The sequence below is a fragment of the Symphalangus syndactylus genome, chromosome 10, assembly GCF_028878055.3.
Source record: "Symphalangus syndactylus isolate Jambi chromosome 10, NHGRI_mSymSyn1-v2.1_pri, whole genome shotgun sequence".
Lineage (NCBI taxonomy): Eukaryota > Metazoa > Chordata > Mammalia > Primates > Hylobatidae > Symphalangus > Symphalangus syndactylus.
Genome location: NC_072432.2, coordinates 79,368,723 through 79,440,811, shown reverse-complemented (window position 1 = coordinate 79,440,811; position 72,089 = coordinate 79,368,723). Strand labels below are relative to the sequence as shown.

Here is a 72,089-nt window from a genome sequence, read left to right as displayed (position 1 = left end):
CATTTTACTCTTTTTAAATGTTTCTTTGTAATGCCCACTTCCACCCACCTAGTCTTCTATATAAACTTTAGAAAGAAATTATTAGGTTTCAAAAAGTATCCTAGATGGGACAGACTAATATTGCTGTGAATTATTAGTAAAGGCCGGGCGTGGAGGCTCATGCCTATAATCCCCACAATTTGGGAGGTGGAGTCAGGTGGATCCCTTGAGTTCAGAAGTTTGAAACAATCCTGGCCAACATGGTGGAATCCTGTCTCTACTAAACATACAAAAACTAGCTGGGTGTGGTGGCACGTGCCTGTATTCCCAGCTACTCCGGAGGCTGAGACAGGAGAATCGCTTGAACCCGGGAGGCAGAGGTTGCAGTGAGCTGAGATGGCGCCACTGCACCCCAGCCTGGCGATAGAGAGAGACTCCATCTCAAAAAAAAAAAAAAAGAGAGAGTGAGAGAGAGAGACTGGAAATAATTGAGGTCTTTAAATATTGAGTTATGCCGTGCATTAACAGTAATTCTCTAATTTTTTTTTCTTTTACATAGTTCAGTAAATTTTAATAGATTGTATTCCAGTGTATTTATTGCTAATTTATTCCTAGGTAATTTGTACGTAGACATAAATTTCCCACTCTAAAATGAATTTCTTATATAATTTTCATTTTTATTTTGATAATGTATAAGAAATATGTTGTTTTATGCTGATCTTATAAATCTTATAATTAGCCATATTTTATAGTTAGCCTTTTTTTTTTTTTTTTTTTTTTTTTTGAGACCGAGTCTCACTCTGTCGCCCAGGCTGGAGTGTAGAGGTGCGATCTCGGCTTAGTGCAAGCTCCTCCTCCCGGGTTCAGGCTATTTTCTTACCTCAGCCTCCCGAGTAGCTGGGACTACAGTCACCTGCCACAACGCCCGGCTAATTTTTTGTATTTTTAGTGGAGACGGGGTTTCACCGTGTTAGCCAGGATGGTCTCGATCTCCTGACCTCGTGATCCGCCCGCCTTGGCCTCCCAAAGTGCTAGGATCACAGGCGTGAGCCACCGCACCCGGCCCCTGCCATGTTTTATACATTCTTATTAGTTCTTTTTATCTTAGCCATGTCATTATGACTTCTGCAATACGTAAGAATCTAGATTCTTTCTGCTTGATATTCATTCTTTTATGTATTTTCTAGTTTTCTCTTATTTTATTGAAAATCATCTCTAATTTTTCATTTAAAGTTAGTTATAACAGGCATCCTAGTTTCCAAAATAAAAGATATCTTTCTAATGTTTTACTTTAAACATAATATACAGTATGTATCAATTATCTAAACATCCACAATAAGCTACCAAAACAGATTGCACTGAAACTAAAGGAAGAAGAAGAATGGCAACAGCAAATATAAAAGTAGAAATTAGGGACAGAGAAAAATACGAGGAAAAATTTCTTCTGTGAAAGATTAATATATTTGTTTGACGCATGGTAACTCTAATAAAAAGAAAAACACACACCAATATAAGGAATTTTTAAAATAACATTACGTACAGAATGTACAGAGGTGTATAGTTTATTTTCCAAATAGCTTGTATTTTTCTAAGTATCTTATTTTTATTGATTTCTAACTTAATATGCTTGTGATCAGAGAATGTACTTTCTATGATATAAAAAATTCAAATATATTGAGATGATGTATGACATCATATATTCTATCTTGTTAAATGTTAGCATTATCAATTGAAAAATATATATTGGTTATAAATGTCAAATATTTATTTCTTTTTCATTTTTTAACTCCTCTATTTTCATACTGATAGAGTATTCATTTGATCCAGTGGTGATGGAAAGGTGTTAAATTGTCTTTATTTTATTTTAATAGTTTTGGGGGAAGAGGTGGTTTTTGGTTACATGGTAAGTTATTTAGTGGTGGTTTCTGAGATTTTGATGCACCCATCACCCAAGCAGTGTACACTGTACACAATGTGTGGTCTCCTTCACCCTCCTTCCACCTTTCCCTTCAAGTCCCCAAAGTCCATTATATCGTTCTTAGTTTTTTGTGTCCTTGTAGCTTAGCTCCCACTTATGAGTAAGAAAATGCAATGTTTGATTTTCCATTCCTGAGTTACTTCACTTAGAATAATAATCTCCAACTCTATTCAAGTTGCTGCAAATGTCATTATTTCATTTTTTCTTTGCTTTTCTTTTCTTTTTTTCTTTTTTTTTTTAGATGAAGTTTCACTCTTGTTGCCCAAGCTGGAGCACAATGGCACGATCTCGGCTCACTGCAACATCTGCCTCCCAGGTTCAAGCAATTCTCCTGCCTCAGCCTCCCGAGTAGCTGGTCTTACACGTGCCTGCCACCACGCCCAGCTAATTTTTGTATATTTAGTAGAGACGTGGTTTCACCATGTTGACCGGGCTGGTCTTAAACTCCTGACTTCAAATAATCTGTCTGCTTTGGTCTCCCAAAGTGCTGGGATTACAGGCATGAGCCACTGCACCAAGAATGTTATTTTATTTCTTTTTATGGCTGGGTAGTATTCCATGCCACATTTTCTTTATCTATTCATTGGTGGATGGACATTTAGATTTGTTCCATATTTTTACAATTGCAAACTGTGCTGCTATAATGTTCATTTGTCTTCTTCATATAGTGACATCTTTTCCTCTAGATAGATACCTAGTAGTGGGATTGCTGGATCAAATGGAGGTACTACTTTTAGCTCTTTAAGGAATCTCCATACTTTTTTCACAGTGGTTATACTAGTTTACATTCCCACCATTAATGTAAAAGTGTTCCCTTTTCACCACATCCATGTCAATATCTATTATATTTTGATGTTTAAAGTATGGCCATTCTTGCAAGAATAAGGTGATATCTCATTGTGTTTTTAATTTGCATTTCCCAGATAATTAGTGATGCTGAGCATTTTTACATATATTTGTGGGCCATTTCCATATCTTCTTTTAAGAATTTTCTATTCATGTCCTTAGTCCACTTTTTGATGGAATTTTTCTCTTTGTCTTGCTGATGTGTTTGAGTTCCTTGTGGATTCTGGATATGAGTGCTTTGTCGGATGTATAGATTGTGAAGATTTTCTCCTACTCTGTGGGTTGTCTTTTGCTGGTTATTTCTTTTGCTGTGCAGAAGCTTTTTAGTTTAATTAAGTTCAGTCTATTTATCTTTGTCTTTGTTGGGTATGCTTTTGGTTTCTTGGTCATGAAGAACCAAGCCAATGTTTTGAATGTTTCTTCCAATGTTATCTTGTAGAATTTTTATGGTTTATGATCTTAGATTTAAGACTTTGATCCGTCTTGAGTTGATTTTTGTATAAGATGAGAAATGAGAATTCAGTTTCATTCTTCTACATGTGGCTTTCCAAATATTGCAGCACCATTTGTTGAATAGGGTGTCTTTTCCAAACTTTATGTTTTTATTTGCTTTGTAGAAGATCATTTGGCTGCTAAGTATTTGGTTTCATTTCTGGGTTCTCTATTCTGTTTCATTGGTCTATGTGCCTGTTTTTATACCAGTACCATGCTGTTTTGGTAATAATGTCTTGTAATATAGTTTGAAGTTGGGTAATGTGATACATCCAGATTTACTATTTTTGTTTGGTCTCGCTTTGGCTAGGCAGGGTCTTTTTTGGTTCTATATGAATTTTAGGATTATTTTTTCTAGTTCTGTGAAGAATGATGATGGTATTTTGAGGAGAATTGCATTGAATCTGTATATTGCCTTGGACAGTATGGTCATTTTCACAATATTGATTCTACCCATCCACTAGCATGAGATGTGTTTCTATTTGTTTCTGTTGTCAATGATATCTTTCAGCAGTGTTTTGTAGTTCTCCTTGAAGAGATCTTTCACCTCCTTGGCTTTGTACATTCCTGAGATATATATATATATACACACACACACACACATTCATATGTGTATATATGTACATGTATACATATACATGTATATATATATATATACATACATACAGATATATAGAGATATATATATATATAGCAGTTGTTGTAAAAGGGATTGAGTTCTTGATTCGATTCTCAGTTTGGTTGTTGGTGTATAGCAGTGCTAATGATTTGTGTATATTGATTTTGTGTCCTGAAACTTAACTGAATTTATCAGATCTAGGAGCTCTTTAGATGAGTCTTTAGAGTTATCTGTGTACACAATTATATCATTGGAAAACAGTGACAGTTTGATCTCCTCTTTACTGATTTGGATTCCCTGTTATTTCTTTCTTTTGTCTGGTTGCTCTGGCTAGGACTTCCAGAGCTATGGTTAATAGATGTGGTGAGTGGGCATCATATTCTCAAGGGGAATGCTTTTAAACTTTTCCCTGTTCCGTGTGATGTTGGCTGTGGGTTTGTTATAGATGGCTTGTATTACCTTGAGGTATGCCCCTTCTATGCCAATTTTGCTGAGGATTTTAGTCATAAAGGGATTCTGAATTTTGCCAAATGCTTTTTCTGTGTCTATTGAGATGATCATATAATTTTTGTTTTTAATTATGTTTATGTGATGTATCATATTTATGACTTGTATATGTTAAACCATCATTGCATCGCTGGTATAAAACCCTCTTGAAATCTTTAGATTATAAATTTGGCTGTTCTTTTTTAGCTATGTAAAATTTTACTTTATATAATTTGAAGTTATATTATTAAGAGCATAAGAATTTAAAATTGTTTTGTCTTTTAAGTGAATCAATTATTTTATCATTATAAAATGTTTCTCTTTCTCTTTTGTACTGTTTTTCCTGTGCAGTCTACTTCAGCTGATATTCGCATTAGAATTCATATGTTTTTATAACACTGGAACTTATTCCAGACACAGGGCATAATAAGGACTAGGTTTGTACTCTTGCCTTAAAAAAACTAAGAAATTTTTGATAAAATATACATATCAATTGTCTTCAGAGAGTGAACATCAGATAGTATAGGACAGTGGCCTCAAGACAGGGAAAATGAAGGTATGAACTAAATCATCTGTCCATCTTATTGCCTTTACTGAACACAGAATAATTTTTCTGAGATTGGATCAATAGAAATATAATCACAAATACAAGTAAATGGATACGACACATTGAAGAGGTATTAATTTTTTTATGCACAAGAAACAGCATCAAAATGAGTTAAGTTTACATTTAAGTCTTTAATTCATCTTGAGTCAATTTTTTGTATACGATGTAAAGAAGGGATCTAGTTTCAACTTTCTGTATGGCTAGCTGCTTATCCCAGCATCAATTATTTAACCGGGAGTCCTTTACCCGTTGCTTGGTTTCTTCAGGTTTGTTGAAGATCAGATGGTTGTAGATGTGCGGTCTTATGTCTGAGTTCTCTATGCTGTTCCACTGGTTTATGTGTCTGTTCTTGTACAAATACTATGCTGCTCGGATCACTGTAGTCCTGTAGTATAGTTTGAAGTCGAGTAATGTGATGCCTCCAACTTTGTTCCGTTTGGGCTCTTTTATGGTTCCATATGAATTTTAAAATAGATTTTTCTAGTTCTGAGAAGAATGCCAGTAGTAGTTTAATGGGAATAGCATTGAGCCTATAAATTGTATTGGGCAGTATGGCCATTTTAATGATATTGATTTTTCTTGTCCATGAGCATGGAATGTTTTTCATATTTGTTTGTGTCATCTCTGATTTCCTTGGGCAGTGGTTTGTGGACTGTAAAAACCTTGGAAGACCGCATGGGATATACCATTCAGAACATAGGCATGGGCAAAGATTTCATGATGAAGACACCAAAAGCAATTGCAACAAAAGCAGAAATTGACAAATGGGATCTAATTAAATTAAAGAGCTTCTGCACAGCAAAAAGAAAAAAAAAACTATCATCAGAATGAATAGACACATAGAGAATGGGATAAAATTTTGGCAAAACATGCATCTGACAAAAGTCTAACATCCAGCGTCTACAAGGAACTTCACCAAACTTACAAGAAAAAAACAAGGCCATTAAAAAGTGGGCAAAGGACATGAACAGGCACTTCTTGAAATATGACATACATGCGGTCAACAAGCATATAAAAAAACTTCAACATCACTGATAATTAGAGAAATGCAAATCAAAACCACAATAAGATACCAACTCATGCCAGTAAGAATGGCTATTACTAAAAAGTTAAAAAGTGGATTCTGGTGAGATTGTGTGGAAATAGGAACACTTTACATAGTTGGTGGAAGTGTAAATTAGTTCAACCATTGTGGAAAACAGTGTGGTAATTCCTCAAAGACCTGAAGACAATTACCATTCCACACAGCAATCCCATTAATGGGAATATGCCTAAAGGATTATAAATTGTTCTATTGTAAAGACACATGCATGCATATGTTCCTTGCGGCACTATTCACAATAGCAAACACATGAAATTAATCCAAATGACCATCAATGATAGACTGGATAAATAAAATATGGTACATATACACCATGGAATACCAAGCAGCTACAAAAAAAATGAGATCATGTCCTTTGCAGGGACATGGATGGAGTTGGAGGTCATTATCCTAAGCAAACTAAAGCAGGAACAGAAAACCAAATACTGCATGTTCTCACTTTTAAGTGGGAGCTAAATGATGAGAACATGGACACATAGAGAGGAACAATACACACTGGGGCCTATCAGAGAGTGGAGGGTTGGGGGAGGGAGAGAAGCAGGAAACATAACTAATGAATACTAGGCATAATACCTGGGTGATGAAATAATCTGTACAACCAACCCCCATAATGCACATTTACTTATGTAACCTGCATATCTTACACATGTACCTAGATCTTAAAATAGAAGTTTAAAAAAGAACAAAATGAGTTAAATTATTGCATAATTATTTCAAATCAAATTGCATATACCAATGTGTTGAGATCTATTGACTGTGAAGGGTTCTTTTACTCATCTGACAAGTATTTAGTGTTAAGTGTTCTATTTGCTAGGCAATAGGAAATAGAAGCTGGAAAAAGAATGCTGAAGAAGATGCCCATGCCATTAAGAAATTTGTGTGTGTGTGTGTGTATATATATATATATATATGTATATATCTCACATATCATTTGTATTTATTAGAACAAATTAAGACATTAATGAACAATGGTGCAAATAGCAAATTAACAAATGGTGCAAATAGCAAATTGTGCAAATAGCAATTAATAATAACAAAAGTAACAAAATAATATAAAATATTGACAAAATATCTGGTAATCAGAGTGTTTGCTTCTACTTCCTGAGATTTCAACAACTTAAAATAACTCTTTTATTTAGCTCATGATTCTGTGGATCAGCTGAACAGTTCCAATCTGGGTTGGTTTTGGTGACCTCAGGGAGCTCATTCATGCTTCCATGGTTGTGATTTAAGAGCCTGGTTGGTGGCTGATGATTCTGTATGACCTTCTACACTTATCTAGCCATTGGCTAGGTGTCTGTAGGGCTGGCTTCGTTCCTTTATTTTCTCCAGATGGCCTCTCATCCTCCAGCAGGTTATGTCCTTTTATATGATGGCCTTAGTGATTCAAGGACACCAAAAGAGTGCTCATCATTGTACAAGCACTTTTCCAGGCTGCTTGTATCATTTTCTCTAATATTGCATTGGCCAAAGGAAGCAACACGATCACGGCATATTTAAGGTATAGAGAAATAGATTCACTTCCTGGATGGGAAGATGTACACTTTCACATTACAGGAGTATGGCCAGAACAAGTGGACATTTGTGACTACTTTTAATAGGATATTTCCCAAAGATGCTAACTTAAGGGCATATGGCCATTTTTATATATTAAGACATAAAGAAGTAAAATCATTCAATATCATCAAGAGTATAATAAATTAAACTTCAGTATCTTTTGAACATGTCTATCAAAGCATCAAGTTTTTTGTTTTATAATTCTCTCAGTTTTTAGAGAGTGAACACTGAAAACAGGTGATTCTGTTATATTCACTTTCCAAATACATAGCTCGAAAACTGGCATGTGGTAAGTACTGAAATGTTTGTAACAAGAATGAATAAGTCCTCAAAAATCTAAACATAGAATTATCATATGACCCAAAAAATCCACTTCTAGATATCTAGTCCAAGAAATTGAATGTAGGTGTGTTATTTAGCTAAAGCTGACATAACAAAATACCACAGATTGCATGGCTTAAACAAAAGAAATCTAGTTTTTCACGATTCTGGAGGCTAGAAGTTGAAATCAAGGTGTCTTCGGGATTAATTTCTTCTGAGACCTCCCTCCTTGGCTTGCAGATGGCCCTACCTTCTCTCCAAAGTCTTCATATAGTTTTCTCTCCGTGTGTATCTGTGTCCTAATCTTTTCAGTTTATAAGGACACTGGTCATAATGGATTACGGTCCCCCCAAGTATTCCATTTAACTTTAATTACCTCTTTAAAGACCCTCTCTTCAAACACAATCACATTCTAAGTTACCTAGGGGTTAGAACTTTAACATGAATTTTTGAGGAGAATGCTTCAGCCTGTAACAGTGGAGATTTGAGCCAATATTTTGACATCAATGTTCATTGCAGCATTATTCACAATAGCAAAAAGGGAGAAACAACTCATGTCCATCAACAGATGAATGGATGAACAAAATGTAGATAAACAAAAGATATCTGTATATTATTCATATATATACATATATATCAGTATATCTTATTAATATAAATAAATATTTATGGTTATGGTTATTATTCATTAAAAATAAAATGTTAAATGTTGCAACATAGATGAAACTTGAAATTTAAGTGACAAGTCAGACGCAAAAAGACAAATATTATCTGATTCTACTTATATGACATATCTAGAATAAGCAAATTCATACAGAAAGTGAATTAGAGGATTATTAGTTACCTGAGGCTGCAGAGAAAAAGGAATGGGGAGTTATTCATTTATTTTTACTTTTTTATGGAGTTTCGCTCTTGTTGACCAGGCTGGAGTGCAATGGTGTGATCTTGGCTCACTGCAAACTCTGCCTCCTGGGTTCAAGTGATTCTCCTGCCTCAACCTGCCAAGTAGCTGGGATTACAGACAAGCGCCACAACTCTTGGCTAATTTTGTATTTTTAGTAAAGATGGGTTTCACCATGTTGGTCAGGCTGGTCTCAAAATCTTGACCTCAGGTGATTCGCCAGCCTTGGCCTCCCAAAGTCTGGGATTACAGGAGTGAGCCACTGTGCCCAGCTGAGTTATTGTTAATGGTTACGGAATTTCCATCTGGTGTGATGAAAAATTTTTGGAAGTACTAATAGTGATGGTTGCATAACAATTTAAATATAATTAATGCCATTGAATTGTACACTTAAATGCTTAAAATGGCAAATTTTATTCATGCCACATATATTTTATCACCATATTAAAAAATTAATAATGTAATATACTAAAAAACATTGATCACATACTTTAAATTGGTGAATTGTACAGTATATATATTTTATTTTAACAAAGTTTTTTTTTTTTTTAACTTCCAGGGCACATGTGCAGGATGCACAGGTTTGTTACATAGGTAAATATGTGCCATGGGTGGTTTGCAGCACCTATCAACCCATCAGTGAGGTATTAAGCCCAGCATGAATTAACTATTTTTCCTAATACTCTCCCTCCTCACCCTGCAACAGGAACAACAGTATGTGTTCTTCCCCTCCCTGTGTTCCTGTGTTCTCATTTTTCGGCTCCCACTTATGAGTGAGACCACGCAGTGTTTGGTTTTCTGTTCTTGCATTAGTTTGCTGAGGATAATGGCTTCCAACTCCATCTATGTCCCTATAAAGAACATAATGTCATTCCTTTTTGTGGCTGCATAGTATTCTATGGTTTATTATTGATGGACATTAGGGTTGATTCCATGTCTTTGCAATTGAAATTAGTGCTGCATTGAACATACATGTGAATGCATTATCATCACAGAATGATTTATATTCCTTTAGGTGTATACCCAGTAATGTAATTGCTGGGTCAAATGTTATTTCTGGTACTAGATCTTTGAGGAATCACAATACTGCCTTCCACAGTGGTTGAACTAATTTACATTCCCACCTACAGTGTAAAAGTTTTCCTATCTCTCCACAGTCTCGCCCACATCTATTTTTTCTTGACTTTTTAATAATGGCCATCTGACTAGTGGAGATAGTATCTCATGGTTGTTTTAATTTGCATTTCTCTAATAATCAGTGATGTTGAGCTCTTTTTCATATGCTTGTTGGCCACGTGTATGTCATCTTTTGAGAAGTGTCTGTTCATGTCCTTTGCCCAGTTTTTAAGGGGGTTGTTCATTTTTTCTTGTAAATTTGTTTAAGTTCCCTGTAGACTCTCGATATTAGACCTTTGTCAGATGGATAGGTTGCAAAAATTTTCTCCTATTCTCTAGTTTGTTCACTTTCATTACAGTTTCTTTTGTTTTGCAGAAGCTCTTTACTTTAATTAGACTCCATTTGTTAAGTTTTGCTTTTGTTGCAATTGCTTTTCACATTTTCTTCATGAAATCTTTGCCCATGCTTACAGCCTGAATGGTATTGCCTAGATTTTCTTCTAGGGTTTTCACAGTTTTGAGTTTTAAGTTTATGCCTTTTATCCATCTTGAGTTAATTTTGTATAAGGTGTAAAAAAAGGGTTGGTCCAGTTTCAATTTTCTGCATATAGACAGCCAGTTCTCCCAGCACCATTTATTAAACAGGGAATCCTTTTCCTATTGATTTTTTTGGTTAGTTTGTCCAAGATCAGATGGTTGTAGATGTGTGGTCTTATTTCTGGGTTCTCTATTTTGTCCCATTGCTCTATGTGTCTGTTTTTGTACCAGCACCATGCTGTTTTGGTTACTGCAGCTTTGTAGTATAGTTTGAAGCTGGGTAGTGTGATGCCTCTAGTTTTGTTGTTTTTGCTTAGGATTGTCTTGGCTATTCAGCTTCTTTTTTGGTTCCATGTGAATTTTAAAAGTTTATTTTTTTCTAATTCTGTGAAGAATATCAATGGTAGTTTGATGGGAATAGCTTTGAATCTATAAATTACTTTGGGCAGTGTGGCCATTTTCATGATATTGATTCTTCCTATCTAAAACTTGGAAAGATTTTTCATCTCTTTGTGTCCTCTCTAATTTTCTTGAGCAGTGGTTTGTAGTTCTCCTTTAAAAGGTCTTTACTTCCCTTGTTAACCATATTCCTAGGTATTTTTTTTTCTTTATAGTGATTGTGAATTGGAGTTCATTAATGATTTCTCTCTCTGCTTTTCTTTTGTTGGTGTATAGGAATGCTTGTGATATTTGCACATTGATTTTGTATCCTGAGATTTTGCCGAAGTTGCTTATCAGCTTAAGAAGCTTTTAGGATGAGGTTTTCTAGATATAGGATTATGTAATCTGCAAACAAATACAATTTGACTTCTGATCTTCCTATTTGAATACGCATTCTTTCTTTCTCTTGCTTTGGCCAGAATTAATTCTATGTTGAATAGGAGTGTTGAACAAAGCTGTTTTAAAAAAAGGATGAAACTTTGTTATTGTTGTTGTGTTCTTCCAAGACAGTGGACTGGAGGCACTGTTAGCATGCCTCCAAATAAAGTATAGAGGGTCACACTGTGAACTTTTCTTCAAGAAGCAGTACAGTAACTTAACAGAAAAATCGAAAGAAACCACAGACTCATTGAAAGAATCATCAGGCAGCAGTCTACACCGTGAACCAGATAGAAAATGTGAGTCTCCAGAGTGTGAGGTGGAGAGAGATTGACACGATGACACACCCTCCAACAAGACAGCTGTGAAAACCAGGCCATGGGGGAAATCCTTACCCCTATCCAGTGCTGGAGCTGATTTAGTGAGCAGTGAGAAATATATGAGAAGGAGCGGCATCGGGAGGTGCTTTGCATGCACACCAACTCCAGAAAGAATGAAGGGAAGCCATTCCTGGTCCCATCTCACAGGAGACTCCACAGAACAGCCAGCTAACTCAGTTGGTGATCACAGGTTAAGAGAAGCTCACAATGAGATTTGTGGTATCATCTTGTGTGAGGATGAACCCCATTGGCCAGAACCAAAGAGCAAGCAGGAAGGGTGCTATAGCCATGAGCACAGAAGCTAGACATCACTGCTTCATAGGCAGACTGAGAGGGGCATGGCCTGAAAGCTGCTGTTTCTGACTCTGTCAGGGAGCATTACAGCCTGGAGGAGTTTTGAGTTCTGAGCACAGGCTGCCTAGAACCCAGGTACCTGCTAGCAGAACATTCTGAGTATAAGACCTGTATTGCCAAGAATCTATGAGGAACTAAAAATTAAAAAATAAAAATACAAAATATTTAAAAATAGGCCAGGCACAGTGGCTCACATCTGTAATTCTGGCAATTGTGGGAGGCTGAGGCAGGTGGATTGCTTAAGCTCAGGAGTATGTGCCTGTCTGTAGTCCCAGCTGCTCAGGAGGCTGAGGTGGGAGGATCATTTAAGCCTGGAAGGTCGAGGCTACAGTCAGCCATGATCGCACCACTGTGCTCTAGCCTGGGAGACCCTGACTCACAAAGTAAAACACAATAAATAAAAATCAATATATAAAAAATAAAAGATGAATAAAATTAATCGATTGAGATTATAGAAATATTAGCATGAATAAAGAAGAACAAAAAATTGTGTTTGCTTATTCAAGAGTAATATATGTAGGAATTCATGAAAGACATAACCCATGTGAATTAAAAGAGATGTTTATTATAGCATCATTTAAAATCTTGAAAACATAAAAATAGTGTAAATAGCCAGAAACAAAGAAACAATTAAACTATAGTACACCACCTCCACGAGAACATCATATCCTTTTAGAATATAAATGAAAAAACTACAGATGATTATATAATATTTCTATTATAAAATACATCTGCATAAATAACAGAATATGAATATGAAATTAGAGAAATGAGCCAAGGCTATTCTTTTTAATATTAAAATACAGTTGAAATTTTCATTGTTTTCTATATTAGTTAATTAAACATGTCAAAGTGGCACAATTCAACCTTATACCATCTATAGCTGAATCAGTGACCGTTCACTAGTCTGTCCAAAAGATTTTACCTTTACTTTGGCTAATGAAAAACTCCGCAACTGCAAGACTGAAAAGCAAAACAAAATAAGACGCACAAAATAGACTTCACTGCTGTGAACTAATTCTGCAATGCTAAGGATAAGCATTTGAATTCCTTACAGAGAGTTGCCTTCTTATGTGACATTCTGATGCCCAGCATAATTGTCTTAGAAAAAATACAGATAAGAATTAAAAAGAATTAGAAACCTTAATATTCTTCTGTTTTTATTGCTAAGAATATTAAATTTCTGGTATAGTTGGATGAATAAATCCTAGTAATTCATAGAAAATGCAGCAAAGAGATTTACAGTTTGAAGACAAAGAGTAAAAAGATACGGCACATTGAACAAGCAGTGACTTGTTCAAAATGTAAGTTCTATGGAATAATATTGCTGAAATGCCAGAGATCTGTTAGTCAATCTTAAGAAACAGCAAATGGAGGAATCTAGAAATAACAATATCAACTTCCACAAAATACAGACACTACTCACGAATCACATAAATAAACCATTTCTTATAATGAAGCAATAAACAATAATTTTCAGTAATAATGCCAGCCTGGTCTTTCCCCCTTCACCTCCTTACTCACATTATTTGAATTTCATTATAAGCTATGTTATGTGGTTGACAAGGTATGTTAAGTTATAAGGTCTATTGTTAAGGTATCAGTGTAATTTTGAATTAAAAAAATATCCAAACCAAAAGTTATGTCTACTTAAATATCACTGTCTAGATTTTTTTTTACCATTATTTTTCATGTAGTAGTGAATTATTCAGTTCTTGCAGCACCTTCCTGGGGTTAACATCATTTTATATTCATTAGACCAGCAGGTCAAATGAGGCACAGAAAGGCTAAATAGTGTCTATAATTTCAGGCGTTCTACTAACTGAGTTATGGATGAAACTTGAAACTCAGGTCCGTTATGTCCTTTGCTCTAATCAACTGACCATTGAGAAGCATTCTTAATTAAGTTTATCTGAAGACACGAAAAAATGGTTTTGTTACCTACATTAATATGATTTCTAACAAACAAAATAATCACAGTCTATTTAATGCCATGTGAGATATCATTATCATTTTTATTTATAAACTGCATACATATAAAAATAGCAAGATTAATTTCTTTAGCCATGTGAATTATCTGAAGGCAGCTTTGCCCAGTTTTTAACCTTTCTGAGTGGTGAAAATCACCAAAAGTTAAGTACTATTACGTTTCTTTGGTCATTGATTTTGAATTATGAAATGGTTCATGCTTCTTTAGTCAAAATCAACTGTATTGCTCTCTATTCTACAGATGGAGCTCTTGAAGCCCCCTCTTTTCTAACTTATAACTACAGCAGTGCTTCAGGATCCAATCTTCTACCCTTTCCTCTTCTTTATTCACATTCTTCATTCACAATAGTTTATTTAACCCCATGACTTTAATTTCATTTTTTGGTTGATAATAATTTATTTCTTCTACTTCTACATTTATTACCACATTTGAATATTAAAATGTGAATTTTGTTATTCTTTGATATCTAATATTTATTTTTAACACAACATATGCTAAATGTAATTATTGACTTACTATTTTCTAATGCATCTTATACCATGAGTCAGATATTGTGTTCATGACCATTCCAACAGAAGCAGAATATAGCTGTACTCGTATTTAAGTGATTATTAGATATCAAGTTCACTAAATTCCCTTAAGGTAAGGCTAGAGCTAAGATTAAGAAGTTTGAAGGACATTAAAATTCCACAGGATTGTGTAAACCTAACTAGCAACCAAAGGGAAGAGATTTCTTTTACTAGCACATGATATAAGATGTAACTTATAGGATACATCTTACAGGAAAAGTAATAATTATGTACTAAAAATTATAATGTTGGATAGAAAGTAGTCTCAGAGGCCAAAACAAATGAAAGTTGAAACATCTGCAGAAAGCAAACCTTAAAAATCACATTTTCCCCTTAGTGTCTGCCAAATTCTGCTAACTCTATGTGCTATTTTATTTACAGTTGCATTAGGTTCTGGAACAAAGTGATAAAATTAAGTTCTATCTTACATTTAAACTATCAATTAGATCTTTCTTACAATACAAGATATCATTAAATGAACAACACCGTCTTCTAGATATAAGCCTGCTGCTGCTGCAAAAATGGAAAACTTGCTCCTTTATATCTTGACATTAGTATAAAAGCATCTTTTTAAAAAGTTAATAATTTGAAGTCTATTATTACTTAAGTTGGCGGTTTAAATCATGCTATCTGTGTGGTCTAAAAATTCTTGTGCAAATAATTACATTACATAGTCTCGCATTGGAAGAAGTCTCAGGTAACAGGCAGAGGAAAACACAAAATCCAACTTTAACCTTTACATATTAATAAAACTCTAGATACTATGGACTCAATGTAAATAATAACAATAAATACACAGAAACAAAAATACTACAGATGAAAGCCAGCAGAATCATGCAAATGAAGGCTTCAAATTTTGACCTTTTCTTTTACAGATAATAAAAAATGACATTCTATGTTTTGCAATATAATAAGAAGGCTTGAAAATAAGATATAGAATAACTTCTTAAAAAACAAGAAAATTTAAATATCATCAAAGTAAGAAATGTGAAATGTAATATTGAAATCCAAAACTAAATAGATAGATTAATCATCACATTATACACATCAGAAGAGGGAATTATTAAAGTTGGAAGAGAAGTGCTTATATTTTGTTCTGTGTGGATGGTGAAAAATATATATAATATGGAGAAGAGAGATTTACAAACATATTGGTTATTGTCACAAAGCCAAATAATATTATTTTCTATATATTAGGTTGAACCATATGAATCTGACATTTGTAAACAAAAATGATTAAATATCAAGGATGTTTTTATAACTACCCCTATAGGAAATCCCAAATAAACCACTAATTAGTTATTAGCATTAGTAAGCAAAAGTAGCAAGATTATCAGATACAAACTATATATCTACATATCAGCAACAATCAGTACAAAGTTATGATTAAATAAATGTACAAATAAAAGCAATACAAGCATTCATAAAAACACACTTGACAAAAAAAGAACAGTTTTTGTGGATAAATGTACTAAAATGTATCGGAAAGCATTAATGAATTTCAAGATAAATGGAAGGAAATAATAAATATAAAGACAAATATAAATTCTTTTTATAATAATATATTAGATCAATGCAAACTGACTCCAAATTCCAACAGAGTTCCTCATGGAAATTCACAAATGTTTTCAGAAATGTATAATGAAGAGCTGGAAATAACATACTCATAAATAAAAAGATAAGTGAAGAGGATATATACACTATGAGGTTTTAAATCATGCAATTTCAGATCATTTCTCATAAAGTTTAAAGCATTTATGTTTATGTTTACAAAGTTTAAGACATTGTGGGGTTCGGGAAGAAGCCCAGAACCCTTTTTTTATATGTATTCATGCATATTTACTATATATATATAAACTTGAAATATCATTACATGCAATAGCAGATTAGTAGAGAAAAAATAAACTGTTTTCCTAAGAAAATAATACGCCTAATTAAAAGAATGCAATTTGATGCATAGTGCAAACCATACTCATACAATAAACTATAACATTTTAGAAAACCATGAAAAATGTATCATCATATTAGAAAAGAAAAGGACTTTAGACTATTAAAATATGTTAATAAAAATAAAAAATTTAACAGGAACAAAAGCAAACAATAATGAAACAATTTAATTAATTTTACACAAGAAAAAGAATAAACTTAATTAATAAAGGAATTCCTGAATAGAATAAGTGACGTGTTACACAGCAGCACAATATATTGCAACACATGTGACTAATAAAATATTAATAATCATAATATATAACTAAATCATTGCTACAAGCCACTACAAACTGAAAACATCGAAAAAATATTAATCACAATATATAAATAAGACTTTCTACAAGCCACTACAAAAAGAAAACACTGAAAAAAGGAACAAAAATATGAATAAGCATTTCACAGGGGTGAAAACATTCAAGATAAACATATGAAAACATTCAAATCCACCTATTGAAGGAAGGAAGGAATAGAATGCACACATGCAGCAGATATTGGTAAGGATGGGAATAATAAACCCTTTTTTCCTGCTAGTTGGAATATAAACAAAGAGTCAACTACTTTAAAAAAGAGTTTCACATTGTCTAGTACAACCCACATGTTCTAATTTTCAGCCATTCTACTCTTAGGAATTTACCCACAGAAATGTTCTCACCATGTGCTTGAGGGACAAGTATATGAATGTTTAAAGCAGTATTGTTGACATGAAAATGAATTTTAACTGGCAAATGTTTACTAATAGTAAAATAAATAAATAAAGTTTTGTGTATACAACAGCATATTACCTCCATAATTTTTTAATAGTTGAAAAAAAATGACTTACAGTTCTTCAGAAAGATTGATTTCAAAGATACACTCGAATGAAAAAAACAAATTACAAAAGAATACTTAATGTCTAATTTCAGTTATATAAAGTAACCTAAGGCAAAATTAAATAATATGACAATAAAGAATACAGACACATGTTAAAAATGAGGGAATACTTAATACAAAAATAATTAATACAAAAATTTCAGATAATGCTTCTACCTGCATGGGGGAAGTAGACTAAGAACAAACAGCACACAGATGACTTGTGAGGCACTGGTAACTTTTCATTTCTTAAGCTGGCTGGTGGGAATATGTTTTTCATTTAAAAATATTCTTTAAATTATACGTGTATATATATACATAAATATTATATACTTCTTATAGAGAATGCTGTATTATTCAACATATTTTGAAGTGAACAAAGAGAATAAAACCCAATGACCAAAATTTGGCACACTCTAACTTTTAAATGTCTACCAGCAAACTAGGACTACAGACAGTACTATAAAAGGAAAACTATGAATGTATGAGAAAAGAGCCTCTATATAAAAATTGCTTTAGGAACGGCAGAATGGCCTATTAGTCTAGTGCTACTGAGGGAGTGAGGGTAGTACAAACAGAATGCTTTTAGAGTTCGGAACACAGAGATCGTTAAGAGACTTTTATGAAAATGAGCCTCTTTCTCTCTCTCAAAATTCTTCTGTTTGATTCAGACGCTTGTATTCCTGCTGGTTACTAATGTTTTCTTTTCTGGGAAACATAATAAAAATAAAAATAACCAGAATATAAATACTTCTACTTTTCTGAATAGAAAAAAAGAAATCTGTCTCAACTCATCCCATTGCTTTAGCTTTTTCAAGCTCTATCATCCTCTCTTTATTCTTCGTGGCACTTTCTTTCCTTAGTATTTTCCTTTCTTTTACCTCCTCTTGCAGGGTGGGAAGAGAAGCTCAGTTACACTCATGAACCGCATAGCAATATTTCAGTCAATAATGGACCATGGATGAAACAGATTATAATACTGTATTTTTACTCTATTATACTTATGTATACATAATTTTACATATATACATAATTTTACTTATGTATACCATAAGATTATAACACTGTATCTTTTTATATGTAGAAGTCATTAGATACACAAATACTTAGCAGTATTACATTTACCTACAACATTCCATGCAGTTACCCAGTATACCGGTTTGCGGTTTAGTAGCAATAGGATGTACCATATCACCTAGATGTGTAGTAGGCTATACCATCTAGATTTGTGCAAGAACATCCTATGATATTTGAACAACAGCAAAATCACGGGATGCATTTCTCAAAAGGTAACCTGGAGTTAAGCCATGCATGACTGTACTCACACAGATTCTCTTTACTTGCACTGTTTAAACTTGGGTTCTCTGGAAAGAAGAAAGCCCAGGACCAAAGTTACTGGATTTTCCTTGTATTAGGGAGGACAACTACAGGTAAGCCAGAGTGGGGGAAAAAATAAATGGGTCAGGAAAGAAGGGCAAACCGAAAACAAATAATTTAACAGAGTTTTCAGTTAATTTCTCAGTCTTACAGAATCATATCTTGGGGGGTTATATAATCCTCTGCATCTCACAAAAGTTTGGGTGAAGAAGACATAAGTATTTATCTGTATGATCCCTTTCCTCATAGTCAGAGATTTACCTTCAGCGATGTTAACTTTCTGGCATGTCCAGGACATGCAATCATACATGCCAGTCTGGCCTGCAGTATCACGTGCCTTGACAGCAGAAATCCCCACGGTAAGAGGATAACGGAGGGCAGAAGATGAGAGGGAAAAGCCATGGTCATGAGACAAGTCATACTGGCTTGTGCTAACATGAAATCAATGAACGTCTCCGTAGGGTTGATTGCTGCAGTGATTACTGGAGTAAAAAAAATGGCCAAGGATCTCAGTACGATGAGAAGCTGAGAATATGAAAGATGGCAAATAGAAATGTCTGCACTATGTCTGTAGCTCTTTAAACACTCTGATTGTCAGTTTGCTTGCTGGTATAAATCTGGGATTGATGCTTACTTAGGGCAAAGTTTCTAAACTGATCTTCCTTCTTCTTATCTCTTTCACCTCTAGACACATACACACACCGACACACACCCACACACACACACACACAGAGAGAGAGAGTAAGAGGGAAAGATAAATACATCGCAACACTGAATGCAGGTTGAGGAAACATTTTTATCATGATTTTTGCAATCAGCCTAGTCTCTTGATCTAACTAAAAAAGGATATGGGTGATTGTTTTAAATAATTATATATTAAGTTTCTTTTAACTTGAAGTTCATAGACGCTGAATTTTCTAAAGATAGATTTCAGGAAAAAAAATTAATATATGGGAAAATAAATTTAAAATTTTTTCAGAGTATATTTGTTCACATATTTTATATACATATGTCATGTTACCTGGAGATCCAATAAACTATTTCAAAATGTACCTCTTAGGAGCACCCAAGATATGTGGCAGCTGTATTTAGTAAGTTGCTAAGATTTTCCTGTTTTAAACATTTTCTAAAGCGGGTACAAATAATCAACAGTTGTATTACCCACCTTTTGAATTAAACACAGCTCAGTTGTCAAAGAACAGAAAGCTCTTCTGGGGATATCTGCAGTTGTAAGTAATGCTTGAATTTAATTTTACTAGCCAATATCTAATAGAATAAAACTAAAATCACTGTACAATTGACTTTATGTTATCATTTATGAACATTAAAACTTACATGTTTTTCTATGTATTTCTTACCTGATATGCAATTAGTCTATTTAAATAGACATAGGAAGCATCCCTGATGAGACACAATGCAGAATCTGAGGTTCCACCATTTGAGCACTTAACACTGTGGTTATAAAACATAATTCAAATAGGTCTCTCTGTGAACCTACATACAGTACTTGAAGGCTTCTTCCCAGGCTTGAGGTGCGCCCTTCGCTTCCTTTTCAACAAGATACGATGTTTGCTGTAGAATGTTTTTCAATTGTGAAATCTTATCTGAGCAAAACACAGATGTATTTTGTGAAACTTTAGAAAAAATTTTCTACAAACGATAACAGAACAAAATAGATGAAGACAAAATTAATAACTGTCAATACCACATGTGTGTGATTCTTCCTTCCCAAATGGATTATGTAGCGCTCATGGCAGGTAAGCCAAGTGTGGACCAGCCTATGTCCTTAAGGAATATAGTTGGATGACTTTAGTTTAACTAGTCACAAGATTTTGAAAGTTATAGGAACTATTTCTGTTTGATTCTCTCTTATATGAAAGAAAGAAAAGAGAAGAAAGAAAGAAAAAGAAGGAAGGAAGGAAGGAAGGAAGGAAGGAAGGAAGGAAGGAAGGAAGGAAAGAAGGAAGGGGAAGGGAAGGGAAGGGAAAGGAAGGGAAGGAAAGGAAAGGAAGGGAAAGAAAGAAATTTGCTGTTTGGTTAGAACTACTTAGCAAATTTCTATGTAATCTTTAAATAAAAGAGACAAAACGCCACTTCAAATTACAGCTTATTTTTCTTTATATCAAAGTTTCTGAAAAGTGGCACTATTGACATTTGGATCAGATTATTCTTTGTTGTAGAGGCTGTCCTATGCATTGTGGATGTTTATCAGCCTCTCTGCCTCCATAACTCACTACTTACCAGTGGCAAACTCTTCCACACCCATGAGGACAAACAAAACTCCCTCCAGACATTATCAAGTGTCACCTGGGGCAAAATGTCCCACCGTTGAAAACCACTGGTCTATAATAAAGCTCATAAAACAAATTTTATTTTATTTTGTACAACAGAATAGTTCTGACACAATCTAGCCATCGTGGCTATAGATTCACGTATGCAATATTTAGTAATTAAGGATTTTCCAGTTTTATAAAGAAACCTGTTTTCAGTTTTATAATTTCATAATAGCACCAAAGTTTATGATTAAAGATGTAGATACCAGTGTAGCAAAAAGTCATGCTAGTTAATGGTTTTGAACTATTGATTCGATAATCAATAAAATTTCTAGATCTAAATAAAATATGCACTAATTAATACTTATCATAAAGATGGTCAATAGCATTGACCATGTTTTTTCTATTCTGTTATGAAGCATATAAATACAGAATAGGAGACGGCGCAAATTCTTTTCTATCATAAGTGTTAAAACCCCATGTTTTAAAAGTATAGTTCTGCTTTTTAAAAAACTACCTATGAGAAGTAGAAATTTTGGTATAGCATGTAGATAAATGCATTTCAAATTAACAGTAAATAGCTAATTTATTTTGAAATAGTGGAGTCATTATTCTTACATTAACGAGAATAAAGATACTTCACTGTATACATTTTATTCAATATTATCCTTAAAAGTCTTGGCACTGACATACCAACATAAAATTAAAATAGGAATGAATCAGTAATGGAAAGAACTTGAAGAAACTTAACTAGCAAGCTTCTTAGAAAAGTAGATGGTTACAATATAAGTACATGAAAATTCACATAATTTTTGTATTAACATTACTCAACCTGAACTCACAATAAAAACATATATTCAAAATAGCAAGCACAATACAAACCAACCAGAAATAAAGTTAAAAATTAATATATGGGTTCTAAAAAAACAAATAATAATAATTCTGAGTGATAGAAAAAACACAACGTTCAAAACGAAGATAGATTATTTTTATGAATGAAAAGACTAAATAATTTGAGAATTATATTGTAATGGGAACTAGTATATATTGAATAGGTCTTATATTCCATGCATTATAAATATTTTAAATAATGTTTTCAAATGATCTTTACAAAATTCTAAGTGGCTATTATGATGAAAGCCACAACTAGATAATTAAATTTGTAAAATTACTAAGTGGAAAAACCAATCTAAGAAATTAAGCAAAATATGAGCTCCTCGCCACTCCTTCATTGTTCCCCTATTAGTTTTTAATTGAAGAGCTTTTACTAGATATTGTCATAATGATGTTTATTTTTAATCTGAAAATAATTATAATTCTATAGTTAATATATGTTGAGTATCTTATATGACAGGAACTATACTGAAATTTGAAAGATATTTTAAAAATAGCACTTGTGGCCTGCTTTTTTCCTTTTTATATAATGGTTATTTTGTGACCACATTTATCATAAAAAAAATTCCATTTAACAATACATTTAAATAAATTAGGATAAAAAGCCTAATTAAAAGTAAACATCTAACAGTGCATATAAGACAAAATTGAAGATTTCATTCACATATTTCAGTTTTTCAAAATACTTTAGTTTCTCTTATTTTATGTTATTTCAACTTCAATATTTAGCCATAAAAATTTAAATACATATTTCCATTGTGGATTCTTAAAAAATTCGTGTATTTATTGCTATCACAACCACTGTTTTTCAAACTGAGAGATTTAAAAAGTATAAAATGTAGAGAAGGTTTTAATACTGCCATAATTACACATAAGAACAAAATCACTTTATTAGCCTTATCTCTTGATTTAATCTGAATTTTTCCTTCTGCTCATAATATATACATCTATAAAAAGTGAGTAGTTAACGTAGCAGTAATTATGTGAGAAAACATGAGAAAAAATCAAGAAATATAAGCTCTTCAATATTAGAATACTAATATTCACATTAACATGAAAATTGCTTGGCAAGCATATAAAGCCTCTTATGCTTAATGTGGTCCTAAGGGATAGTCTGCTGAATTTAAAAAATAACTCTTTTTCATCATTGCTTGCTACAAAATGGTTCGAAATATTATTGCTTTAATTGACTTAAAAGCATGTCTTTAAATTAGAATCAGTGTTTAAATAATTAATAGTATAATGCATGTATTATTATAACACTTCAAAATTTATGCAAACTTAACACTTTAAAATTTATACAAAGTAAAGCTTTGCAAGCAGTAGCCTATCCAGCCTTTAAAGTTTAAGACCATTTTTTACTAAAATTACCATTCAAAGTTAAAAGTTATAGCAGAGACCAAATGACTGTGGAGACAGAATTTGCCTTTCGGTGTCACTTTGATTGTCTACAATTAGTAGCAGCCCAGATGCCAGCAGACTGGACGGTAATGAAGGGCAATTCACTTTCACACCGTTTTCAGCCAATTAAATATAAGATGAGAAGAAGAGATCATAATATGTTCCCTGATATTTAAAGTGTGATTTACTTCTTATAATTCAATCTGGTGACATTTTTTGTTGGATGGTCAAAGAATATTATGTGTTTTTCAGTAAGTTCACCTGCCTCTCAGAAGGCAATACTAAGGAAATTTCAGCAGTAGAGATTGGTAATGGGCTTTTTCTTGTCAGGTGACTGCTTCCAATTATGGTCACTTAGTGGTACTGCTAATAAGAAATAATTTGTTGCATTTTTCCCTTTGTATTGTTGTTTCCAATCCAATGGAAAAAAAAAAACCTAAACAAATGTTTTGTTCGAAATCATATGTTGCCATTTATCTGCTGTAACCACCCCAAAAATTTGACAGATTTTTACTTTTATTTTTTATTATTTATTTATTTGTTTGAGACCGAGTCTCGCTCTGTCGCCTAGGTTGGAGTGCAGTGGTGCGATCTCGGCTCACTGCAACCTCCATCTCCCAGGTTCAAGCAATTCTCCTGCCTCAGCTTCTCGAGTAGCTGGGACTGCAGGCACGTGCCACCATGCCCGGCTAATTTTTTTTCTTTATATTTGTAGTAGAGACAGGGTTTCACCGGGTTAGCCAGGATTGACTGATTTTTAAACATTAATTACCAAGAAATAGCTTTCAATTTGGTGTTAAATTTTAAAAATACCCAAACCAAAGTGAAGCAAATCTAGCTAGAGAGACAGACAGACACACACACAGACACACATCCAAATAAACATTAGATTAATTTTTAAAAAGTAACATTTTGAAAAAAATAGATCACATGTATTATCAAGTTTTTGCTTAAGGCCATCAGCAAAAGTGAAAAATATCTAGTAGATTAAACAATCACAATAATTAGCTCATGATAAACACTAGTATGTTAAATTATTTCTTTTAATTATATTTTAATTACAAAAACCTATAAGCAGTTAGATTTTATTTTCAACTCAAACCTAGAGTAACTCTTTAATTGGCATCATATTTTTAAAGTTACATTTAATTCTGGAGATAATTAAACACAATTTTTGTTTTCCATATCTAAGGTTGCTTGTCCATAATGTTGTGTAAGATGAACTCATTTTATTTATTTATTTATTTATTTATTTATTTATTTATTTATTTATGAGACGGAGCCTCTCTCTGTCGCCCAGGCTGGAGTGCAGTGGCAGGATCGTGGCTTACTGCAAGCCCCGCCTCCTGGGTTCAAGTGATTCTCCTGCCTCAGCCTCCCAAGTAGCTGGGACTACAGGCCCCCACCACCACGCCCGGCTAACTTTGTGTATTTTCAGTTGAGACGGGGTTTCTCCGTGTTAGCCAGGATGGTCTCCGTCTCCTGACCTCGTGATCCGCCCACCTCGGCCTCCCAAAGTGCTGGGATTACAGGAGTGAGCCACTGTGCCCAGCTGATAAACTCATTTTTTTATGTAGAGCTCCCAAAAAATATTAAAGGAAGCATCATTGCTGCCTTTAAAAAGTGTCATTCTTTTAAAAGGAGGCATCGAAATAGTTTTGATTTTGTAAATTTGAAAAATAAGACATATCAGGATATATCAAACCTAGTAGATCTTTGATATTTCTGACTCTAAAAGAGACAAAGTTCATTTTCTTCATAGAATTGTAATTACATTCTCATTTTACAGGTATGGTGTGCAAAGTGAGAGAGTATTAAGTAATTTTTCTATGGTTAAACAACGAGTAAAGAGTGGGGCCAATTTGGATTAAAACAACCTAGTTCCAAGCTCTATGCCTTGGCTGCTGTATATTATGCTCTTATATTTTGCAAGTTAAAAAAAAAATTGAACTAGAGAGATCAAGTGACTCATCAAATTCCATAGAGTAAGAAAGCAGCTTACTTGGTGCAACAGGTAATTTGGATCCTCTGTTATGGGTAAATTTAAACCTAAACAAGGTCAACCAGCACTGGATTTAGTACTACACATAACACTATAAAGATGGTATCCGTTAGCCAACATTTCTTTTTCATAAGAGTTTTCATAGTAATTAAGAAATATTTTAACAACATAATCCAAGTTTCTTTAGCACGTTTTTTAAGAAATGAAGGATGGAGAAGTTGACAGAAAAAACAGACATCAAAAGGATTCCACGCATTTAGCAACTATGAAAACAGATCATCTTTCTGGGAATACTTGACAAGGTGCCCCTAAACTCTTAGGTTCAAATTATACTTATCTGTCAATTAAAACTGGAGCTGTCACCAGAAAATGCTATTTCTTTCACATATTTGACAAGAGACCAGATTTAGTTTACTTTATCAAAGTTCTAAATTGCCAAGTTAAACAATGTAATTTTGGCCTGCCAATGTAATTACACTGTATCTCACTACAGTCCCTGAAAGGAAAATCTTTCTTCCTCCCAAAAAAAAAAAAGTATTTACAGAGCTTTACCCCTCTGGAAAACAGAATGATACTAGTTTAAAAGTTTTATTTTTGCAATTGCCTCTTTTATCCTTAGTTGCATGGTAAACACCCACAACAAATAAATAGTACTGGATGATTGATCCTATTCCTACGTGATAAATATGGTTTTAGAAAAGAGAAAATAGGGCAATATTTATAAAGTATATTCATCTCCCTGATCCTAATCCCCTCCCGAAATGATTCCATAATGTAAATCCAAATCCCGCTCTTTCCACTTTCACCTGCCTGTCAATTGTCAGTTTAAGTAAGTCTGCTATATATATTTTTTCTTTTCTTTCTATGAAAAATGGTAGAAATTTTCACACGACAGTTAGTAATTGCAGAAGTTCCACAGGGATTAATATTCAATGTGCTAGTTGAAGCAAGAAAGTCTGGATACAATTATTAAAGTCATTTCCCAGAGCACCACAGGTATCCTCTTAAGATGAGGGGTGAATAGATTTATTTATTGCTCTCATCAGAAACTTGAGTTTGATGAATAAACCAGTTTGCCTCCATGCGAAGCTCTCTTCCACATTAGATCAGCTGCTGCCTACTCCACTGACTAAAAATAAGGAAGAAATTCTCGCTCCCCCTCCCTTCAGCTGAACACTCAGCCCTTTCATAGTGCAATGCATCCATTAGATGCATACTCATTACTATTTGACATAGCTACAACAAATTTTAAAAAATGGTCTATATATTCTAGTTTGTGAGCACAGCAAAATAAAAATTAAGGGTTCAACAGTAATTATGAAGTTAATACGAATAGGAGAAATTGACAGGTGGAGTTTTCAAGATCACAATCTGATGTTGAGTAGCTGGAGCTATGGAGCTGGCAGTGGGTGGAGAGAAAGGTAGAGAGGGCAGATATACCATGTTTTGATTTCTGTTCCATTCCAGTGAGTAAACAAAGCATTCTGAATATTCTAGGTGTTCTTGTGATTCTAAGTCACCTTATAAATTTCAAAAAAGACTAAAAATAAGATGCATCTTATAGAAACTTCTCTACTTCAGAGAGTGTGTTGGCACATGAGGAAAACCAATGCAAAAACAAACAAAATCAACAAAATAAGTTACATATATTGACAAACATGTATTAAACCAGACTTAGATTATGATTCAATTTCAAGTAAAATAAATACAAGAACGGAATTAACATGCACTTATAATAATATATTATGTGTGGCCAGATGAGGTGGCTCACGCTTATAATCCCAGCACTTTGGGAGGCCTAGGCAGATGGATCACCTGAGATCAGCAGTTCGAGACCAGCCTGGCCAACATGGCAAAACCCTGTCTCTACTAAAAATACAAAAATTAGCCAGGCGTGGAGGCATGCACCTGTGGTCCCAGATACTTGGGAGGCTGAGGCAGGAGAACTACTTGAACCTGGTAGGCAGCGGTTGCAGTGAGCCAAGATCATGTCATTGCACTCGAGTTTGGGTGACAGAGCAAGACTCTGTATGAAAGGAAGAAAGAAAAGAAAGGAAAGAAAGAAAGAAAGAAAGAAGAAAGAAAGAAAGAAAGAAAGAAAGAAAGAAAGAAAGAAAGAAAGAAAGAAAGAGAGAAAGAGAAAGAAAGAAAGAAAGAAAGAAAGAATAAAGAAAGAAAGAAGAAAGAAAGACAAAGAAGAAAGAAAGAAAGAAAGAAAGAAAGAAAGAAAGAAAGAAAGAAAGAAAGAAAGAAGAAAGAAGAAAGAAAGGGAAAAAATATTGTGTGTCATTCTTGATTCATTTTCTTTCATTATAATGAGAAAATATCCCATTTATCATCACTTATTCTTGAGTCATTAGCATCTAAAAAACAATAAATATGTATTCCTGGAGTTCACAAAATATAAAAAAGCAATTGAATTTTTATCAAAATTTGATATAGATTAAAAGTCTTTCAAATTTAATTACAACATTGGACCATGAAATTAATTTACTTGATTTCTTCTACATTAGAGAATGCACAATTCCAAAGATATACACTTTTTCCCCAGAAAGGGTGAAAAATAAATTTTCTATTTTCCCTTTATCCATTGTGTAAACTTTGAAGTAGACTCAAATCTCACTGCCTACACTGGTTACTTTTATTATTTCCACCATTACTTCTGCCAAGATTATTTATTTTACTAGATTTCTTGTTTGATTAGAAGGCAAATCTGTGTCAATGTGAGGAGCTGTATGGTGTTTGGAAAAGTACCAACTAATTGTAAAAATACCTGGTTTCTAGTCATGGCACTGGCTCCCAGCAGCTCAATTGCTGCCAGAATTCATCTAGTACACTTGCTATATTCCAAGCACTTGGCAACATTCTTGAAACATATTAGCTACTCAATGAATATTCGTCTGAAAGAATGAGAAAGGGAAGAAAAGAGTTGGAAGTAATTTAATGTTTTTGATAAATCCATTCTAGTTGAGAAGAAAGAGAATGATAAAAAAATCATTCTATAGACAAGTAAGTCAGGGTAACTAATCTGTGATAAGAAAACAAATAAAGAAAAGAGGAATTAATATAGAATTAATAGGACAAGATATAATTTAGCAGGGAAGCAAAGTAGACCTCCATTCATTGAAGACATATAAGTCACATGTCCCCTGGCCAATAGCTATAGCTCTTTAAATGTCAAAAAGACAAATCATCTGAGACTGAATTTATATCTCTGTCTTACCACATACCCAAATGTGTCCCTCCTACTATTTTACCCATCCCAAGAAATGGCTCTGTCACTCACATCCTCTTTCAATTAATGTGCCCAGTCTGCCACTAAATCCTAATGATCTGACTTTCTATTATCTTGCAATATATATTTTCCTAAATTTTCATCCATACTACTACCTATACCACCAATTTAAAAATTTATCTACACTTAAAAAAAAAAGTTTTCTATGGATCCACTTTGGTCTTATTCTAATTAATACTACACTCTCACAGTAGATAAAGCAATATTTTCATAGGTAAATCTAATTGTGCCAGCTTCCTACCTTAAAATTCTCAGTGGCTTCTCATTTTTGTTCATATAATGAAAAAGGAATCTCTTTATGGTACTCTGCAAAACCCTCCATGGTTTTCTTTCGGTTTCATGTCTAACACACCCCCACTCCCACCCTCCTTTCTTTCTTTCCTATTTTTTAAAATATTATTATTTGAGACTGAGTTTCTCTCTATTGCCCAGGGCAGAATGCAGTGGCACGATCTGGTCTCACTGCAATCTCCACCTCCCAGGATCAAGGGATTCTCGTGCCTCAGCCTCTCAAGTACCTGAGGTTGCAAGCACCCACCACCATGCCAAGTTAATTTTTGTATTTTTAGTAGAGATTGTGTTTCACCATATTGGCCAGGCTGGTCTCAAACTCCTGACCTCAGGTGATCCGCCTGCCTCAGCCTCCCAAAGTGCTGGGATTACAGACATGAGCCACCATGCCCAGCCTCCCACCCTCCTTTCTTTTCTCCAGTGTCACCTGCTTTACTTTATTTCTCATATGTTCAGCACAGCTTCTTCTACAGCAGAACAATTTTTTTTTCTGCCTGACTGTAAATTTCTTTTTTCTGTCCCTGTCCCTTCCTTTTTGCTATAGTTACAGCATATCAAACCAATAATTCTCCATTCTATCATCTTCTCATGAAAATCTTTAATAGTAATTCTCACCAAGTTAATTTTAGTTATCCATCCTTTAAAGAACTTACCATAGTTGCAGCTTCACATTTATTTGTATAATTGATTGATCATTGTCCACCATACTCATTAAAATGCAATAAGAGAGCACAGTGTATGTATCATTTTGGTCATGATTTTATCTTTTATTCTGTATGGAGTTCCTGGAACATATTAAGTTATCAAATTATGTCAATTGTAAGCGAAGAGAAACAGGAAAGGAGAATGAAAGAAAGGGACACACCTAAGAACGTGAAGAGTGGGTGGCAAGGTTGGCATAGGGTTGTATGGCATTCAGTCCCTGAGGGACCTTAATATACTGACATGCGCAAGAACTCGGCATATTTTCAGAATCAAAAATCGGGGAACAGGAAAGAAGGGGCAGCATACGGGCTACACTTAGCATGACATACAAGGATGAAGTCATCCAGGGCTTGATAATCACTAAAAATAAATGTATTTAACAGTCATGGCTAGTACATCATGCTGAAATGTTCCAAACCCTTCACATATACTAATCTATTTAATCATCGTCACAATCCTGTCTATTATATTTTATTATTCCCATATGCTGATGAGAAAACTGAGGCACAGAGGACATAGTTAGTTATTTAGTAGCTTAATTAAGATGCTGCAACTAACACAGAAATGAGCCAGAATTTAAAGCAAGTCAGTCTCACTACAAAGTCTGGGTACTTGAATGCTACACTGAAGAATTTGGATGTCACCATATTATTATAGAGTAGAACTATAATAGAAGAACAATAGATCATTTCCTTCACCCCAAAATTTTTGAGTTTTAAAAAAATCCATGTATCTTGCTCAATATCATTGGGCTGCCTTTCACAAATATGTCAGTTTTTTGTCAGTCAAACCCATTATCTTCTTTTTCTTACAATTTAAACTTTTGTTTTATTGTGATAAAAACACTTAGTATGATGTGTACCCTCTTAAAAATGTTTAAGTGTATGATGCAACATTGTTAACTATAGGCGCAATGTTGTACAACAGATCCCAGAACTTATTTATCTTTTATAACAGAAACTTAATACTCACTGAACCACAAATCTCATTTTTCCTTCCCCATAGTCCTTGACAACCTCCATTCTTTGCTCTGTTTCCAGGACTTTGACTATATTAAATGCCTTATGTAAGTGGAATCATGAAGCTTCTGTCTTTCTGAGACTGGCTAATAGTGGCCATCAGAAAGCAGATCTCTTAACTAAGCTCACTTCTGCAGAGATTAAGGACTACGCTTCTCAGGAAAAGGTATATGCCCTTCCTCTTCATGCAGGTCTTCTGGAACCCTGCACATTCCAAAGGCGTTTCCCCTTAAAATTTAGAAGGGTTCATGGTGACGTAGAACAATCTTTAGCAAAAAACTGGTAATACTGCTTTTTAAAGCTGGCAATTAATAGAAAGGATAGGGGGACGCTGAATAATTCTGGAGTTTAGGATAACTTTATGGTTTGTTTTCTTTAGCTTCAAGGAAAGTAAAAGCCACACTTGAATTTCATCCATATGTTCCTAAAAATGTTTATCTAACACAGTATCATTTCCAAGAAAAGTTCATTCTAAACAGTATAGGCAGGCCTCAACTAAATTTGTTTGTAGCCATTTTTTTTTAAATAATCGGAAAGAGAAAAAAGCTGACAGAGAGTAATTTAGTAAGCCATCAAGGTGGAATGGGAATTGAATCTGAATTAAAATTCACAATGCCTACCCTTCTTCATAAACATTCACACACTTACATGGAAGACAAAACACAAAATAAATACGTGCATAATATTTTAACTTTAAAAAGTATAGGGATATAGATAAGTTATGTGAAAGAAGGTAATACATCTAATCTTTGCTGACGCTCAATAACTATAAATAAAAGTATAAATGTGTACATGACGGATGAATGCTTAGAAGATATTTTTCTTCTATATAAAAATAAACCTCTTTAAAAATATTTGTGTGCACAATTCAGAACATATTATATACAAAATAGTTATTAAAATAAAATATGAGGATAATCTCACTAAGATAAAATGAGTTCTACTTGTATTCAGTTGGTTTATATATTGTAACCAGTGATTTGTCCTAGCTTTCAAGATACAACTTAAAAACACTTAGAACCCTATAAAATATTTTTAAGATAAAAACTATTCAAATTAGAGGATGTTAATTATTATTCAAATTATTGTTACCTAATTCATTTATTATTTGATTTAAAATTCCCGGAGGACAGATGCAGCATTGAATAGATATTATTTAAATCGAGCAATAGTAAAAGTTGAACACAAGGTTCACCAAATCTGACGTATTTCAATTAAAAAAACACAGAAATTCAAAAAATTTGTGACATATGTACATTAAGGAACAAAAAGGAACTATAATGAGGGCACTAAGTCCTTCTAGAGAATTTTATAAATTGTTAATAGAAAGGAGAAAAAAATAGAGTGATTTTTGTATTAGAGTACTTGAGAGAACCTTGGAAAAATTTCTATTCCTAAGGCAGTTTTCACAGAGCATCAGATGGTGCCCTTGACAAAGATTGACGTCTTAAATGAGAAAGTTATAGAGCAAGTAGAGAAATTCAAGTCCAATAAATCACCAGGACCATATGGTATATATCCAAGATTTCTGAAGGAAATAGTGTGGACTTTCATAGATTCAAGGGGAAGAAAGCATGAAATATAGCCTTCATTGCAGCATCTGCTTTTAAAGATTGGAAGACCACTAATTTAGTACATAGTATATGAAAGGAAAATATCTAGAAGAGGATCAAATAAAAAAATTCAATGCTTTCTCCTTGTACATGTGATATTGAGTAATCTTGGACATTTCTGTACTGTATTCTTCTCACTTTATCTTTCCTGGATTTCTTATTTAATAAAGCTTTTCTGTCATCTCACTTGCTAATCTTGGCTATTTTCCAACTACATACTACTTAATAAGCCAGTGGTTGATACTCCTGGATATTGAAATTCATTTTCACTTGTCAAGCCAAAAACAGGTTAATTAGTAGTGTTATCACCCTGGTTCTTTCTCAGAAAAATTTGCAGTGTTTCTTTTTCTTTTTTTTTCTTTCTCTCTCTCATGGCGGTTGTGTTGTTGTTGTTTTGTTCTGTTTTGTTTTGTTTACATGAAGATAAATTTAAATATACTATTTTTCAAACAGGATTGATATTGCTGTATTTTGTTTTTCAGCCGTTAACTCATTCTGTTGGATTCCATGTGTTAATCTAGAAATCTGTTATCATTTGAGAGTGTAAAAAAAATAAATTTGTTTACTTTTTATTAACGTATCAGATACATACAGAAAAGTGTACTAATAATAATTGCTTAAACTCAATGGACTTTTACACATACATGTACTAATATGTGACCTCCAACTAAATAATCATAAAGCACGTGGTATCAATAAGTCTCTTTACCCTCTGCCAATCATTATATTCTCAAAGGTAATGACTATTCTGAATTCTACTATCCTAAATTAGTATTCTGTTCTTTGATTTCAAATACATATAATCATATTGACTATTGTCTGGCTCCTTTTGCTCCAAAAATGTCTGTGAGAGTCATCAATGCTACAGTATCTATTAATAGGCTAATTTTATTTTATTTATAGGTAGAATTCATTTTATAATAATATAGTAATTTATCCACTGTCTTATTGATGGAAATTTGAGCTGTTTCCAGTTTTTGTCTCAAGTGTAAATGAGCAATAAATATTTTATATTCATGTCTTTTAGGAAACATATGCACCATTTTTACTTGATTATAAACTTAAGAATAAAATTGTTAGTAATAGAGTAACCATTTAATTAAATTAAGTAAATAATACCAAACTGTGTTCTAACGTCTTAATATCGTTAACACTGAAATAGTAATATATATTTGAGTTCAGTTGTTTCACATGTTCACCAACACTTGGTATCATGAGTCTTCTCATTTTTATCCGTTAAGTGAGTAGCGCTATCTCATTGTGGAATTAATTTACATTTTATTGAGGAGTAATTATGTTAATACATTATATTAAGTTTATTCACTATTTGACTATGACTCTTTGTAAAAATACATATTAAGTTTTTGCTAATTAAAAAATTCAAGAGTTTTATCTTTCTCTGATTCCTAGAAAAACTTTACTTATTCTAGATTTGGGTAACTTGTTGAATTTATCATCTATTTATCAATTTATTCATTTGTATATAGATGTCATAAATTTTATTGAAGTTCAGTGAAGGTTTTTTACATTTGTGCTTTTGGAATCTTGTTTAAAAAATCTTTGCTTGCATTAAGATCATATAAATATTTGCTTATAATTTAATCCAAAAGTTTTATTGTTTTACACTTCACATTTAGGACTATGATTCTTCTCTAAATATTTTTGAGTAAAGGGCTAATGTTTACATTTTTTTCAAACAGAAGTCAATATTTTTCTGCAATATTTATTTGAAATACCAATGTACCTCACCGAATTGCATTGGCAACTTTGCAGTCAGTCAAACTAAACTGGACTCTGTAATGTTCTATTATTCTGTTGCTTACCCTGTGCCATAGGGAAGAAATTTAAGGTCATAGCTTAGAACCACCTGAGGGTGCGTAAGATCCTTCTAACTACTATAGTGGCATCATCAAAGATTACTCAAAAATAACAACACACAAACACACACACACACACACAAACACGTACAATGAGAGAGAAAGATTGAGAAGAAAGAAAAACTTAAAGCAGTCATAGAAAAAATACTTGTCAGTTTATATCATCCATATGAAGAAAAATAGTAAAGATTTGTTTTCCATAATTCGGCCACAGAGAATTTTTAAAGCATGTGTCAGACAATGATAATCTTTTAGCTGACCACTACTGCTGTTTTTCATTGCATTTAGTTGCCCAACAGTTTACCACGACCTTTTAGCTCCTACATATTGTGGGTTATGACAAAATCTGCAACCTCGCCTCAAGCCACCTTCCTATGGTTCTTGTTTTAATCTGTTTTGTCCTGCTATAACAGAATACCTGAGACTGAGTAATTTATAAGAAATAGAAATGTATCTCTCACAGTTCAAGAGGCAGAGAAGTTCGAGATTAAGGGGCAAGAATCTTGTGAGGACCTTCTTGCTGTATGGTTCCTTGTCAGACGGTACAAGGCAGAAGGGCAGAGAAAGGGCAAGACAGAGATAAAAGGAGGCCAAACTTGTCCTTCAATAAAAATCCCCTATCTTGGATAATGAACCTAATCATAAAATAATGGCATTAATTCATCCATGAAAATAGAGCCCTCATGGCCAAAACGCCTCTTAAAGGTTTTATGTCCTACTACTCTCACAATGGCAAATAAATTTCAACGTGAGTTTGAGAGGTAACAAACATACAAACCATAGCAGCTCTCAATGCTAAACCACACTAGATTTTTCAAACAAGCTAGTGTTGTTCGATCTTAGCCTTTGAAATTCCTATTGCATTTGGGATACTAGTTCCCAGATTTTTGCTCTGCTAAGTCTTTTCTAACACTCCGGTGTCATATTACATTTCCACCTCTGATATATCATGAATCACCAAATTTAAAATGCCCCACCTCACTTGACCCACCCCAACCAATTTCTATTATATCCTCCCATTTTATTTTATTAAAGCATTTGCCAATCTCTGAGTCTCATTTATGTATTTGCTTTACAATCAATTATTAATGTCTTGTTTTCTACTAACATGCATTTGTTTAAACTTTTTATATAAATTAATTTTAAGTATATTAATATTGGTCACAAGTCATATTTATTGACAATTTATATCTTTTGTCAAGCTCTAAAAACATAATGCAGACTGCAACACACTGAATGATACAGGATTGAACTATTTTAATAAAAAGATAGATTATTTCATTCTAAAATACACAGAGAGATGAAAAATAAATCAAACATAGAGGGTTTCTTATAATTGTAGGCTTAGACTGACTATGCAGAAAACTCTTGGAGTCTTCCTACTAGACAACTTGACACTATGTAAAATAATAAAGGCAGTATCAATCCCGAATGTTTAACTCTTATAAAATGACAGTAAATCATATAATAGCTAAGGATTGTTGTTTGTTTACTTTTTAAAGCATGAATGTTTACGTGCATGTGTGGTGGGGGGCAGGTGGGTGTTTTATTCCTTTCACATTCTAGGCTCCTTTGGAACAAGTGTTTTTTTTTTTAGCAGTTGCTCAGAAAACATTTCTTGAAGTTATAAGTCAACTGGAATTTTAATCTAAGTGAATAAACTAATTATTAACATGCTTGTTTCCACACACTGTAAGTTTACAAATTGCAAAAAAAATAAAAACCTGTGTAATTATTTTTCAGCCCTTTATACTCACCCATTTTTGTTCTGTCATAAAATAATTATATACTGATTTTCCATAATCTTTAGGGATCGTAACTAGACTCATTTTAATTCTCACCATCAAAATATTCAAATATTCTACTTCTTTCCTAAAGATTTGTGCAAAAATTCTTAAAGGCCCACGTGGCAAAGAAAAGGCAATACACTGTCAAGAAAATAACTCATTACCAAGGTGAACAAGAGAATAATTGCCTTAGTTTTCTTACCTATAAAGATGAAGTATTGGCCTCTCTCTCTCCAGTCAGTCACAACTCTAACTCTCCATAATTTTATGTATTAAAAATGAATAATATATACTAATGTTCTTCATAATTAGGATGAAATATTACTCTGTATTAACAGGAACAGTACTGGTGGCTTCAAATCTCCACTTCTCCTTAGCATGGAGAAGTCTGGTGTTCCTCCAAAAATGGCCGCTACTTCCTGCCTGGAATACAAATGTTCAGTAGTGAACAAATGTAGATGGTTCCTATACTAAAATCTTGGCAATGGTATAGTCAGTGACAAAAGGTACACGTTTTCAGCAACAGCAGCGGCTTCTCTAACAGCAGAAATAAGTCAATTAGGTCCTTAGCGGTTTCCACTCACACAGGGAAACTGAGGAGACTCTGGCAAAAACAGAGGGTATTATAGCCAGCCAAGAAGAGAGAAAATCTTACAAGATTGTGCAGGAAGAAACAGAGAAAGATAAGCCAATTGTTTCGGTGTGAAAGACTTGAAACCAATAGCGAGGGAAATGAAGCATAAGTGACATCTAAGATGTGTGAAAGGAAGAATTTTATTCTGCCAACATCCAAAATGTGATGAACAGTAACAACCAAGAATACCAGCAAGGAACTGTTCTCCAGATGCAGTAAGAAAGAAAAGTCAGCTAGGGCTACAATCATTTTAAGACAGAAAGTTTTTATTTTTTCTATCCATTTTCAGTAACAATTAAGCTTTCTGAACAACGGAAGTAAGCATTGGAAAACTTTTTTTAAAAAAGTGGGAAGTATCAGTTTATCTTATCAGGTAATAAGCATGCTATCAGGAAATTGAAAAGTTTTTGTCTGATCTTTTAAGCTAAGAACTTTGGATAATATAATTTTTGTGTTTTCCTAGCAATGAATTTTCCTGACTTAGAGTATACTAGTAAGAGTATGAAATGCCTGCATAACACAATTCATTTTGAATTGTGAAAAGAATGTAACTAACTCATTTTGATTCTTTTTTAATATGTTAAAGTCTCCAGTGATCTTAATACAAAAGAATAAGGTAGCTCCAGGTCACTCAGACAGAAATCTCTCAGTTGAGCTTGTTCCATTAACACCTAAAAATCTGCTTTCCTTTAGCAGTTTGGTCAATGCCTCCTTTTAGATCATGGTGTCTCTTTTGGATATTTTTTAAAGTTTAGAAAATAAATATAAGGAAAGGAAGAGTTTATCCTTTTCTAAAAATTAAGTATTATAAATAGCTCAGACAGGGAATTCCTACAATGCTTATTTATTAATAAATTTGTTTGAAAATTGTGATTGAAGAAGCTGACCCTTAACATGAGTAGTTCTAGAAAAAAATGAAAAATAGAATAATCAAAAATACTACATATATATATCTATATACATCTATCTATATATAGAAACTTTGCAGCTAGGAAAATCTTTGATTTTTTTTTTCTTTAACCTACAGTTAGGCATACCAAATATTCTTAACCTAGATATTCTGAAAAGTCAAGGATCTCTATGATGAAAGTCGTCTTTCTCTAAACATGCCCTTCGGCTAGTCTGAGTGTGGTGGTGATTACAACTGATTGATCACAACCAGTTACAGATATCTTTGTTCCTTCTTCACTCTCACCACTTCATTTGACTAGTCTTAAAAAGTAACTGAATTAGTAAATAAATTTTTTATTCTCTCCAAACATATATCTAATGAGAAATTTTCCCCTTGTTATCAGTGAGAGGCACTGTAATGTAGAAAAAAAAAAAACATTAATTTGGGCTTATATTCCAGATCTGTTATTATACAAAATAAGTTATAGTTGATCCTCCATTACTTCATCAGTACAAACAGAAAAACCAATCCTGCACTTCGGTGATAATAAATTTTTGTAAGGATATGGTATGATGGAAGTCAAAAGTCAGTTATCAAAAAATATTTTTCTGATTCTTTTTTGTGTCCCCTAATAAAGTAAAAGCAATAATCTTTTTTTTTTTTGAGACGGAGTCTCGCTCTGTCGCCCAGGCTGGAGTGCAGTGGTGCAGTCTCGGCTCACTGCAAGCTCCGCCTCCTGGGTTCACGCCATTCTCCTGCCTCAGCCTCTCCGAGTAGCTGGGACTACAGGCGGCCGCCACCATGCCCGGCTAATTTTTTGTATTTTTAGTAGAGACGGCGTTTCACTGAGCAATAATCTTTTTACAAGTGAGAAAATGTATATTAAAATGAAGAACAAGTTATAAAAACTGAATTAAGAGGCCATATGAAAGAGCTAAAGTAAATTAGAGATTATCTAGCCTTAAACACAAGTTACAGATGTGATAACTGGGCCTAGAAGAAGGAATCATTTTATTAGGGTCATGTTATATAATAATGGCAGAAATGGAATTACATCATGGTCTTCCAATGATTCCATCAATTAAAGCTTATTCTACTTGCCTTCTGAATATCCCATCATTGGTATCAGTAACTATTGATTAAATACATAAAATGTGAAGTCACAGAGCTAACAACTAGAGATTTGATAATGACTGCAGTGATTTGAGTCCTGCTGTAAATGAGTTTATATGATCTGGAGGAGGAAATGAAGGAGTAAAAAGGCAATCATTAATACAATAAAATAAGCTTTAAAACCGTAAAGAAATTAAAACCATGTTACATTGTACTCATTTTGGCAGCATATACTAAAATTGGAAAAATACAAAGAAGATTAGTATAGACCATGAACAAAGATGACATGTAACTTTGCGAACCATTCCATATTTTTTGATAGTAAAAACACTCAACAAACTACGAATAAAAGGGAAAATCTTCAACCAGGTGAAGGGCATCTACAAAAACCCACACTAACACTGAATTTAATGGTGACTCTTTCCCATGAAAATCAAGAATCAGACAAAGACGTTTTCTCTTACAACTTCGATCAACATTTTCCTGAAGAGTCTAGCTTGGGAAATTATGCAAGGAAAATAAATAAAAGGCATGCAGATTGGAAAGAAAGAAATTAAACTATTCTTATTTGTAGACGTCATGATGATGTATATAAGAAAATTTTAAGCAGCCAATAAAAAATACTAGAACTAAGTGAGTTCAGCAGGTTTCAGGATACAAGATCAATATACAAAAGTGAACTGTATTTCTAAATACTTGTAATGAAAACTTCAAAGATGAAATAAAAAGCAATTTCATTTACAATAGTATCAAAAAGAATAAAATGTATAGAAAAATATTTAACAAAAGACGTGCAAAACCTATACTCTGAACAAAGTATAAAACATTGCCAAAAGAAATTAAGAATCTAAATTATTCTTAAAAATTTTATTTTCATACATTGAAAGATTTAGCATTATTAAGATGGCAATACTCTTAACTGATATATAGTTTCAATGAAACCTTTATCAGAATCCCTGCTTACTTACTTGTAGAAATTGACAAGTTGATTCAGAAAATTTATGGAATTGCTAGTGACCCAGAATAGACAAAACAATCTTGGAAATTAAAACAAAAACACACCAGAAGGATTCATCTTCCTAGTTCCAAAACTTACTATGAAACAATGGTATCTAGATACTGTAGTACCAGCACATGGATAGACACGTAAATCAATAGAAATGAGAGTCCAGAAAAAACCCACATATCTATGATTAACTGATTTTGAACAAAGGTGTCAAGACTTGCCAATGGAGAAAAATATTCAGAATTTTGAATATGAATTATAGTTATTCTTCAATAATAATATCTAGTTATTAATTTAATAATTACATCCAATAATTATCTAATAATAATATTACTACCATATTATAAACTGAATTATAATTATTATTAAACTTTAAGATGATCTGGAAATTGCACACATCACTTTTACTTATAAGCCACTGGGACAAACTTCTATGTCCAAAGCTACCTATAAGGCAGAATGGGAAATCTCAATAACCAAACACACAAGTAATACACAAAGGTTCTGCTACCAAGTGGAAGAAAGGGTGTGTGTTTATGTGTGTGTTTGTGTGTGTGTCTGTGTGTTGTGAGAGAGAGAGAGAAAATACTAAAAGGCAATGGTTTGTCTCTCACAACTTCTCTATTAAAAATTTTCACATGATCTTTCATTATAATTGTGATAAAAATAAAGCTTCTGACCATGGTCTAGAATGCATTATGTTTTCTGACCCCTCATCTGCTGCCACTGTCCTCTTTGCTAATTAAACCCAGCAAACTTTCCTTCTATTCCTTTCTATTTCTATACCAAGCTTGTTTAAACTCAGGATATTTATATGTTGCCACTTGCTATTCTTTGCATTAGAAAAATGCCTTCTTTCATATTCTCTCATGGTTAGGTCTTTCTCCTTATTCAATTTTGAGTTCTTTAGGGAGGTTTTCCCTTGACCACCCAAACTAAGTTATACTGAGTGCTATCGTTCTCATGTTCTATCCTCCACCCACATAAAATTAACACCACTAACTGTAATTAGTGCTTTCAGAAGAATTACAGTAATTCCCTTATGTAATAATCATCATTATTGCCTTCAACATGCTCTCATTTGTTTGTTTGTTTACTTAATATCTGTTTTTGCCCACAAAAAGTAATCTCAGTGAGAATAATCTTTGTATTTTTCAATCATCTTGATGTCAAACAAGCAATAAGTAATTATGTGTAGAATGTGTGATAAAACTAGTAATTAATGTGATGGTAGAGGTAGTACATGAAACCAAAGACACATAGAAAAGGAATACTTTATCTAGGGTTGGGATGGCGAGGACAAGTTTCCTGGAAAAACATCCTAAATGATTATTTTAAATTGGAGCCAACTGAAGCAAAGGTAAAAGGAACAATTCAAAAGGCTTAAAGGTTAAAAGAAAAAGGAAATATAATTTATTGAAGAATCTTCTTAAAGAAGTGTCCTAGGGCTGGGTTATTACTATTTTTGCCAACTTTACAGAGTTATGATTGGCAAATACAGTTAGTTTTATATATTCAATGTATATAATATATATATATATATCTCTAGTATATACATACACATTATGAACTTATTACCACCAAGTTAATTCAATTCTCATACATGTTATCTCGCATATTTATACCCACATTTTTGCGAATAAGAATCCTTAAGATCTACAAACTTAGCAAATTTCAAAAATATAATACATTATTTCTAACTATAGTCATTATGCTTCAGTTTGAATTCTAGAATTTATGTGATAACTGAAAGGTGTGCCCTTTCACCAAAATTTTCTCATTTCTGTAATCCCCCAGGCCCCAGCCCCAGGTAAGCACTATTCTACTCTGATTTTATGAGTTCAACTTATTTTTTATTTTAAATTAAGTGATTTGATAATGATGCAGTATGTTGTTTTACTGTATCAGGCTTATTTCATTTACCATAATGTTCTTCATGTTTATCCATATTGTTGCAAATTATAAGATTTTATTCTTTTTTAAGGCTGAATAATATTTTAGAATGTGTGTGCATTTGTGTGTGTATCATGTTTTCTTTATCCATCAATCCAGTTACAGGCATTTGGGTTTTTATATCTTGGCTATTTTGAACAATGCTACAATGAATATGATACTCTCATTTCATTTTCTTTAAATATATACTAAGAAGTGCAATTGCTAGAGCATGTAGTAGCTATTCTTTTAATTTTTGAGCAAACTCCACACTGCTTTCCATTATGGCTATACCAATTTACATTCCCACCAACAATGTATAAGGGTTCCCTTTTCCCTACATCCTCTTCAACAGTTTTTGTTTGTTTGTTTTTTGTTTGTTTGTTTTACTTTTTGATAATAGCCATTCTAACAGATGTGAGATGACATCTCACTGTGGTTTTGATTTATATTGCCCTGATGACTAGGGATGTTGAGTACCTTTTCCTATATCCGTTGGTCATTCATATATCTTCTTTGGCAAAATGTTTATTCAGATGCCATGTTATATAAAACAGAAAATGGAATAATAAAATTCAAGACTGGAGAGGTAAGTCAGAGTCAGACCATAACAAAATTATCCATAGGGTGGTTGTCACTTTGTAAAATAGTCCTATGCTCACTATATGTCATATTCCTTAATTTTACTCAGATCATTAAAAGGCTTAAAATAGTTTTTTAAAAATATAGAAATAGCTCTAACAATTGCAAAAATTAACCTATCTTAAGTTTAAACTTTCAGATTACATTTTCATAGTGTCTTGGTACCTTATTATCTTGCTTCATAATGAATAGTTTCCTGCAGGTGTTCACAGCAAAAAATTCTAGAACATTCCATTCCAAATATTATGAGGGAAAATGTTTTAGCACTTTGTACAAGAGTACAGCAATATAGGGTCTATGTATAAAATGTCACATGCAATAAGCAAAAAAAAATAAAGTCTTTGAAAATACCATGCATAGAGGAAATAGAGTCCCTGTAATATCCTAAAAAATTTCCGTGGAAGACATTAAACTTCCTTTTATTCAATGCTACCTTAATCTTTTAATACCTGTGTTTCTTTAACAAGGCATAAAGGTGTCCCACAGCCTGGTCTGAATGGTGTCTTTCTAAAGCTTCCTATGGAGAACTACTTCTAACAGCCCAGTGGTGATGGAGAGTTTCTTTCCGTTATTCAGAGTAAGAGGATTGAAGCTCGGCAGGAGGCGCTCACCCTTTATCCTACCAATGGTAAAGCACCATACATTGGCTTTACACTGATCTTCTGAATGAGATGAAAGAGTTTCATTTCTATTATGCATTCACATTTTAGCCAGTTTTTTTTTAATGCTATGGGATGCCACATTAGAGAGCATATTTTCGGACATACCAGGATAAAACTGAAGCTCTAAAATCAAAATGTACACTAACCTCACTGTTAAAACTTAAATCATTTACCTTCTATACTTTATTATTTATAATAAGAAAAAGGTTTAAACTTTTTGACTTCAAATACAAGTTTTCTTCTTTTTTTTTTTTTCCTTTTCAGAAATAGCCCTCCTCAGAGAGTTTTTCAGTCATTTCAGGGATGTTCGCATCGTACCTTCCACAGAAAGTTACCAAATGGGCTCCTCTGCTGCTGCTGCTTAGCCTCCTTGCCACGTGGCCATCTTGAGCCCCATGAGACTACTGCATCATTCAGAGGCTGTTCTAAGGACATTGCTCACAGCAGCATCTGTGGTAGGTGAGAAAGAAGGATCTTCTCCTGTCTTCGAACCTTATGTGAGAAAGGCCTATCTCTTTAATCCACCACAGTTCAGCAGAGAAGCCACAGTAACTAATAATGAGACTTTACTGGATGTTTGATAATAATAAAAGGCTACTATTTTCTAGAAAATAACTTACAATACTGTAATTCATGGACAGCAACCTTCTGAGAAGTGTCTCTCAAGCCTGATACTTCCCTCAATCCCAGGTCATGAACGCCTCAGTCAACACCATGGGCGTGGCTCAATCTCCCTCTACTTTCCAGTGTAGTCCAAATTGTCTTCAAATTCAAAACCAAGAACAATATTTGTTCTTATCATTGAGCATAAGCCTATTTTTCCCCATTATTGGTGGCTTGACAGAATAATTAGGACAGAAAGGCCTTTTCCCTTCCAGAAAATCTGCTCTTCCATCTTAGAAATATTATCTGGGCTTAGAACTCTAGCTGAATACAGTCCCACGTTAATTCTTTTCTCAAAATCTGAGTAATCCAGATTTAAATAACACTTTTTGTAAGACAGCAGTGGCCCGGTTGAGCTGCAGCTGCATCAAGCTCAGTCCACTCTCATTTTGTTTTGTTTTATTTTGTTTTACGATCTCTGCTCATTAGAACACTAAAAATATTGGGGTCCAAAATTACTTCATTATATTTTAATATAACAGATTTCGAGAGATTATTATATTTTTTACTTAATTGAAAATTTGATAAATAAAATCCATACTAAATCAGAAATACTGAATATGAGATGATTTGACTAATTCTGAGACTTTAATAATTCATATACTTTTACTAAGTGTTTTTTATATACTTTAAGTTCTGGGATACATGCGCAGAAGATGCAGATTTGTTACATAGGTATACACGTGCCATGGTGGTTGGCTGCACCCATCAACCTGTGACCTACATTAGGTATTTCTCCTAATGCTATCACTCCCCTAGCCCCCAACTTCCTGACAGGCCCTGGTGTGTGATATTCCCCTCCTTGTGTCCATGTGTTCTCATTGTTCAACTCCCATTTATGAGTGAGAACATGAGGTGTTTGGTTTTCTGTTCCTGTGTTAGTTTGCTGAGAATGATGCTTTCCAGCTTCAACCATGTTCCTGCAAAGGACATGAACTCATCATTTTTTATGGCTGCATAGTATTCCATGGTGTATATGTGACATTTTCTTTATCCAGTCTAGCATTGATGGGCATTTGCTTTCCTTCAAAGTTTTTGGTATTGTGAACAGTGCTGAAATAAACATACGTGTGCATCTGTCTTTATAGTAGAATGATTTATAACCCTTTCAGTATATACCCAGTAATGGGATTGCTGGGTCAAATGGTATTTCTGGTTCTAGATGCTTGAGAAATTGCCACACTGTCTTCCACAATGGTTGAACTAATTTACACTCCCACCAACAGTGTAAAAGCATTCCTAATTCTCCACATCCTCTCCAGCATCTGTTTTTTCTGACATTTTCATGATCGCCATTCTAACTGGCGTGAGATGGTATCTCATTGTGGTTTTGATTAGCATTTCTCTAATGACCAGTGATGATGAGCTTTTTTTAATATGTTTGTTGGCCACATAAATGTCTTCTTTTGAGAAGTGTCTAAGATTTTGAAAACAACTTTTACTTAAAGATTTACCTTTAGTCAAGCTAATTTCACATGTCATATTGCACAGGCCTATGATAGATGTTTAAGTAAATATTATGGCAAACATTCTGCTTTTATTCTAAATGCTTTGAAAATATGAGAATTCTTTCAGTTCAGATGACCATCTAAATAGATAAGAACAACATGTAGAATGTTTTATAAATGACCTGAGTTCTTCTCATTGTTCTCAGTCTTGTTGAAAACGAGATAAAGTGATCATTTAAAATGCATTTTAAATATCTACAAACTTTTTCATATTAAAATGTTAGATCCACATAATACACAGAAAAGTAAATATGTTTAATCTATTTCCTTTAAAACTTGCAAATTTATGTGAATTTAAGACAGGTCAAACTCATAGAAGCAGGGAGTTGAATGGTGGTTGCCAAGAGTTGGGGAATGGAGGCAATAGAGAGATTTTGGTCAAAGGGTACAACTTTCAGTTATAAGATGAATAAGTTCTGGAGATCTAATTTATAACATAATGACTATAATTAATAATACTATATTGCATTTTTGAAATTTGGTGAGACACTAGATTTTAAATGTTCTCACCACACACGCCAATAAAAGGGTAACTGCGTGTTGTGATGAATATGTAAATTAGCTTGGTGGTGACAATCATTTCACAATGTGAAATGATAACCATTCATAGTAAGGTTAGTAACTCTTACCTTATTCATTCTACATACAATTATTGCTTGGTCCTCCTTAAAGATTGGGAGCAACTACCTTTTGCTGGAAAAGAAGAAGGTCAATCAATGATCTCTTAGGCTTCTTAGCACAGAATGTATGAAGGCCAACATGTTGTCATGCTCCATCATTACAGTAGAAATTTAAATACATTTAGTACATGCAGTAATTATCAGTTAAGATACTTCATTTTTGATGAATAAAAATATTGGAAAAGCATTAAATTAATAAAATGCTATAAAATTACTAAATCTGTCCTGAATGTCTGAATATAATGTTACAGTGCTATGAATAATTTTTTTGAAAGCCGTAAGTCCAAAAGGAACTCTCATCCTAGGAGAAAAGGTAAATATTTATTACATATTATAATAGTAGTGGGATAGGATATATTACCTGGGTGATAATCCAAGGGGACATGAAATAATTATTTCTCCCGAGTGATAAAAAATTCATCTGTAATGAACTTTGTCTCTGCCTTGGTCTATTCTCCCTTCTACTAATGGCACTCTGATTCTCTTCTGAAGAATCATCTTTAATTTACTTTCAGTCCGTACAATCTTAGTAAGAGTCATTCTCCTCAACCTTATCCCAATTTTGTGCTCTAGGAATTAACCCATGACCAGGATCAAATCAATCAATTGTATATATCATTTTGGCATGTTCACTGTTTTAAGATTGACACATGACCCAAGTCTTAACAATGAGATCCAATTCTGGCTCCTGGAAAAATAAGCAACCTGTCACTACTGAGGCCATTAGCCTGCAACTCCAAAGATCTATCACATTGACAGAGCTCTTCTGAGAGTAAAAGCAATTTATATTTATATACATATAGATAATTTCTTCATATATATAAAGAATATGTAATTTATTTTTATTATATAAAGAAATTTGGGCAAAGAGAGGTAAGCCTTTGCAAATGTGGTTTGAGTTTCTGGAAACAGATATTGCTAAAAAGGAAATCTTTGCTGTTATTTTTCAGTTGGAGGAAATAATAAATTGTTCTTTTTCAGTGTTTGATCTCTCTATTTAAAAAAAATGTTTTCTTAAAACCATTTTTTTTTTCGTAATCAAGATTCTAGGCAGGGCTAATACTTTATCAGAAAGGAGTTTAGATGAGCTTTCAACATGCAGAGAAATTTGAACATTTCTAGCCAGAGGAAAAATGTAAACAAAGAAAATGATCCAGGGAAATACACTTAAGGTGTGATTTCCCTTGACTATAACACAGGCAAACAGAGATTTCTTAATGGAATATATACTCTACAAAGAGGTTTGGGGCAAGACCGTGCACATTCTTCAATGTCAGAACCAGAAGTTACAATTCTATTCTACAAGCAAAAATGTGTCGTAGACCATTTTAGATAGAGTAGGAGAATGACACGATCAGGTCTGAAACTCTGGAAGATTGTGCTGACAACATTTTACAGGATAGTTTTATAAGAGAAAATTCTAGAGAAAGAGTTTCAGGGTCATGTGGCTGACACAGGAATAAACCATTTTTGTGAAGCAGCTGTACCCAGAGGAGACAAAATAGAAGTGGATGAAGAAGTCTTGTGCTTAATTCACGACTTTCTCTATTACATGATCATGCCGTTCACTTTAATTTAACGTGACTGCAAAACACATTACGATAACCATAGAGATGTCAGTGGAAACTAACATGTAGAACAACAAAATGGAAGTTACAGTTTCTGTGCTCAATTACTAAGAAATATAAACAAAAGCTATCAGAGATATCTCACATTAACAGGAGATAATAATGTAATGATCAGTTTGGCCACAGTAAAAACATATTGTTGTATGTATGTTCAACTTAAATTTTATATGATAATACCACTGTGAACTGCTAAATAAAATTGATTTGAAATGTCATTTAAAAAGACACTACCCTGTCATAAATGAGCCTTTGCCTGAGGCATATTTGGCATAATTTAAAAAACAAACAATGTTGTAAAGAGTCAACTGCAATTAATTTTGTTTTATTGAAATTACAACTCTCTTAATGTGATGATAAACACATTTAGAAAGTTACACTGGTATAGGAGTCTAGGTCAAAATTTGAGTTTAAACTACAGTAATGATGATGAAATTTTAAAAGTGTGGGCAGATATGAAGACCATGAAAAAGATAGAATGGGATATTATCCAGGAGAACTTCCCCAACCTAGCAAGGCAGGCTGACATTCAAATTCAGGAAATACAGAGAATGACACAAAGATACTCCTTGAGAAGAGTAACTCCAAGATGTATAATTGTCAGATTCACCAAAGTTGAAATGAAGGAAAAACTGTTAAGGGCAGCCAGAGAGAAAGGTCAGGTTACCCACAAAGGGAAGCCCATCAGACTAACAGCTGATCTTTTAGCAAAAACTCTATAAGCCAGAAGAGAGTGGGGGCCAATATTCAACCTTCTTAAAGAAAAGAATTTTCTACCCAGAATTTCATATCCAGCCAAACTAAGCTTCATAAGTGAAGGAGAAATAAAATCCTTTACAGACAAGCAAATGCTGAGAGATTTTGTCACCACCAGGCCTGCCTTACAAGAGCTCCTGAAGGAAGCACTAAACATGGAAAGGAACAACTGGTACCAGCCACTGCAAAAACATGCCAAGTTGTAAAGACCATTGATGCTAGGAAGAAACTGCATCAACTAACGAGCAAAATAACCAGCTAACATCATAATGACAGGATCAAATTCACACATAAAAATATTAATCTTAAATGTAAATGGGTTAAATGCTCCAATTAAAAGACACAGACTGGAAAACTGGATAAAGAGTCAAGACCCATCAGTGTGCTGTATTCAGGAGACCCATCTCACATGCAGAGACAAACATAGGCTCAAAATAAAGGGATGCAGGAAGATCTACCAAGCAAATGGAAAACAAACAAACAAAAAAAGGAGGGGTTGCAATCCTAATCTCTGACAAAACAGACTTTAAACCAACAAAGATCAAAAGAGACAAAGAAGGCCATTATATAACGGTAAAGGAATCAATTCAACAAGAAGAGCTAACTATCCTAAATATATATGCACCCAATACAGGAGCACCAGATTCATGAAGCAAGTCCTTAGAGACCTAGAAAGAAATTTAGACTCTCACACAATAACAATGGGAGAGTTTAACACCCCACTGTCAACATTAGACAGATCAATGAGACAGAAAGTTAACAAGGATATCCAGGAATTGAACTCAGCTCTGCACCAAGTGGACCTAATGGGCATCTACAGAACTCTCCACCCCAAATCAACAGAATATACATACTTCTCAGCACCACATCACATTTATTCCAAAATTGACCATATAGTTAGAAGTAAAGCAATCCTCAGCAAATGTAAAAGAACAGAAATTATAACAAACTGTCTCTCAGACCACAGTGCAATCAAACTAGAACTCAGGATTAAGAAACTCACTCAAAACCGCTCAACTACATGGAAACTGAACAACCTGCTCCTGAATGACTACTGGGTAAATAATGAAATGATGGCAGAAATAAAGCTGTTCTTTGAAGCCAACGAGAACAAAGACACAACATACCAGAACCTCTGGGACACATTTAAAGCAGTATGTAGAGGGAAATTTATAGCACTAAATGCTGAGAAGAGTAAGCAGGAAAAATATAAAATTGACACTCTAACATCACAATTAAAAGAACTAGAGAAGCAAGAGCAAACACATTCAAAAGCTAGCAGAAGGCAAGAAATAACTAAGATCAGTGCAGAACTGAAGGAGATAGAGGCACAAAAAACCCTTAAAAAAATCGGTGAATCCAGGATCTGGTTTTTTGAAGAGATCAACAAAATTGATAGACTGCTAGCAAGACAAATAAAGAAGAAAAGAGAGAAGAATCAAATAGATGCAATAAAAAATGATAAAGGGGATATCACCACCGATCCCACAGAAACACAAACTACCATCAGAGAATACTATAAACAGCTCTATGCATATAAACTAGAGAATCTACAAGAAATGGATAAATTCCTGGACACATACACCCTCCCAAGACTAAACTAGGAAGAAGTTGAATCCCTGAATAGACCAATAACAGGCTCTGAAATTGAGGCAATAATTAATAGCCTACCAACCAAAAAAAGTCCAGGATCAGACAGATTCACAGCCGAATTCTACCAGAGGCACAAGGAGAAGCTGGTACTATTCCTTCTGAAACTATTCCAATCAATAGAAAAAGAGGAAATCCTCCGTAATTCATTTTATGAGGCCAGCATCATCCTGATACCAAAGCCTGGCAGAGACACAACCAAAAAAGAGAATTTTAGACGAATATCCCTGATGAACATTGATGCAAAAAGCCTCAATAAAATACTGGCATACCAAATCCAGCAGCACATCACAAAACTTACCCACCACGATCAAGTTGTCTTCATCTGTGGGATGCAAGGCTGGTTCAACATACACAAATCAATAAACATAGTCCATCATGTAAACAGAATCAAAGACAAAAACCACATCATTATCTCAATAGATGCAGAAAAGGCCTTCGACAAAATTCAACAGCTCTTCCTGCTAAAAACTCTCAATAAACTAGGTATTGATGGGACACATCTCAAAACAATAAGAGCTATTTATGACCAATCCAGAGCCAATATCATAGTGAATGGGCAAAAACCGGAAGCATTCCTTTTGAAAACTGGTACAAGACAGGGATGCCCTCTCTCACCACTCCTATTCAAAATAGTGTTGGAAGTTCTGGCCAGGGCAATCAGGCAAGAGAAAGAAATAAAGGGTATTCAATTAGGAAAAGAGGAAGTCAAATTGTCCCTGTTGGCAGATAACATGATTGTATTTTTAGAAAACCCCATCATCTCAGCCCAAAATCTCCTTAAGCTGATAAGCAAATCCAGCAAAGTCTCAGGATAAAAAATCAATGTGCAAAAATCACATGCATTCCTATACACCAATAACAGACAAACAGAGAGTCAAATCATGAGTGAACTCCCATTCACAATTGCTTCAAAGAGAATAAAATACCTAGGAATCCAAGTTGCAAGGGATGTGAAAGACCTCTTCAAGGAGAACTATAAACCACTGCTCAATGAAATAAAAGAGGACACAAACAAATGGAAGAATATTCCATGCTCATGGATAAGAAGAATCAATATCGTGAAAATGGCCTTACTGCCCAAGGTAATTTATAGATTCAATGCCATCCCCATCAAGCTACCAATGACTTTCTTCACAGAATTGGAAAAAACTACTTTAAAGTTCATGTGGAACCAAAAAAGAGCCCGCATCGCCAAGTCAATCCTAAGCCAAAAGAACAAAGCTGTAGGCATCACGCTACCTGACTTCAAACTATACTACAAGGCTGCAGTAACCAAAACAGCATGGTACTGGTACCACAACAGAGACCTAGATCAATGGAACAGAACAGAGCCCTCAGAAATAATGCCGCATATCTACAACTATCTGATCTTTGACAAACCTGACAAAAACAAGAAATGGGGAAACGATTCCCTATTTAATAAATGGTGCTGGGAAAACTGGCTAGCCATATGTAGAAAGCTGAAACTGGATCCCTTCCTTACACCTTATACAAAAATTAATTCAAGATGGATTAAAGACTTACATGTTAGACCTAAATCCATAAAAATCCTAGAAGAAAGCCTAGGCAATACCATTCAGGACACAGGCGTGGGCAAGGACTTCATGTCTAAAACACCAAAAGCAATGGCAACAAAAGCCAAAATTGACAAATGGGATCTAATTAAACTAAACAGCTTCTGCACAGCAAAAGAAACTACCATCAGAGTGAACAGGCAACCTACAGAATGGGAGAAAATTTTTGCAACCTACTCATCTGACAAAGGGCTAATATCCAGAATCTACAATGAACGCAAACAAATTTACAAGAAAAAAACAAACAACCCCATCAAAAAGTGGGCAAAGGACATGAACAGACACTTCTCAGAAGAAGACATTTATGCAGCCAAAAAACACATGCAAAAATGCTCATCATCACTGGCCATCAGAGAAATGCAAATCAAAACCACAATGAGATACCATCTCACACCAGTTAGAATGGTGATCATTAAAAAGTCAGGAAACAACAGGTACTGGAGAGGATGTGGAGAAATAGGAGCACTTTTACACTGTTGGTGGGACTGTAAACTAGTTCAACCATTGTGGAAGTCAGTGTGGTGATTCTTCATGGATCTAGAACTAGAAATACCATTTGACCCAGCCATCCCATTACTGGGTATATACCCAAAGGACTATAAATCATGCTGCTATAAAGACACCTGCACACATATGTTTATTGCAGCACTATTCACAATAGCAAAGACTTGGAACCAACCCAAATGTCCAACAGCTATAGACTGGATTAAGAAAATGTAGCACATATACACCATGGAATACTATGCAGCCATAAAAAATGATGAGTTCATGTCCTTTGTAGGGACATGGATGAAACTGGAAACCATCATTCTCAGTAAACTATCACAAGGACAAAAAACCAAACACCGCATGTTCTCACTCATAGGTGGGAATTGAACAATGAGAACACATGGACACAGGAAGGGGAACATCACACTCCAGGGACTGTTGTGGGTTGGGGGGAGGGGGGAGGGACAGCATTAGGAGATATACCTAATGCTAAATGACGAGTTAATGGGTGCAGCAAACCAACTCGGCACATGGATACATATGTAACAAACCTGCACATTGTGCTCATGTACCCTAAAACCTAAAGTATAATAATAAAATAAAACAATAAATAAATAAATCAATAAATAGATTTCTCTTAAAAAAAAAAAAAAAAAAACTACTGTAAGACCACACCCAAGAAGTGGCCAAATTTTTTTTCTACTGGGCTTGTGAGCTTCCCAGAATAAAAGTAGGAATAGGAAATAGAAAAAAAAAAAAACCCTGCACACTGTGCAAGTGCACCCTAGAACTTAAATTATAATTAAAAAAAGAATAGTTAAAATTTTAATTGATTCACTAAAATTTGGGAAATTAATATGAGAACGCATTTCTAATAGATGAAAAAAATATTTATTCAACTGGCCTTATAACACTATGTGTGGATGATATCTGGAATGACAAAGGCTCAGCTCCTTAAAGGAGGAAAGTCCAGACTTATTAATATTCCAGATGATCCAGAAATGGAAGGAGAAGGAAATTACGAAGGTTTAGTTAAAACTGGAGAAAGAGGGAGAAGAAATCGGGAAACATCTAAAACTTTCAGTAACATAAATAGAATCTACCAGATGTTTATTGTGAATCCTATAGCAACCGTTGGAATAAATATATAAATGGATAGATACAGGTGGTCTAAATTGTTGTAAAGGAAATACATTTGAACGCTAAAACATTTCTCAAATAATTCAAATGCAGATAGACTAGGTGGTGTATTAGCATTCTCCAGACACAGAATCAATATAATTTCCTTCTTTATTTCTTTTTTTTTTCTTTACCTGAGAGAGATTTATTATAAATAATTGGCTCACAAGATTGTGGATGTGACAAGTCTCAAGGTGTGCAGGGTGAGGCAGCAACTTGGAGACCCAGGAGAGCCAATGGTGTAGTTCCAGTCTGAAAGCTGGCAGGCTGGAGAGACAGGAAAAGTCGATGTTTCAGTATCAGTCTGAAGGCAGGAAAAAGCTGATATGCCAGTTAGAAGGTAATCAGGCAGGAGGAATGCTGTTCTACTGGGGCCTGCATCAGCTTTTTTTGTTCTCACACTTTCACCTGATTGAATGAGGCCCACTCACATTAGGAAGGGCAATTCAGTTTACTCATTCTGCTTATTTAGTTATTAATCTCAAGGAAAAATCCTTGCAGAAACATACAATATTGTTTGACAACATAGCTTGGAACCCTATGTCCCAATGAAATTAGTGCCTAACATTAACCATCAAGATGAAAAAGGAAAAATACAACTGATGTAACAAATAGAAAACACACAGCAATATGGTAGAGTTAATCTCAGTCATATAAATTATATTAAATACAGATAGAGAAACGCTTCAATTAAGAGAAAAAAGTGAATTAAAAAGTAAAATTAAACAATGTGTCATTAAGAGGAGATATGCATTGAAAATGAAGTAAAGATAAAAGCAAAAATATTGAAAAAGATTACCCTGAAAGCATTAATCATTAGAAATCTGGACATTATACCACACTGACTAGACTTCAGGGTGTACAGTATTATCAGACATAACAAAAGGCATTTCATAATAATAATCATTAAAATCATACCATCAACAACAAAAACATGTGTTGTAGATCTAAATATGTATGAACCTAATATTAGAATTTTTAAAATATATTAAATAGAAGCCAATGGACTGAAAGAACAGAGAGATAGATAATTATAGGACAGTAATATTTCATAGAACAAATAGAAGATGAGTAAGAAAACTTCAAGAAGATGAGAAACTAACTCAAACTAATTTATGTTTATAAACCACTACAAACAACAATTATACAACAAATTATTTTCTAGTATAACAGAGTGGTCAGCAAGATAAATTGTGTGCTGGGCCATAATGTCTCAATAAATTTAGAAAAAATGAAATCATACAGAATATGTCCTCTCATGTTAAGGGAAGTGATTATTTGGTATTTAAGGTTTTCGTTGTAAAGATTTTCCAGTCCACTTGAAGTTCTATGCACTGTTTCACATATAGTGTAGTTAATTTCTAACAAAGAACTTAAAATCATTTCCCCTGTTCCTTGTGTCATTTCTATAATTCGTTTAACTTATCCATATGCAATAATCACTCACTACATTGGGGTTATTATGACATTAGGCAGTTATCTTTTAGACTCAGAGAGTTCAGTCACACTCCTATGGTAACACGGTTTAAAATTTTGCAATTGAAACTCATACCCTATGCACAGAATCAAGTGCATTGGTGTTCAACATTTTTTTCAAACTCTGTTCGATGTCAAGGTCCCTCTTGCCTTGCAGAGGCTGAAAATATAAAATTCCGCAGACGCCTTTGCAGCAACAGTTATGGATAATTAATTGTTCACCCTCAGGGACATTCAAGTGCGATTTAGAATACAGAGTGAGGCAGATGTCACTCTTCTGGTAATTATTCAATTACTGCTGGCAAGTCCATTGTGAGGACATATGAGTTTTCATTGTCAACTTCTTCATAATAACAGCTTCGTGGTTGTGAATTTCTCTGGTTATAGCTTTATCTGCCCATGGATCTGGAGCTAGGACTTATGGTTACAATTGTCATTTCCATAGGTAGTTTTCTGATTGTAGAAAAGTCAGTAATGCTCCAGTGGCCCAATTCTCTAGCATCATTTTAAAAGTCAGTCCTGACAACTAAATCTATAGTGCATTTATTCAGAAGCCTTGGTGATTCTTTTGGCCATTTACATTCCTTTCTTCTGGAATTAGTGCACTATTTAAGGTACAGGCTAAGCTGCTTTAAAAATAAAACAAAAAAATAGAATGGTCCAGTCAAAGTAAACTAGCATTTCATCTTTCAACTAACAGTCTAAAAGTTTGTAAGTAGTCCAAGTTGCACTCCCACAAAAAAAAATTTCTAAGTGGTCATGCGGAGACCCAGTTCCCATTTTTCCTGTTGATCTCTACTCCCCTAACTTACTGACCTCATCTGCAAGGCTAAAACGGTTCACAAGGACCTCAGCCACATTCGAACCAGTGACACTAAGAAAGAGGAGGTAGAGGTCAGGCAATCTCCTTGTAAGGATGGCATACAAAAGTTGCAATTCCCAATTCTTTTAGAATTCATCGGTAGTTACTTAGTCATAAAGCTTCAACTGTTGAAAGATAAGTTAGGAAATACAGTGTGTGCTATGTCAGAAACCTCGGGGGATTATATGGCCAAAACAAAGAATGAGAGAATGGGTATTAAGGGACAATTACAGTATTTGTCACAATAAGTTAAATAAATTCTATTCTCGACAGTGAAACATGAGAAATACATGCTGGGTGGCAATAATTTGTATAATAGTGTGCTCTCCATAATAATGTAATTCATTCATTCCTTGAATTAAAATGTATTGCCACCTACCACATCAAGTTATATAAAAACAGTGGTTCCTGCCCAGAGGAAGCTTATTAAACAGTGTTAAACACAGATAAGTAGACAGTAAAAATAATAATGTAGCTCATACTTTGAGTCCATATATGTGTCACGCTATTTAACTGCTTTATGGTTTTGTTAATTTTGTAAACTCCAATAATTTAACGAGGTACTTATTATTACATCCATCTTAATGTTAAGAATTCTGAGACACAGACGACTTATATTACTTTTCTAAGATCATAGAGGTAATTGAATTGGAGAAACAGAGTTCAAATTCAGATATTATTTTCCCAGATTAATGCAGTTAATCCTTATGTCATACTGGGTTCCATTATATGTGGAAAAGTACTCAGATGAAGCAATTACTGAACCCCACAGATGCTCGTAGGACAAAAAGTTAAAGTGACATTTTGGCATTATTTGTGATTCTGGTTGCAATGTGAAGGTGGGGAGGATGTTGTATATTCATACAATGTGATATTTCTTAGAGATAGAAGGAAAAAATTACTGCTACATGCAAAACCAGGTATGAATCTCAAAAACAAGAGTGTATATTGTAAAATTCTAATTATATGAAGTTCTAAAGGGACAACATTAATTTGGTGTGAAAAACAAAATATCAGAACAGATATACCCTCAAGGAGGATGGCTGCAAATACCCTCCAGAAGTGTGGCTGATTGACTGAAAAGGGCAAAAGAGAAATATCTGGGGGTGAGGGAAAAATGCTATAATTGATAAGACAGCGTTATGTTAAACCTACTTATGTTTTACAGTTAAATTGTGCATTTCACTTGGTGTACATTTTACTTGTAATTACGAGCTTTTGAATGTTAGCAATGGTGAAGATTAAATATTTTGTAATATCTTTTGTGCATTCTAGGCCTGAAGAAATAAGGAACTATATTAAGGTTAAAAAATAGAAAATCATGAAAACTTCCTTTCTTAACATATGTAGGCCACAGGAGACATGGAAGAAGACAGAAAAGAGTTAATAATCTCTATCTGATTTTTGGCTTGATCAACTGAAAAATGTAGGTGCTATTTACAGAGATGAAAGAATGGAGAAAGAAGAAATAGGGAAAATATCTAAAGGAAACAGATTCTGATGAATATTGAATCCAAGCGAGTGGATGAATTCTCCCAGATAAAGGATATGAATTAAGAAAAGCAAAAATAATATTTTAGTGTTATTGATATTTGTGGAAAAATACAAGTTACATGGAGAATCAGGATTGAATATCCAGAAAGCAGTTCTAACAAGTGAAATGGCACGATTGTACTTTTTTTCTACATAACATTGGTTCATCACACACCTGCAAGGGTTTTTGAAGTACAGATTTTCACAGATTGTTGGATTCTAACTCCAGTTTCTAATTCAGCTATCTTAATGTCAATTATTTTTTGTGAGATGATGAATATTAAGATAACTGAAATAAACTGAAATGACCCAGTCATAATCTGTTTTATATCTTTATGGAAATGCATAGTGACTACTCCTAAAATGAAATACGTGTCATTGTATATGGACTTATATACACATATAAATATACACACATCGATATGTATAAATATGTATAAATATAGATGTGTGTATGTGATATAATCTTTCCAGTTTATTATATTCTTCCAAGTTTGCTATGACAAGCCTTTTCTTCTGTTTGCCTGTCATAATTGACAATATTTGTTATAATAAAATTAATAAAAATATTCTTATATAATAATTCTGTGATCCATTTTTCACAAAAGAATCATAACTGTGTCTCTCCAATGTCTAATATTTTTGCTTTCTAAATTAATAATTATACTTATACTGTCTCTTTTCAGGCTTGCTTTAACCTTTACTTTTAATGGCAAAACCACAATTACTTTTGCACCAACCTAGTAGTAATAACTGGAAAAATAAATAGATGCTGACCTGACATTCTAATTGCTATCGTAGTTAAAATTGTTATAGTAGTTATAATTGTTATAGTAGTTATAATTGTTATAGTTATAATGTCAGGTCTGCATCTATTTATTTTTCTAGTTATTCCTATTAGGTCGGTGCAAAAGTAATTGCAGTTTTGCCATTAAAAAATATTAGACAAGCTGACTTTTAAATTAATAGTATAATAAGACAGCAAGACTTCATGGGATTTGTGAATATTTTCGGTTATGCTCTTGAAGAGCATAACATAAAAGAATATTTTGCCTCCTCTTCTACTGATTTTCTATTGCATATTATCTATTTCACTTTGAAAACTACTGATAGATCTTACATGTCAACATCTGTTCAACTTGATAGCTAGGTATTAAATCTATCCTATATACTTCATATTGTATTTTGTATTGGGAGAGTATCCATAAAATAATTATAAACTAAGGTATTTTTTAAACCAGTTAATAATCTAACAAGCTCCATTGCACATAATATCTAGGTTCAAATTCTCATCTACATGTTAGGGTTATATTTCGGGATATGTGTCTCTAAACATTTTAATGTTTAAGAGAAATGAAATTTCCCTTCTATATATCTCACCCAGAGTTGATGTTATGTAACCCATTTTTATTGAGTATCTCACTATGGTAGTTATCAGTGATAATAAATAAACAATGCACTAACTTTCACCCAACCAGTTGCTTTTGGAAACTTGAAATGTCCTGAGGGTGCAGAAAGCATAATCTTATAAACATTCTGGATTACGGAAGTCAGATACTGTATGGCCTCTGACAGAAATCTCTGAATCTCTTTGAGTACAATTGTTATAGTTTTGAGGCACCTTGGGTTACTGTGGTTCTACAAGCCCATCATTATCTACCATAGGCACTGCTGCTACCTTTTCTCTCTATCTTTGTCGGTTATTGGCTTGAAATTCCATAACTTGCAAAGTGGTCTGAGACCTTAAAGGTTCTAATAGTGTCTTTGTAAATTTTTAGCTAAATTTCAATAAAGGAAAACAAAGTTACAGCACTTGTGATTTATTATCTTACAGTTTTAAATGATCTAAATCTTCAGAGGACTGTATCTAACACATAGTAGATATTCCAAAATTTTTAGCTGAATCTGAATCTACATATATAATCAGAGCATAAACAAATAAGTAACAATGTAAGGCAACATGAAATTAAAAAGGATAGAGATGACAGTGAGATTATGATAAAAGGGAAAACAATACTGTCTGAAGAAAAAAATATTATAACAAAAGTCTAGGCCAAGGAGTAATGTTTTATAAATGTAATTAAACCTAGAAATTTGAAGTAACTGGGAAACCACTGAACTTTTTTTTTAACTAGATAATAAGTTAAAATCCAGTGTGTTGGTAATACACACTGAGGAGGCTTATCTACATCGTTTTTTGTTCATAAAAATTTACTTGGAACCTGATGTTAGGCACTAGGGATTCAGACGTGATAAGTTACAAAATACACTTGTCCTATAAGGGATATATTAGATTGGTGCAAAAGTTTTTTAATGGCCATCATTAAAAAGTCAGGAAACAACAGGTGCTGGAGAGGATGTGGAGAAATAGGGACACTTTTACACTGTTGGTGGGACTGTAAACGAGTTCAACCATTGTGGAAGTCAGTGTGGCGATTCCTCAGGGATCTAGAACTAGAAATACCATTTGACCCAGCCATCCCAATACTGGGTATATTCCCAAAGGACTATAAATCATGCTGCTATAAAGACACATGCACACGTATGTTTATTGCAGCACTATTCACAATAGCAAAGACTTGGAACCAACCCAAATGTCCAACAACGATACACTGGATTAAGAAAATGCGGCACATATATACCATGGAATACTATGCAGCCATAAAAAATGATGAGTTCATGTCCTTTGTAGGGACATGGATGAAACTGGAAACCATCATTCTCAGTAAACTATCGCAAGGACAAAAAACCAAACACTGCATGTTCTCACTCATATGTGGGAATTGAACAATGAGAACACATGGACACAGGAAGGGGAACACCACACTCCGGGGACTGTTGTGGGGTGGGGGGACGGGGGAAGGATAGCATTAGGAGATATACCTAATGCTAAATGACGAGTTAATGGGTGCAGCAAACCAACATGGCACATGGATACATATGTAACAAACCTGCACATTGTGCACATGTACCCTAAAACTTAAAAGTACAATTAAAAAAAAAAGTTTTTGCTATTAATTCCAATGGCAAAAATCACAAGTACTTTGTACCAACCTGATACTATATACATTGAAAGAGATTTGTGATATTAGAAGAAATATTTATATAGAGGTAGTTTTAAGTATGTTATAATTACATGAAATAATATACTAATCCTGATTTCAGATGGCATTTTTGAAAAACTGAAGGCTTTTTAAAACCTAAGCTGCTATCTCTAATTTCCCATTCTACAATTAATTTCATAATTCTTAAGAAAATCTATGCTACTTTATAGAAAAAGACACTCAATAATGACCTCTGCAAATTTATCTAATTCATAAATTTATCAACATTTCCTCCAATCTTGTCAGAATTTTTATTCTCTTTTATTTCTTCTTTGCCTTGTTTCTTGATAAAATAGCTTTTATTCCTTCATCTTCTTTATATAACTCATTACATGCTGACATCTTTCTACACAATTATACTCTGATTACACTTACTAAAATTACTAAGAGTTTAGAAGTCCAACTGTCTTTAACAAATTTATTTCTATTCTTTTTTGCATGATTTAACAATTCCTCTCTCTCTTCTTTATATCTTTATTTTTCTTTTTAATCAAGCTTCCAGGTGCCATCCATGTGTTAGAAATAAATAGGCAAGACAAAAATTATGAGTAACATTGTTACAAAAGCCAAGAGACAAGGTACAAAGAAGAATTTCCAACTATTACATATCTATAAATATTAAAAAGAAAAAGGTATAAAGAAGAGAGAGAGGAATTGTTAAATCATGCAAAAGGGAATAGAAATAAATTTCTTAAAGACATTTGGACTTCTAAACTCTCAGTAATTTTAGTAAGTGTAATCAGAGTATAATTGAGTCCCAAACAAGGTGTCACAGCTCCCTGAAGGGCTGCAGCTCTTCTTTCCTTCATGCTTCTAGAAACGTGACGAGCAAGGAACATGTTTCAGCCCTATTTGTTACAGTTTTCTCAGCCCCACTATTCAGCGGTTCCCGTGTTCTTATCCTGTGCCCGGGAAGAATTAGGTATGTGGACAAGTGGAGGGTGAGCAAGGTGAAGAGAAGCTTTATTGAGTGATAGAACAGCTCAGAGGACACCTGGAGTGGGTAGCTCCTCTCCACGGCCAGGGTGTCCTGACAGTGTTCAGCATTCCACAGAGAGAAGACACTGGAATGGGTAGGTACTCTATGCAGCTGGCCGTCCCAATGTCTCTTCAAGTCTGGCTGAATCCAGGGCTTTTATGGGCTTCAGAGGGAAGTGCATGCTGACTGGTTCCTGGGTGGCCATGGGCAGGCCCAGAAAAAGCACCGTAAGTTTCCACTCCGGTCCGGGGACCGGCAGCCTGGCCCCCAGGATTCAGGCCTTCTCCCGCTTAAAGGTGGGGCTTCACCAGGGACCCACCCCTTTCCACCAAGGAGTCTGCCCGCCTTCTACCACTGATGATGGTGCCCAGGATTCCCTCCTGTGCTTGTCAGCACCCGAAGTCTGGAGTCAGCACTGCCCGGAGCTTGCTCACACCTGGCCGGGTTGCAACAGCTTTGATCTTGGCCTCAAATTTGCTATGAAATCAGAGTCGGTGTTGGGAGTGGGGAAAGGCCAGGCAGTGGGAGCAGGCACCTCTGAGCCTGCGAGAAAGGACAGTCCTTTCCAGTTCCTTCCCAAGAATGCAGAGTTGCCTGAGTCCACAGCTGCAGCTGCACTCAGGAGGGTGGGGCTCCTGCCTGCTCCCAGCCGGAAGAGCATAGGGATGACTCGGTCGGTATCCGTGGCTAGGCAGCCGCAGCTGCACCCAGGGAGTACCCGGCTCCCGTTCTGCCAACTCCGAAGCGGGCAGGGTTCTCGCTGGCTACATGGAGTGCACAGCCTCTACTGCACGTCTCTCACTGATGCCAGCATTATGGCTGCAGCAGCACCAAACAGGCCACCGCTGCCATCCATAGCATTTTTTTAAATGTGTTTGAGAGATGGTAGTGTTATTTTCAAGCTAAGCGATGTTGGAAAAGGAGTAGATTTTGAGCAATGGTAATAAATTCCAAGTTGGCGAATGTTAAGTTTTAGATGTCTGTGAGACATCTCAGTGAAAATATCCAATAAGCAGTGGAATATAAATTTCTTGAGTTGAAAATAAGATCTGGATTGGTTATATTGCTAAGAAAGTCATCAGCAGATGCAACTTGCCTTGAAAATTTCATGCTCACAGTATCAAGTGTATATTGAAGTTCCATCAGGATGCTGCACAAAAACCTAACCTAAAATGATAAGAAAAACATGAGATTCAAATGGTCTCAAATCTTTTTTTCCTCTTTATTTCTATAAATGATATTACTAAATTTCTAAAGTTAGAAAGTCCAGAGTCATTCTTGACCATCTTTCTTTCAATTCTACTAAATAAAAATATCTCAAATTGTTCAATTTGACTTCATCTTCCCTCTCACAGATTTAAATCAATGTTTCATCACTTTAACTACTATTACAGTCTCCTACAGAGCCTCTCATTTACAATTCATTTCCCAAGTATTATCTTCTTTTATGAATTTCAAACCCTTTCAACTGACTTTCTTCTGCCTGAAATATGTTTATGGAAATTACTCATTGCTTTGTTTCGATTCTTTTTTCCTTTCTTCTTATACATTTTCCCCATCTGTCTATCTATCTGTAGATGTAGACATTTAGTTATTTATATTCATTGACCTTTAGAAGGTACGTCATTTATTATGAAATTACCTCAGGATACTGATTTTAAGTAATTTCTACAATAAAAATTTATATCCATAATATCTTTTAACTATTAGTGAATTTTTAAAATTGGTACTGTTAGACCTTAATATCAGAAAACTGGTGGCTGATAAAATAACTAACAGTGATTATCTTTATTAAATAAGGTATTTCTTCATGGAGAGATTTTGCAATTAGCTACTTAGTTCAAAAGGCACATATCTAGTGGTGACATGTGGCACTTATAATTACGTGTAAAATTGTACACTCATGTATGTTGAAATTTATGTTTAGATATAAAGACACTTATGATTTGATTCCTATTTATTGACATCAACCAGATTTGAAAAGTTAAAAAGCTAAAAACGACAAGAAGGAATGAAGCTACAAAAGTTGTAAGGACATTCTAAAATAACTACAGTTGTTTAATTTGTTTTAATCAGAGAAGTCAGTAACAACAATAAGAAGAAGACCATTAGAAAACAAAGGATTTTTCAAGGATGTGGCATTTGCACATGTGAAAATGGAGAAGGATATCACTAAGATAGAAATTTTAGCATATATATTCTAAAATAGAAAAAAAAAGCTTCCAAAATCTTACTTAGAAGTTAATCAAGATACTTATATGTTTTATGTCTGTTTGAATTCATTGAAACATATACTGTAATTATCACTAAGTAGCATTAATTGCAGTTTATCCTAATGTATTATACATTAGAAGTTTGCCTAAAAATTTATCTCAAGTGTTCTCACACACAAAAGTAAATATGTGAAGTGATGGATAGGTTGATAAGCTTGATTATGGAAATCATTTCATAATATATATGTACATTAAAATGTCATGTTTACATTTCAAATATATGCGATGTTTATTTGTCAATTGTAACTTAATAAAGCTAAAAAAATCAATGTAGTAATTAAACTAATGATTATATTACATGTATTATATGTCATCCTTAATTGTCATAACATGTTTAAAAATAGTGCCCAGTAAAACCTTGACTAGGTGACTGCTACATTGAATTATAGATTTATGTGAAAACAGAAGTTTAAAAAGTAAAGAAAGAAAAAGTTCTTTCAGCAAATATTTGTAGAACATTATGCTTATTACGCACTTATGTTTGTTTTTAATGAAACCTAAAGAGAATATGAATTAAATCACATTGCATTATATGAAAATTTATTCATCATCAATCATGTTTTGGGGAGAAATTATGTTTTTTCATGGACATAGTTTAGGACTATGGAACGTCAGCAACTTATTTCTTTTTTACTTTTTTGCAGGTTATGAAATCAAGTGATAAAGCTGAGAGACATGAGTTTCCCTCAAGAGATGATTTTACATCCGTTTTGAAATGTTGCATAGATTTCTGTTTCTCTTATATATTTACACCAGTGTTATTTATAAATTTATTTACTTTTAAAATAAATATTAACCGAGAACCTATTTTATACAAGGTACAATTTTAATTTTTTAATTTTTATCATAGTAGGTATATATATGTATATATAGTACACGTGACGTTTTGATACAGTCATACAACACGTAATAATCAAATCATGGTAACTGGTGTATCATCACTTAAAGCATTTATCATTTCTTTAAGAACATTATAATGTTTCCCTTTTCATTATTTTAAGACATACTCCGAATTATTGACTGTAGTTACCTTGTCGGTGCTATCAAATATTAGACCTTATTCTTTCTTTTCTTTTTTTTTTTTTTGAGACGGAGTCTCGCTCTGTCACCCAGGCTGGAGTGCAGTGGCGCAATCTCGGCTCACTGCAAGCTCCGCCTCCCGGGTTCACGCCATTCTCCTGCCTCAGCCTCTCCGAGTAGCTGGGACTACAGGCGCCCGCCACCACGCCCAGCTAATTTTTTTGTATTTTTAGTAGAGAATATTAGACCTTATTCTTTCTAACTACATTTCGTACCCATTAAACATCCCACTTTCTCTCTCCCTCCTTGCTATCCTTCCCAGCATCTGGTCAGCATCATTGTATTCTCAAACTCTATGACTCCGTTGTTTTAATTTTTAGCTGCCACATATAAGTGAAATAATACAAACTTTGTATTTCTCTGCCAGGCTTATTTCACTTAACATAATGTCCTCCAGTTCCGTCCATCCTGTTGCAAATGACATGGTTTTATTCTTTTTTATGATTTAATAATATCCCACTGTGTTTATGTATCATATTTTCTTTATCTGTTCATCTTCTGATGGAAACTTAGGTTGATTCCAAATCTTGCCTATTGGGAATAGTGCTCCAATAAACATGGGAATGCAGATACTTCTTCAATTTATTGATTTCCTTTCTTTAGGGTATATACCTATCAGTGAGACTGCTGGATCACATGATAGTTCTATTTTCAGTTTTTAAAGAAACCTCCATTTCTGCTTCTCTATAGTGGCTGTAATAATTTATGGTCACCAAGAGTGTATGAAGTTTCCCCTTTCTCCACATCCTCACCAACATTTATTATTGCCTGACTTTTTGATAAAAGCCATCTTAACTGGGATAAGATAATATCTCATTGTAGGTTTGATTTGCATTTATCTGATAATTAATTACGTTGCACATTTTTATATACATGTTGGCCTTTCCATATGTCTCCTTCTGAGAAATGTCTATTCATATATTTTGCCCATGATATTATTTTTCTTATTGAGGTGTTTGACTACCTTGTATATTCTGGTTATTGAACCCTTGTCAAATAGACAGTTTGCAAATATTTTCCCTCAGTGTTTAGGTTATCTGATCAATTTATTAACTGTATCCTCTGCTGGAGAGAAGCTTGATGAGATCCTATTGGTCCATGTCTATTTTTGTTGCCTGTGCTTTTCAGATATTACTCAAGAAATCTTTGTCCAGACCAATGTCCTGGAAAGTTTCTGCACTATTTTTTTCAATACTTTCACAGTTTCAGGTTTTAGATTTAAGTCCTTAATCAAATTTTGATTTGATTTTTGTATATGATGAGAGATAGGAGTCTAGTTTCATTTTTCTGCATGTGGATGTCCAGTTTTCTCATCATTTATTGGAGAGACTGTCCTCTCCCTGATGTATATTCTTGGCACCTTTGTTGAAAATGAGTTCCTCGTAGATGTATGGATTTATCTCTGGAATTTCTATTCTGTTCCATTGGTCAGTGTGTCTGTTTTATGCCAGTACTGTGCTATTTTGGTTAAAACAGCTCTGTAGTATAATTTAAAGTTAGGTAATGTGATTCCTCCAGTTTTGTTCTTTTTGCTCAGGATGGCTCTGGCTATTCTGGGTCTTTTGTGGTTCCACATGAATTTCAGGACACTTTTTTTATTTCTGTGAAGAATATCATTGGTATTTTGTCTGTAGATTGCTTTGGGTAGTATGGATATTTTAACAATATTAATTCTTCCAATTGATGAACATAAAATATCTTGACATTTTTGTGTCCTCTTCAATTCCTTTTATCAGTATTTTATAGTTTTTATTGTAGAGATATTTTACATCTTTGGTTAAGTTTATTCTTAGGTATTTTATTTTATTTGTAGCTTTTATAAATTGAGCTACTTTTATAATTTTTTGTAGATTTTTTCTTTGGCATATGGAAATGCTACTGATTTTTACATGTTGATTTTGTATCCTACTACTTTTCTGAATTTGTTTATGAGTTTGAATAGTTGTTTGAAGGAGTCTTTTGATTTTGCTAGACATTAGATCATATAATCTGCAAAAAGAATAATTTGATTTATTTTCGATTTGAATACCTTTATTTCTTTCTCTTGTCTAATTGCTCTAGTGATATCATCCTTGGATAAATCCCACTTGATCATGATAAAGGATCTTTTTATTGTGTTGTTTCATTTGATTTGCTGCAGTCAGTTAAGAATTTTTGCATCTATATCCATCAGAGATACTAGCCTATCTCTGATAGGCTGGCCATCAATAAAAATAGTTTTTATTGATGTTGTTGTATCTTTGTCTGGTTTTGGTAGCAGGAAAATACTGGCCTCATAGAATGAGTTTGAAAATATTTTCTCCTCTTAGATTATTTGGAATGGTTTCAGTGGAATTAGTATTTGTTCTTCTTCAAATGTGTGGTAGAATTCGGGAGTGAAGTCATGGGGTCCTGAACTTTTCTTTGATGCGAGATTTATTATGATTTTAGTCTTGTTACTTGTTATTGGTTAATTTTGGTTTTAGATTTCATCATGGTCCAATATTGGTAGGTTGTATGTGTCTAGGAATTTATTCATTTCTTCTAGGTTTTTCAATTTTGGCATATAATTGCTTGTCTTTAATGATCTTTTGAGTTTCTAGGTTATCAGTTATAATATCTCCTTTTTCATTTCTAATTTTATTTGGTCTTCTCTCTTCTTAGTCTTGCTAAAGTTTGGGTTATTTTGTTTATTTTTTCAAAAAAACAACTTTTTCAATAATCTTTTCTATTTTAGAATTTTGTTTATTTCTGCTCTGATCTCTATTATTTATTTTTTCCTATTAATTTTGGCTTGCTTTTCCTTGTCTAGTTCTGTAAGACACACTGTTAGGTTATTTATTTGAAGTTTTTATTCCCTTTTGATGTAAGCATTTACTGCTATAAACTTTCCTTTTAGTAATGATTTTTGTGTATCCCGTAGGTTCTGGTATGTTGTATTTTCATTACTATTTTTTTCAAAACATTTGTCAGTTTCCATCATAATTTCTTTATTGACCTACTGGTCATTCAGGAACATTTTGTGTAATGTCTGTGTTTCTGTACAGCTTTCAAAGTTCCTCTTGTTACTGATTATTCCATTGTGGTCAGAAAACACACATATCTTAATTTTATTTTTTTGAATATTTTGTATCACCTAATGTATGGTCTATATTTGAGAATGATCCATGTGCTGAGGAAAAGAATGTATATCCTGCAGCTGTTAGACGAAGTATTCTGTAAGTATCTACTAGGTTCATTTGATCTATAGTGCAGATTAAGTCCAATATTTCTTTGTTGATTTTCTGTTTGGATGAGCTTTCACTGCAGAAATTAGGGTGTTCAGGTCTCCAGCTAGTATTGTATTAATGTCTATCTCTCTCTTTAATTTTAACATTTGTTTTATATATCTTTGTGCTCCAGTGTTCAGTGCATATATATTTACAATTGCTATGTCTTCTTGATAAGTTGGTCACTTTATTATCATACTGATATAATTTTGCCCTTCTTTGTCTCTTTTGATAGCTTTTATCTTGAAATATCTTTATCTGTTATGAGTATAGTTACTTCTGCTGTTTTGGTTTCCATTGCGTGGAATATCTTTTTTCATCTTTTTTTTTTTTTTTTTTTGAGACGGAGTCTCGTTCTGTCGCCCAGGCTGGAGTGCAGTGGCGCAATCTCGGCTCACTGCAAGCTCCACCTCCTGGGTTCACGCCATTCTCCTGCCTCAGTCTCTCTGAGTAGCTGGGACTACAGGCGCCCACCACCACGCCTGGCTAATTTTTTTGTATTTTTAGTAGAGACGGGGTTTCACCATGGTCTTGATCTCCTGACCTCGTGATCCACCTGCCTCAGCCTCCCAAAGTGCTGGGATTACAAGCGTGAGCCACCACGCCCGGCTCATCTTTTTAAGTCTATGTATGTCTTTATAGTTGAAGTGAGTTTCTTGTATGTAGCATATTGTTTGACCTCTTTTTTAAAAATTTATTCAGCCACTTTATCTTTTGATTGGATAATTTAGTTCAGTTACATTCAATGTTATTATTGATACGTAAGGATTTATGACTGCCATTTTGCTATTTTTCTCTGGTTATTTTTTGATTCTCTGTTTCTTCCTTTATTTCTGTCTTCTTTTCTATAAACATTTTTTTTTCTGGCAGTATGTTTTAATTTCTATCTTTTTAAATTTTTGTGTATTTCTTGTACTTTTTTGTAATTTGAAGTTACCATGATTGCAAGTAATATTTTATAACCAATTATTTTAAATTGATAACTCAACTCAATACAAAAAGCAAACAATCGAACCAACAAAGGGAAAACTAAAACTTTACACAACTCCATTCCTCCTACTTCTTAATTTTTTGTTTATTTCCAGTTATGCTTTTTTATAGTCTCTATCCCTTAAAAAGTTCTTGTAATTATTGTATTTTATGTTTTTTTAATTATTCCCACTCAAGATATAGGTAGTTTACACATCACAATCACAGTGTTGAAATATTCTGTATTTTTCCAAGTACTTACTGCTACCAGTCTATTTTGTATATTTAGATGATTTCTTATTGTTCATTAGCATCCTTTTCTTTTAGATTAATACATTCTCTTTAGCATTTCTTATACGACAGGTTTTTTTAAATTTTATCATTATTATACTTTAAGTTTTAGGGTACATGTGCACAACGTGCAGGTTTGTTACATATGTATACATGTGCCATTTTGGACAGGTTTGATGTTAATGAAATTCCTCAGCTTTTATTAGTTTGGGAAAGACTATTTCTCCTTCATGTTTGAAATATATGTATATATATTTTTTTCTAGATATAATATTCTAGAAGAAAAGAGTGTTTTTTGTTTGTTTGTTTCTTTCTTTTATTTAACAAGTTGAATATGTCATGTCACTCTCTCTTGGCCTGTGAGGTTTCTACTGAGGAGGCTGTTTGAATCCTTACTTTATACCTAACATTTAGGACTTTGATAATTAAATGCCTTGAGGTAGCCTTTTTTGTGTTAAGGTCTCTTGATGTTCTATGACCTTCTTGTATCTAAATATTTATATCTTTCTCTAAGACTAAAAAGTTTTCTGTTATTATTTCTTTGAATACATTTTCTTACCTGATCTCTCTTGATACATATATGTATATATGTATGTATATATATGTGTGTGTATATATATGTGTGTGTATACATATATATATATATACATACTCTTTAAAGAGTACAGCCAATACCTCTTTGATTTGCCCTTTCAAGACTTTTTTGATCTTGTAGGCATACTTCATTATTTTTTTCTTTTTTTCTTTTTTCTCCTCTGTGTATTTTCATATAGCCTGTCTTCAAGTTTACCTATTATTTCTTCTGCTTTATTAGTTCTGCTGCTGAGTGAGTCCTGTTCATTTCTCACTTTTCCAATTGAGTTTTTCAGTTCCAGAATTTCTGCTTGTTTTTAAAAAATTGTTTTAATCTCTGTTAAATCTCGATGATAAGATTCTGAAGTCTTTCTTGATGTTAACTTGAAGTTCTTTGGGCTTCCTTCCTCAAAACAGATATTTAAAATTCTTTGTCTAAAAGGTAACTTATCTCTTTCACTCCAGGATTGGTCACTGTTGCCTTATTTAATTCATTTGGTGGAGGTCCTTTGTATTCTGGATGTTCTTGATGCTTAGTGGATTTTCACTGATGTCTGAGCATTGAAGTTTTAGATATTTACTCTAATCCTTAGTCTGGGCTTAGTTGTACTCATCCTACTTGAGAAGGCTTTCCAGATATTCAAAACAAATTGAAAAATGTGAGTTAAGTCTTGGTCGCTGCAGCCCTATCAGCTCTAGGGGACATCCCAGGCCATGTAATGCTGTGGCTCTTGCAGAACCCTAGATGTATTACCTTGGTGGATTTGGATAGAATCCAAGATAATTTCCTGGATTACAAAGCAAAGTTTCTTATTTTCTTCCCTCACTTTCCTCCAAACAGAAGAAGTCTGTCTCTGTATGTGCTGTGGTGTCTGGAGTTAGGGAACGAGTGATGCAAGCAGTTCTGTGGCCACTGCAACTGGGTCTGTGATGGATCAACTTGAGCTCACCACGGTACTGGGTATCACTTAAGTCCTGTGGAGACTACTACCTGGCTACTGCTAATGTTTATTCAAGGCCCAAAGGCTCTTTTGTCCTCAGGTGGTGAATCCTGAGAGAACTGGGTCCTTCCTTTCAGGGCAGTGAGTTCCCTTCTGGCCGAGGGTTTATCTAGAAAATGCCATGCAGGAGCTAGAACCTGGAATTGAGAAGTTCAGAAGTATGCTTTGTGCTTTATTTTACTATGGCTTAGCCAGTACTCAAGTTTTAAGACAAAGCCCTCTGTACCCTTCCCTCTCCTTTCCCCAAGTGGAAAAAAAAATAATAATAATTCTCCCTTAGCTGTGGTGCCTGGAGTTGGAAAAGGGTCAATGAAAATACTCCTTTGGCCATTACAACTGCTGTCTCCGTGTCACCGGCACTCCACGTCCATTGGCTCCAAGGCCAGAGCAGCATGAGGACTTCACCAAGGACTGCAGTCCTTTGTGGCCTGACTGCCTTCCAAATTTATTCAGGACCCCAGGGCACTTCAGTCCATTGATAGTGAAGCTAGCTGAAACTCAGCTTCCTTCCACTGAGACAGAGGATTCCCTTCTGGTAAGGGCTGGTTTAAATGCTCTCTCCATGGGCTCTGGTGAAATTCTGCCCTGTGTTGCCTTCCATTGTGACAGAGTAGCACTAAGTTCCAATGCAAAATCCCAGAATCATTTGGCTCTCCCTCCACATTAAATACACAGATTCTCTCTCCTTGAGGCACTGCCAAGGAATGGGCAGAGGATTATGTAGGCGATGTAAGATTGTCTTTCTACCCTCTTCAGTCCCTCTTTCCTTGATATGATGTGAAAACCAGGTTCTGTGATTTCTAACCTGATTTTTGGTTCTTGTGAAGGTGCTTTCTTGTATGGATAGTTGTTCAATTTGGTGTTCCTTTTGGGGGATGATTGTTGGATGGTTTTATTTGGCAATCTTGCTCCACTTTCTCTTCTCCTGGTACATGTTCTCTTCATGTGAAGAGAACAAAATAAAGGAAAATAAAATAAAGCTTTGCTTTCATAGATCTTATATTCTAAAGGGAGGTATACATAAAATAAATAAGTTAAACATATAATGTGTCAAACTATAAAAAGTCATTGGGACAAAATAAAGTATGAATGATGCTGATGAGAAAGAAATAGGAGAATTTATATTTAAAATGACATGCTTGGAGGATAACTCCTGAAAAGACAGCATTGAAGCAAACTTCCAGGAAATTAGGCAGCAATCCCTGTAGTTACCTGGGAGAATGGTATTCCAAGCAGAGGTACAGCAGATTCAAAATCTCTGAAGCAGAGATCTTGGTATGTTCAATAGCAGCAAGTTGATCAGCATTGCTGGAAAAAAAAGTGAAGGAAGAGAAAGAGTAGTGGAAGATAAAGCTAAAAAGTCAACAGCAGCTATAGGTCATTAGGATTTTGTGTAAAAGAAGAGCAGAGTAACAATGACCTAACATATGCAGCATATTGTTCTGACTTCCATGTTCTTTATAGATTTGGGGTTGGTGGTAGAATAGGAAGCAAGTATGTGAGAATGGATATTACTAAGAGGCTATTGCAATAATTCAGTTAAGATATTTTAGTAGTTTGGCTTGTGATATTAGTAATGGAAGTAGCAGGAATCGTTTTGATTCTGGATATTTTTTAAATAGTGCCAAAATAGTGAGCTATTTGGATGTGAGAAGCGAAAAAAAAAA

General features: G+C 34.0%; 1 long non-coding RNA gene and 1 other non-coding gene across 2 annotated transcripts; both read left to right on the top strand.

Annotated features, from left to right (window-relative positions):
• The first annotated feature begins 38,877 nt into the window (after positions 1 to 38,877).
• LOC129492373 (U6 spliceosomal RNA) lies at positions 38,878 to 38,980 on the top strand. Its single transcript, XR_008660834.1, has one exon. It is a non-coding gene; the product is annotated as a U6 spliceosomal RNA (small nuclear RNA).
• Positions 38,981 to 42,749: 3,769 nt separating this feature from the next.
• On the top strand, positions 42,750 to 64,009 carry LOC134731589 (uncharacterized). Its single transcript, XR_010113997.1, has 3 exons — positions 42,750 to 42,872; positions 43,171 to 43,361; positions 63,905 to 64,009. It is a non-coding gene; the product is annotated as an uncharacterized lncRNA (long non-coding RNA).
• Positions 64,010 to 72,089: the final 8,080 nt, after the last annotated feature.